At 34.3% G+C, this 60,503-nt stretch overlaps 9 protein-coding genes and 2 long non-coding RNA genes across 15 annotated transcripts; 2 read left to right on the top strand and 9 right to left on the bottom strand.

The window, feature by feature from the left end:
- Positions 1–1,947: 1,947 nt before the first annotated feature.
- Positions 1,948–6,894, bottom strand: LOC110728020. The gene is made up of 4 exons (XM_021907622.1): positions 6,684–6,894; positions 6,245–6,379; positions 2,954–3,141; positions 1,948–2,453 (listed from the first exon to the last, which is right to left on the bottom strand). The coding sequence occupies exons 1-4, from the start codon at positions 6,740–6,742 to the stop codon at positions 2,266–2,268; spliced, it is 570 nt and encodes a 189-aa protein (XP_021763314.1). The 5' UTR covers positions 6,743–6,894; the 3' UTR covers positions 1,948–2,265.
- Positions 6,895–8,128: 1,234 nt separating this feature from the next.
- On the bottom strand, positions 8,129–11,866 carry LOC110728019. Its single transcript, XM_021907621.1, has 2 exons — positions 11,155–11,866; positions 8,129–10,021 (listed from the first exon to the last, which is right to left on the bottom strand). The coding sequence occupies exons 1-2, from the start codon at positions 11,273–11,275 to the stop codon at positions 8,448–8,450; spliced, it is 1,695 nt and encodes a 564-aa protein (XP_021763313.1). The 5' UTR covers positions 11,276–11,866; the 3' UTR covers positions 8,129–8,447.
- Positions 11,867–15,043: 3,177 nt separating this feature from the next.
- Positions 15,044–17,672, top strand: LOC110728018 (probable inactive receptor kinase At1g27190). Its single transcript, XM_021907620.1, has one exon. It carries the CDS (start codon positions 15,449–15,451, stop codon positions 17,258–17,260), a length of 1,812 nt encoding a protein of 603 aa, XP_021763312.1. The 5' UTR covers positions 15,044–15,448; the 3' UTR covers positions 17,261–17,672.
- A 6,044-nt stretch (positions 17,673–23,716) lies between these two features.
- Positions 23,717–25,345, top strand: LOC110728017. The gene is made up of 3 exons (XM_021907619.1): positions 23,717–24,640; positions 24,718–24,887; positions 24,958–25,345. The coding sequence occupies exons 1-3, from the start codon at positions 23,855–23,857 to the stop codon at positions 25,064–25,066; spliced, it is 1,065 nt and encodes a 354-aa protein (XP_021763311.1). The 5' UTR covers positions 23,717–23,854; the 3' UTR covers positions 25,067–25,345.
- Positions 25,346–25,413: 68 nt separating this feature from the next.
- Positions 25,414–33,162, bottom strand: LOC110728016 (ras GTPase-activating protein-binding protein 2-like). Of its 3 annotated transcripts, none has more exons than XM_021907615.1 (9): positions 32,861–33,162; positions 32,596–32,730; positions 30,850–31,156; positions 30,197–30,477; positions 29,709–29,895; positions 28,264–28,388; positions 28,115–28,180; positions 27,009–27,090; positions 25,414–25,922 (listed from the first exon to the last, which is right to left on the bottom strand). In XM_021907615.1, the coding sequence occupies exons 1-9, from the start codon at positions 32,888–32,890 to the stop codon at positions 25,789–25,791; spliced, it is 1,347 nt and encodes a 448-aa protein (XP_021763307.1). In that variant the 5' UTR covers positions 32,891–33,162; the 3' UTR covers positions 25,414–25,788. The 3 variants fall into 3 exon arrangements, with proteins under 3 accessions (XP_021763307.1, XP_021763310.1, XP_021763309.1); XM_021907618.1 differs by having other exon boundaries at positions 25,414–25,916; XM_021907617.1 differs by having other exon boundaries at positions 30,197–30,474.
- Positions 33,163–44,502: 11,340 nt separating this feature from the next.
- Positions 44,503–48,331, bottom strand: LOC110727685 (replication protein A 70 kDa DNA-binding subunit B-like). The gene is made up of 9 exons (XM_021907266.1): positions 48,140–48,331; positions 47,298–47,565; positions 47,116–47,191; positions 46,887–47,017; positions 46,730–46,808; positions 46,540–46,651; positions 46,259–46,437; positions 46,058–46,178; positions 44,503–45,538 (listed from the first exon to the last, which is right to left on the bottom strand). Exons 1-9 carry the CDS (start codon positions 48,329–48,331, stop codon positions 45,413–45,415), a joined length of 1,284 nt encoding a protein of 427 aa, XP_021762958.1. The 3' UTR covers positions 44,503–45,412.
- A 182-nt stretch (positions 48,332–48,513) lies between these two features.
- On the bottom strand, positions 48,514–50,628 carry LOC110728014. Of its 3 annotated transcripts, none has more exons than XR_002512631.1 (6): positions 50,564–50,628; positions 50,321–50,443; positions 50,057–50,178; positions 49,587–49,698; positions 49,183–49,442; positions 48,514–48,538 (listed from the first exon to the last, which is right to left on the bottom strand). It is a non-coding gene; the product is annotated as an uncharacterized LOC110728014 (long non-coding RNA). The 3 variants fall into 3 exon arrangements; XR_002512632.1 differs by having other exon boundaries at positions 49,587–49,684; XR_002512633.1 differs by having other exon boundaries at positions 49,587–49,660.
- Positions 50,629–52,215: 1,587 nt separating this feature from the next.
- Positions 52,216–52,779, bottom strand: LOC110727684 (ATP-dependent DNA helicase PIF1-like). Its single transcript, XM_021907265.1, has one exon. It carries the CDS (start codon positions 52,777–52,779, stop codon positions 52,216–52,218), a length of 564 nt encoding a protein of 187 aa, XP_021762957.1.
- Positions 52,268–54,872, bottom strand: LOC110727683. Its single transcript, XM_021907264.1, has 3 exons — positions 54,281–54,872; positions 52,559–54,221; positions 52,268–52,437 (listed from the first exon to the last, which is right to left on the bottom strand). Exons 1-2 carry the CDS (start codon positions 54,870–54,872, stop codon positions 52,870–52,872), a joined length of 1,944 nt encoding a protein of 647 aa, XP_021762956.1. The 3' UTR covers positions 52,268–52,437; positions 52,559–52,869.
- A 752-nt stretch (positions 54,873–55,624) lies between these two features.
- Positions 55,625–56,674, bottom strand: LOC110728015. The gene is made up of 3 exons (XR_002512634.1): positions 56,610–56,674; positions 56,442–56,513; positions 55,625–55,779 (listed from the first exon to the last, which is right to left on the bottom strand). It is a non-coding gene; the product is annotated as an uncharacterized LOC110728015 (long non-coding RNA).
- A 1,118-nt stretch (positions 56,675–57,792) lies between these two features.
- On the bottom strand, positions 57,793–60,485 carry LOC110728012. The gene is made up of 3 exons (XM_021907614.1): positions 60,264–60,485; positions 59,130–59,204; positions 57,793–58,987 (listed from the first exon to the last, which is right to left on the bottom strand). Exon 3 carries the CDS (start codon positions 58,982–58,984, stop codon positions 58,025–58,027), a length of 960 nt encoding a protein of 319 aa, XP_021763306.1. The 5' UTR covers positions 58,985–58,987; positions 59,130–59,204; positions 60,264–60,485; the 3' UTR covers positions 57,793–58,024.
- Between the last annotated feature and the right edge of the window lie 18 nt (positions 60,486–60,503).

Here is a 60,503-nt window from a genome sequence, read left to right as displayed (position 1 = left end):
GACTTTTAATAAGTACAAAAAAATGTTAAGGCATGTAACAATTTTTAATGTATAACTGTATATACAAGTAATACAACTACTCTACAAAATATTTAAACCATTTAATTAAGCAAGTGTATGAGTGTATCCCCAAATGCCCTCTCAACTATTTATAAATTGGATTGTCTACAAAGAATGTGATGTACACGTTCTATACCATATTTTACCCTCATTTTATAGCTATTTCCGTATGGTTTTTGAGCTCTACGGAGCTACTTCTTGCTAATATTCTCCTCTCTAGTGTGGCTTGGTCTATTTGATTGATTTTGTAGGCATATGAAGATTTTTGGATGATTTGGACTTGTTTTGGATAGCCACGAAAGCTTATTAAGATGGAGGAGAATTTCACCTGTGTCCGCCCTGGAGGGCAACATTGCCCTGGCAGCCAGGGCGAAGAAGAAAAAAAGTGAAAAGTTCAACTCCCATCCGCCCGGACCGGGCGGAATTGCCCTGGCAGACTGGGCGAGCAGAGTATTGTGCAAGGAGACGAATTGTGTGTCGCGCCCGACCGGGCGGCTTTGCCCGGTCAGACCGGGCGGAATGTCGAAGACCGTGTTTTCCTATTTTTTTCGGGTTTTCTTAATTAAGGGATATAAATACCCTTTGTAAACCCCGACTTAACATACTTAGTTATTATTTTCTAGCTTTAAAACCTTCATTAGAACCCTAATATTCTCTCTAGATCTAGATTAATTTGCACTTTCAAGTTTTGATCTTTGTTCATCAACAATTGGTACTTTTCTTCATTCAAGCAATTGGTATTCATCTTTATTTCTTCTTTTACTTTTTATTACTTATTAATCATGTTTTCTTCATTGAATATTGTTCTTGCTTTCGTTAATATGTGTGAGTAGTTTCTTTATTCCAAGATCTAGCGGATCCCGAATATAATTAATGCATGATTTAATTCTTTAAACTCTCTAATAATTGTAATTGATATACTTAATTGATTATGCTTATGCCAATACTAGATTAGGGATAATTGGTATTGTTATTAATCCTTTGTTTTAATCGCAACGGGAGTTGGGTTTTGACGGATTTGAATAAATCAATTAAGGGTTTGAAGTTCTTCACGGGAGTAGTTGAATGGATGATTAGGAAGTTAGAGTAATGTGCTTAAGGTCTTTAATTTACATGAATCCACGGAAGTAGGCTTGATTGTGATTAGAGAAGCCATTGATAACTCGGGAGAGACCATTGGTATTGTTCATGGATTACTTTTCCTCTTTAATCAATTAAATTATGTGTTAAGGGTAGAACGACTATTGCATTAATTGTATTCGTGGTGATGCTTGATCTTGGATGTTTTTAGCATTGATTTGTCATATTGTTTTGATTTAATCGTTTTAATTAGTTCTTTAGTTATTGATTCTCACTTATTTGAATTGGTTACTTGCTTAGTAATTGTTTGAGTCTATTTAATTAGTTGAACCATAGTCTCTTGGGATCCGACCCTTGCTTGCCCGTCTACATAGTAGTGGTTTAGTTAGGTTTATTTTTGTTAGGTACGCGACACGCCTATCAGAATGCACGCAAGATAGTATCATATACTCATATTAAACTCAAATTTTCGCCAATTAGTCACAATTTACATTTATGGTCAAATTCTATCAACTGTGACCAATAATTTCCATCACTATAATAATAAAGTACTCCTAACATATACTGATATACTTGTTTAAATATGATGCAAACTAGTACTAAATAATAATATTTATTAATTATAGTTTATATATATATATAGTTATCTAGGCATATGATAATAGTCATAATACTACCCATGGAATTGTGATTATCCATTACAAACGCACAAATCCTCAATTGCACCACTGTAACTGATCTCGATTCAATGTCAAATAACAGAAATACAAATGAAAATAATAGAACTTAAGAAATCTTGAAGTTAAATTTAAAAGATCTAATAGTGTCCATTTTGAATGCAGGCATTTGTAAGCCTCATTTCGTACATTGTTTCTACAAAGAAAATTTCAAAATCGATTTTAGAGAAAAAAAAAAAAACATTTATAAGCCTCAATTCATACATGAACATACCAAGGAAATTATACATGTACTCCACCTATCTATGCTCAAAATTGCACGCTCTCCAGGAAAATTGCGATAATGTCTCATGTATGTATAAAGAATATATGAATTTATTATTCACTTCCGCTGCAAACTATGGAGGAAGTTCTTCCTAAGCGTATTCATGAAAACTGCACTAAGTCGTCATTCTTTACCTGGACTTTTTGTCTCTGGACACCTAGTGCAAGCTTGACATGCAGGGGAGGGGACCTCATCTGAGATGTTAATCTTAAGGGTTCTCTGCGCTTCTTCATTTCCTGGAATGTAGAGCACTGCATCCAAAATTAAGATGTCGAAGTTGCGTGGCCGGAAGAATGATGACCAGGAGTCATCTGGCAAAACCAGCAGGAGAAATCGTCAGCAAAGAGGAAGGGAGAGACAATATAGGCAGCGCAGCAATTGATAACTGACTACCCACCCAAGTTGATTTAGACAATTACTCCCACTGTTGGGAACTAGTTATCATATTATTCACTGCAAGAGTGCATGACGATGTCACAAGAATTTAGTGTTTGATCCCTCATTACTTTTGGGAATGTGATAACTTTTTTTTTCCCAGACATTCTAGAATGGCTGTGTGACGTAATATTTTCAGACAATAGAAATTAGGAATATTTTGATTTGGTCAAATCTTATCGCAACATATTGCTTGAAGATTACATAATCATTGCATCAATTTTCTACGATTATCATGTAAAAAGCTACTCTTTCCCCTTTCTTACCCCTTTCAGCCTCTTAGATTATTAAACAAATCTCCTCAAACAAAAGTTCAAAAAGGGGGGAGGGGGGTACAAGAAGATCAGGTAAAAGATGAGAGAAATTATATGTTCACCTCCATCGCGAACAGCCTTCAAGCGAAGAACTCCATCGCCTTGAGGTCCAGAAATAGGAAATGTGCAGGAAACAGATTTCCTCTTGTGAGTTACAGCAAGTGAAGCACTATACCAAGGGCCTTTTACTACTGGTTCGCCTATAGCATTTATGACTTCCTGGTTCTTGCTGGCTTTGTCCATTGCCTTGCTGAAACCAAAGAGGACAAAAGTTAATATCAAGCAGTTTGAAAGTTGAGTTCAAGATGGATTTAATTATATCAAGAAATTGGATTTACTGCATAACCACTAGATGTGTATGACATTTCAAAGACGAACCACACTATGCACTGAGTTATTATCACTTGATTGTATGAAAAAAAAAGCAGGATAAGTAAAGCCACCAGGCATCAGCCAAATAATATTATCAAGCCTGCCTTTCACAAAAGTCAATCTAGGCAATACAATATATGCCAAAGGCTTGTGCAGAAACCCACTTAGATTTTTATTAAAGAGGTTAAGGATGGTCTTTCTTCAGAATATCTCTCAAACTTCTATATTAATGGTAAATATTCTCCTTCCACCAAGAAATAGCCATAATTACACATACTAGTATACTACACTAAGATGTTCTGAAAAGATTTAAATACTTTCTTCAAATAGGAGAATTCCACGAATCGACTTAAAGCAAAAAAAATTCACTTCAATTTTTAGGACTTGGGTCAATAACAAAGCAAACTAATGTAATGCATCAAGCATAGGGGAAAGGACAAGGTAGCCATGTAAGTAGTGCAAAATGATAGTTATACTTCACGCATATCTGCTAGGAACCCCCCCCCCCTCCCAATCCCCTCCCCCCTCAATTGATTCGGTTTGGTGATTGAGATGCTATAGGAATGACAAAATTATTTTGAGTGATAGAATAATATGATAAATTCACAATAAATCAGTACTTTAATATGGAGACTGAACTTTGAGACTGTTATTTTAGACGAAGATAAAATATGACTACATTTATTAATGCATCATATGATCATAAAAATCCATATGCAGCTCATATTGTCAGCTGTCACCAGTCAGGCAGTCACCACTCCCCTCCCCACCTCACCCAAAATAAGGGAAAAGAAGTAAAATATCTCAAGGAAAAAAATTAAAGAGATTTTTAGAATCTTTTTCTCATATCTACAATTGACGATTCACCAGCTTCCCAGCAAGATTCAGGCTTTGTTCACTTCACTTCAACAAAAATTTCAGGAAAATGTAATCACTAACTCTTGGCAATGGCTAGAAATCTAGAAATCCCAAACAAAACACGAAGTATTACTTAGACCTTTGATCCATGTTGCATGCACCTTGCTGAATCAATCTTTGTTATCTGTTACATGAAATTCACTTAGACAGCTACCCACCTCTTCTTTGTTTTGATGCACCTTTGTTTTCCGAGAAAATTCACAAGCTTTTCTTTTCTGTGGTAAAATATACTATTGTATGATACTATGATTTCTTACCTGATTGTCTCATATGTTGACTCGGTAATCCAAAATACGAAGTCTGTCACTAAATACCCATGCTTATATATTACTACAGTTACAAGTTGTCAAACTATATATGGGCCAGAATAGATATCCTCATAGACAAAGGGCACTAGGGCTATGCTTGGCACTATAAAGAATTAAAGATGGCCACTCATTTGATAATTTTGGGAATCCCATGTACAAGAAACTTTTCCTAATATAGTTGCACTTATGTTTATGACTTTTTCAAAGAGTCTCCTCAAATATATTCTTCTCTATGGGTACAAATTTGTCAAGACGATCTCTTTCGATTCCATACCATCATAAATTGAACAAATAAAGTAGAAGCAGCGTTATGAATTGATTCTAAATTTCAGTTGAGATCAACAAATATCATACAGGTTCCTCCTGTATCCATCTTCCAGTGGGAATTCTTCTTCCTTCTTGCAAGACATCCCATTAAATTACTTTTTTCTTTATCCTCTTATCAAACAGTAGATCACTATCAATATTAAAAATAGTTAAGCCAACCTCTCTACACTGATATTATCAATCAGACAAACACACAGTTTTCCAATTAACATGGAAAGTGAGAGAATATATTCTGGGGGCAAGGAGTTCATGGAAGAAGTAAGAAGGTAAATTGTTGGGAAACTTCAGACAATCATATACATTTCAAATACTTATATCACCTTACTATGGTGGCGAGAATCTAAGGGGAGCAAAAGACACAAAGGAACTGAAACCACACTAAGAATCTAAGAGGTCACTCCACTATCAATATCTTTGCAATATTCTGGTAACCACCACAACAATAACAATAGGCCCTACAGTTTTGTTAGGAATAACTTAATACTGATACCTTTGATTAGTTTTATTCTCAATTATATGAGATTAACTCTCAAATAGCTATTACTATCCCCTCACCTCTCACATATTTTGCCGATGGACTTAAAGACATGCACATGTGCATACCTGAATATACCACATCACTTTCTTTAAATTATACAAGTAGCAGTTATTGCCACTAGCAAATTCTGTAGCATTAAGAAACTCATTACTAAATAATGTCAATTCCATTGCTTCAACAACCCTTCTGGCTCGAACCTTTGAATTTAGGTCCATCAACAAGCCTTGTTGTATTACAAACATAATTGCAACTTTTCCTCACTTCCTTATAGTGGCAACTTTATCTAGTGATTAGTCAACAAATTTTGGGCCTATTTGGCAATTGGCACCACCCTATTTTTTTTTTTTTTTTTTCAACACCAAAAATGTTTGAAGTACCAATAGGCATTGAGAAGTAAGCATTTGACACACAACAGTACCACACTACAAAAAAATATACACATTCAGACAGAGAAAGCACATAATTTCAGCACGAAGGGTTGCAGATAGCAACAGAAATCTAACAGTTCTACAAATTTCTAGCAATCTAGCCCATAAGACAGCCTTTCAATAAACGGCTTTGTCAGATACTGCTGCCCATCAAATAGAAGGTTCGGTCTAATAAAATTATCACACAGATGGAGGCAAAACCAAAATAAAAATTGTTGTATGTAGAATCGACAAAAGATAACTTGACTCGTGTATCAGGTAAATCAATAAGAATAATTTCTATGGAGTTTGTGCATTGTGAATGCTAACAGCTAACAGTCTTGATACACCAATGTCCGGATCAATGAAACATATAAATGAATCACATTGTTCTATAGTGCAATATTATGTACAGGTCATTATCACTTCATTTCTAAATTCAAAAACCCGGCATGAATAACTGAATAATGAGCTGTATCATACCTGCTACATCCCTGGTAGATAGCAAGGTCATCAATGGCACTCAAAGCAACACCACCAGTAAGACAAAGCAGTGCAGTCGACACCACTTTTCGGCCCAATGATCTGCTCTTTTCTTCATTAACAGACTTCGAAGAACTATAACAAAGCCAATCCAAAGAATTAACACATACATCTGACAACAAAAATTGAACATTTTCAAAGAAAAAAAAAAGTCAATTTACAGCACAAATCAAAATGGGCAAGAAGAAAGCACAAAAATTTAAGCTAAAATGCGAAAATTAGCAAAAGGGTATTCATTAATAAAGATAGAAATCAATAAATTTCATCAAATAATCAATCATACAACTTGAAAAACTAGAACCCAGAATTCAATGAAACAAAGAAACAATAGAATATGAAGCTATATAATATATGGAAGAAAATTGAGAAATATTGGTACCTGGAAAATTGATTTGCTGATGAGATCCGAATAAGAGAGGGTAAATTTCTTCTGAACATGGTTGATTTTTCTTTCAAATTTTAATTATTTTAGTTAAACCCTAAAAAAACAAATAAAGGGTTTTCGGTATCGACTAGCGAAGCAACAACGTGGTTCCATCCATGCCACGCCTACTCAAATGGGGTTTGATTGTTTGAACACTCCTTATTTTGCTTCTGTCAAATTGTCAATTAATTGGGTGTAGTGCACCTTAGCCCAGATTGGTTTTGTGTCTCGAGCTCTCAAAGGCCGGAGGTGGCAAATGGAGTGTTCGGTTAAATTCAAGCCATAATTTTCTTTTCACTTGAAGTTTGACAAGGTAAAATGATTGTGTCGTGTCAGGTTCATGTTTGATCTTGTGTCACTTTCGTGTTATCCACAAAATCTACCAAAAAACTATGTAGAATATTAGATAATTGCATAATTTGACCAATTTATAACATATTTTGTGCGGGTTAGTTTCGTGTCATGTTGTGTCGATTTTGTGTTTTCTATCAGTAACTTGTATTCATATCGTGTCAGTTTCGGTCATGTTGTCGTGTCGTGTTAGAGATTGCAAGCTCTGCTTGAAGTCAAGAATTAATCAACTTAAGGTCGTATTCGGGCCTATAATTGTTCGTTAAACAATTTTATGTTCATCAAAACATTGATTTTGTACGCAAGCAGGGATGTTCACCAAATCAAAATTAATTCAACACTCGAAGCCTACATTGATTAAGCTGGAACTGGTCTACCAAACTAATAAAACTGAACTAAAACTCGAACTGGATCGATTTAGATCGGTTTAGAATTCTTCTTGATATATTAAAATATAAATATAAATTCTTAACCAAAAGGCTAGATCGATTTTCTTTAATTGCTCAATGTCGAATTGTGGAAGTAAAAGAGGCATCTTCATTGAGGACAACCAATTAAGGTTAAAATTTAATATCCTTGCACGGTTGCACCTCATATTATTATTTGGATCTAACTATTTGTACTATTGTAGACACACAGTTCAAGCTCGGCGGGTCTTTAATTTGTGTTCATACTGATGAACCAATTTGAATTCATACATGATACCAAGCAATCATAATCATTTTAGCGAATTCAAGGGGTATAATGATAAACTTCTGGTAATTGCGAAAGCATATAATATCAATGGATATGAAATACTTGTAGAAGATTAGAACAACTGGCTAGCTTTTCAGTCCAATGTTATGAGTCGAATCTCACAATGCTCATAAAAACATTATAGAATACTATAAAATTTGCAGATTAAAAAATCTGATGCAGTTTTAAATTTTTAATCATTAGGATACTTTTGAAAAATATGTGAGGTATTCATTCTATAATAATGATTCCAAAATAGTACTTCGTACTTTACATGCATATTAAAAATCCACACTCGAGATGTGAAATGTGAATAGATTTAGTAATCAATATGTGATCCTCTTGACCTCTTCACAAAAACTAATGTTCCCTAAGTTATTGTTCATGTGTCACATTGTTAGTTTGAAAAGAAGTTACAGTATGGAGGGTGATCAAAGTTTACTAGCTGACTATGACATCCTTTGACATATACATAAATGTATGCATATAATTGTATAAAACACTTCCATTTACATGTTCTTTACACTTTCTTTGGCCATTTTTTCCAACAAGCTTGAATTGAAGTCTAGAAAGATAAATCCTGTTAATATGATCCTAGAACAGGTTAAACAGAATGACTTTTGGCAAGTTATTCTACCACCTTTCATCCCCTAACCAGTTGTTCTTCTCTTTTGGACCACTTGGTCCAGACTGCTCACAAAGTTCTCCGGGAAGCTTGCCAACCAAGTTTGCAATTGAACGACGTAACAGCAATGGAAACCGTTTGACCACCTTATCCAGCTCTTTCCTCGAATCATAAACAATATGTGGCCCCCATTCTCTCATATACTGCAGCCAGAAAGGCTCAGTAACATCTTCTCCAAGATATTCAGCAGCAATAATCTCATAATGGGTGCTAGAATCCACAAAGAAGTTGCTTCGAGCACAATCATTTCTTATCCCAATACCAAGACCTGAAGACCCTTGAAGATAGGTTCTCGGATATGGGTAGCAAGCATGGCCATGTTTAGATGCATAGACGACAGGTCGGTTTCCCTCTATGAACTCCAAGTCACAAGCATTCTTCCACACACCACCACTGTGCTGTGAGAAGTATACACTGTGAAGTTCACCGGTGAAGTTGCTTACACGAAGAGTAAAATGTTCCCAATCACCAATATGTTCACCTGTCCTGCTCAGAGCAATATTACGTGGTCCAATCTTTATGGTGGCTGGTCCATTGAAAGGTGAAAAGAGCCACATTGCTAAATCAGTGAACGTGCCACCTAAAGCTGGTTTAACATGAACATAAAGTTTGGCTGTTTCAAGGTTCCCACGCTTGAGAACTTCCCTTCGTTCATCAGCAGGAAGGTCTAACCAAAACTCACCGTCATTTTCTCCACCACGAGGCAGATTAGAGCCTTCAGCATCAATAGGTTCACCATTAGACTGTCCAGCTTTATATAGAAGAGCTCCATTTATGAAGAACCATGAAACAGAAGAGGGAAAGTAGACCTCATCTGGATGGAGGAAAACGGTGGGACCATAGTGATGAATCAGTGCATGGATCTGATCGAGGTTTGGCATTGCATGCCAATCGAGGTCTTTGTTTTTCAAACATGTAACAGGCATTTCTTCTTCTGCAGTCCACAGACTAGTACAACAGAAGGTTCCAACAGGTACACCTCTCCCCTGCATACCTCTGTTACGAGGCCTAGTCTTAAAGAGTTTGCAAGGGATATTCCGGAATTTTGAGTTTATTTCAAGCATTGAATCACAAGTCTCACAATCATCAACAAGGTCCTGTCTGACACATCCTACTTCAGCCAGATCAGGTTTAACAGGCTGGGTTGTCACAACAAAGCCTAAGGCTTTATAGCCTGAAGGGGGTTTCGGCAGCCAGAAGTAACTATGTTGATCATAGATTTCCATGCCGTCATCTGAATTCCAGACCAAAGTATAATCAACAGGCATCATAATGGCTAGTAAGCTAGGATCTTGAGACGCCAATCCCTTAGCAACCAGAACATAGCCATTTAAAGGCTTATCATTTGGTTGGCAGTAATGACCAAGGCTGAAGAATCCTACAGGTATGTCCACAGGCTTATAGAAAGAAATTCCTTTTCTTCTGTCATGTGACAGATGAGAGCCCCAAATAAACTCGAACCTCTTTATTTGCGCAACTTCTATCTCTCCAAGGTTTATTACCCCAGTGGCAAATCCTCGCCCTGATGAATATCAACACAAGTGATAATTGTGATTATGCGATTCTATGGTACATGTTAAGGTCAAAACCATACGAACATGCTCTAGGATGTCCAGAATATACTGAGTTATTTTCATCCCAGGTAGGCTACGACTACCACGAAACTATACGATGCATGCCAAGTCCTGTTATCCTTGCTTTACTGAGTTTAGGCAGAAAAAGATGTTCTATTTTCTTCATGATAAATCAGTATCGATATGCAAAATGGGTCTAAAAGTCCATGCTGATTGATTATCTATTCCACAAACAGCAGCAATCTTTGTAAATCATGCAAAGCAGTCAAATACTCGAATAGTCATAAATGCACGGCGAGAAAATTATTAACTAACATATCTTAGTATAATTTGACTGATGTATTTCTGAATATGAAATCTTTTACTCTAGATGATTGCAACAAAAAGCATATAATGGTAAGAGCAAAAACAGAAAGAAAGCAACAGTTTGTACTATTAACAAAACAATTGAAGACATTTGCAAAGGAACAATTTGTTTAATTGAATTTAGAAAGAAAAAAAAAATGAAAACAACATTTATTGATTTGGCAGCTTCTTCAATTGCTGTACATTTCATTTAAGGACACCCATAGTCAACTATTTACCCAAACAACAATTTCTTGTGAAACATGGTCGACCATTTACCCCTTTATACACATATAACATTTTACATATTAGTGTATTACATTATACTACTTATGAATTATAGTGTGACACGGTCTCATATGACTAGGTAAAACACGCTTATATGAACATTGACAATGTACATAGTGATAAAATTAGTATGATCATAAAATTTTCTCCTAAAGCAAGATTTTGTCACTACATTAATCATAATCAATTAACCCAATTAAACAAAGATTTTACCTAACATAGTAAGCAACCTAGAGATAAAATCATGATCAAATTCGACATTTTCAACTACACCCACCCACCCACATGCTCATATGAGTGATACACCCACCCACCCACCACCTAACCCAAGTACTCAAAGCCATGTCCCGAGATCAAATCCCGTCTACATCACTGATTCAAACAACGCCAACAAATACATTCTTCAACAAAATAATAAGAACAAAAATGACAGGTAGAAGAAACACACCTTCAGGCCATTTAGGCAATGGAGCTGGTAACAAGAAAGTGTTTAAAGAAGGCGACATATTTACAGATTTAATTCCATAATTTCTGGGATACCCAACAATCTTGCTCAACCACAACCCCATCAATTCAACTCAACTCTAATTGATCAAACCCATCTTTACAAAACGGGTTTCCGGGGAATCGGGTTTGGGTTTTCCCTGATAAGTTTAAGAAGTTATACAATCAAGAATTCTCCAGATTATTATTGATCATGTTGTTGTTGAAATCTCAGGATTATTGGGTTGGTTTTGAATTGAGAGGGAAGATGGGTTTAAGGAAGAACCGAATGGAAATCCGGGTTTCAAATTGCAGGATGTAAAGGAAAGGAAAGGGAATCAATTGAATTCCTTGTTCATGTTGTGGTTTTTTCTTCTGAGTGATGATTCTTTGTTTGTTGAGCTGCTCTACCAAAAAGTAAAGAAGAAAGCTAAACTATGCCCACCAATCCATGATTAGAATCTTTAAATTAATAATGTTATCCCTGTGTGAAAAGGAAAAAAAAAAATAATACAAGTATTCCGTAATAATGTTATCCAATCTAACTTGTCAATTTGTCATGGACTAACCAAGTATAGTTTGGTCAAGTTTGCATTTTACGATCAAGAGTTTGGGGGATTAAACCCTACTAGAGATACTTTAGAGGTGGAGATTCTCTTACCCTTTCCCTCCACTTTTAGGGGTTGTTTGGTTCGCACGAGGGAATCGGAATGGAATGAACAAAGGGAAATGAGAAGAATGGAATGAAAATACCTAAAATTTGTGATGTTGTTTGTTTTAAAACAAAGGGAAACACTCCCTCTATTCCCACCACCACACAACCACCAGTATCATTCACTCTCCAACGTTCCCACCACCAAACCAGTCGCCGCACCTCCCCCACCGTTCTCCCTTCGCTAGCCTTCCCCCGTCCCTCGTCGACCCAGCGGAGGTCGTCCCTCCCCCGAAAATCTCCTTAGCCCAGAAAACCCTAAAGCCGCTAAAACCGCTGAAAAGCCTCACCACTCCCCGTGAAATCCTTCGAACGGCCCTCCCCCACCCTCGAAACCCTAGCGCCTAGGGTTTCGATGGTGGGGGAGGGTCGTTCGACGGATTAACCGTGAAGAGGGTTGGTTTTTTAGGTTTTTCGATGGTAGTGGAGGCTCGGGGAAGGGGCGGCGAAGGTCGGTGGAGCTGTGGAGGTGCGATTGGGTGGTAAAAGGGTGGTGGCTAGGTGTGGGTGTGGTGGTGGAGGGGTGGCTAAGGAAAGGGAATGGAAAAGTCTAGAGGGGTGGGTAATGAAGTTAGAAGGATTTAGGGTAATGGGGAGGGTAAAGGGAATGAAATAATGTGTTTAACAAACAACAACAAAGGGAATCGAGCCAGTTGATTCTCATTCCCTTTGTTGATTACCCCCAACCAAACGACCCCTTAAAGTGTCTAGTCCGCTAACCTGGGTTGGGAGGACCTATGAGAGGTTCCGATTCGATAAAGGCCCTTCTCCTTACCAACCCCCCCAAAAAAAAAATCAAGCTACAAATGAAGTTGAATAATTTAAACTTGTTCGATAAATAAACCATCTCTTTTATGAGAAAACTGCAATGAAAAATAAAAACAATTTGTCTCATTTACTAGCGGCAAATACAAGTTCATGCCCCAGATTTACGAAATTCGGTTATCTGATGGCATGAATTGTAAATAAGTGGGAAAAGCGTGCCCCTTAGTTCAAGTATTTTGACAATTCAAGATAGGATTCATACTCCGTATTAACTAATCGAGTTATTTAGGTTTGAATCAGCTTCTTCATATCTAGACGCATACTACTCTCTTCAAACACATGAAATTTGTGTAAGCATAGAGTGCACATGAAATTTAGTGTTGCATTATTATTGCAACCATTTTGAAACTTCTAGAAATTAAATACTTCACAATTGATATCCTTAAGCCACGTTATTTATTCTAATAAAGGACATAAACCCAATTACAATCAATCTACTCTTAACAATACAAATGCGCGAGTGGGAAGTTTACACGAGTAACACACTCCAACCAAAAATATATATTAATATATTATACATAATACATTTAATCATTTATAACCAACCAAAACTATATGATTATAAAGATTACAACTCAACATTTTTTGTTCATCATTGATGGGATCATCGTCATTTGAATATTTGATAGTGATTGACTTAGCATTATTCCTAGTGCTTCCTTCAAAGCATCGGTGGTGATTGCCTAAGCACTAAGCATAATTGTTGTGGACATTAAATCATGTGTGATCATAAAAAGGGATTTATGAATTTAAATTTTGCCTAAAATGAACAACTTTTTTTAAAACCCACTAAACCTCAAAGGCTATACAAAGTATATACACTTGGGGTTTATGTAATAAATGAGATTAGTCAAAAACCAATATTTTAGAAAAACAAAATTATTTCTTAATTATTATCGAAGTACTTTATTTCGATAATATCAAGTAAAATCATTTATTTGTATTTTTTCACGTATAGCATTTGTTGCTCTATTTAACTTTTTTTTTAACACAACATGTTAACCACCTTTATTATAGAGAAGCATAACCTTATTTGACACAAAAAAACACGCTATAATTAATGAAGGCATGTTAAGCTTAGTTACACAAGCATGACATGATGACATGTGGACTTGGGTCATGCATGGGCCAACCTTTTAAAATTTTTGGCATAACACATGGATTGTAGGATGTGCCACCCGCGCCTAGATAACCCCAAAATACATGAGCTCGACACGAGACATGACCCAAAATAACCCACTACAATCTTTAGTGTATACAAACAATGAGGTTTGAACTTTTGATATAATTCGTATGAAGAAAATTTAGGAAATTAATTCGCATGATCGAACGAATGGTAGCAAGCCAAGCGAAGTGATCCCAGGGAATGAAGGAGATAGGTCTCACGAGAAAGCATGAAGCGAGGGGCTAAATCTCATATAGAAGAGAAGGATCCGCCCCTTCCCTCACAGCTCCCTCTAGCCAAAGGAAATACTTGCATTCAGCTCCAAGCGAGAAAAGGATTGGCTTGAAAACAGCAAGAGACATTTTCTAAGTCAGAATGGAACGAATATGACAAGAAGATCGATCCCGTATGGAGCCATCGTCACAGTATGTCAAGAAACCTACCTTTCCAGAGGGTTTTGCAGACAAGCGCTTCAGGATCTTAATTACGGATTTTCTGCTGCCCAACAGACTTTGCTGTGCAACACCATAGCTGTCTCGTAGGCACCCTTTTCTTCAAGTCCGGAGACTGGAGCTTTGATAGGAAGTGCACAAAGTCTACCTAGGCTCGTTGGAGTGAGCAACTCTCCAGATCTATTTTCAACTGCCATATCAAAACGGTGCGTTGGGACTAATTATCATACTTATTAATAATTGGGGGAGAATGAGTAAGGCTATTTTCAGATAAACTTTGTCAAGCAAATACGAAGTACTTGCTTACTTAAGTAATTATCAAGTTACATATCCTTAAAAATTCATAATATGGTAAATAAAGCTATGGCAACTTCATATTTGGAAATGTACTTATAAAATTGGTGAGTCACTCTAGGACGAGTCTCAACTTCCATAGGTCCTTTAGGATGAAGATTGGAAAAGTCACTAATTAACTTTAGGATGTAGGATGAAATCCTACGGAGATTATTATGGTCATATTTTCCTTCATTAAATGTCAAGTTAAGCATGATACGAAGTAAAAAAAAAAATAATGATAACAAAAATTGTAAACGGAGGGATGAGGGAGTAATATTAATATAGTATATCTTATTGCAAATCGAGTTATATACTTCGTAATAGGCAAGATCATTTATTTCGAAGTTTGAATCTCATTCACATTAATGTCTTTCACGTTCTATAAATGAGGATTATTCTTCCAATCCACTCCTAAAAATGATAGTTTTACCCTTGAAAGATGATAGATATATGACATATATCACCCCTCCCACTCCATCCACATCTAGTGGGACCCCAATTCCAGAAAATACAAAACAAAAACAGAAAACAAATGACAGTCAAATGCTCTTTCATTCCTTTCAAAGCAAAGACCATTCAACTCTCTAAAACTCCTTTCTTTCTTTCTTTCTTTCTTTCTTTCTTTACTACCATTCAAAATTTCCAGCTAATAGTACTCAACCATGCCCAAAAGTTGACCTCAACCCTAAAACCTAAACCCCCCAATTCTTCTTCTTCCTCATTTCAATCTACTGTATATGTGTTTAATTTTTCTGGGTAATTATCAGTGATGAAGAAGAAGCAAAATTCAGATCTACCCACTTTCCAATTCATCATTTTCTCTCTCCTAACTCTCTCTTTTGCAGCTGAAGATGATGTAAAGTGTCTGCAAGGTGTAAAAAACAATTTGAAGGACCCACAAAGTAAGCTTAATTCATGGAATTTCAAAAATTCTTCAGCTGAAGTTGCTTTTGTCTGTAAATTTGTGGGTGCTTCTTGTTGGAATGACAAAGAAAATCGATTAATTAGTCTTCAACTTAGAGATTTTCAACTTTCTGGGGAAATCCCAGAATCTCTTGAGCTTTGCTCTAGCATTCAAAACCTTGATCTTTCTGGTAATTCTCTTACTGGTAATATCCCTTCTAAGATCTGTTCATGGCTTCCTTTTCTGGTAACTTTGGATTTGTCTAGTAATAAATTATCTGGTCAAATTCCACCTGATCTTGGTAAATGTCAGTATTTGAATAAATTAATTTTGTCTGATAATCAGTTATCTGGAAATATTCCTGTGCAATTGTCTAGTTTGAATCGATTAAATGACTTTTCTGTTGCTGGGAATGGATTATCGGGGCCAATTCCAGAGTCTTTTGCTAATTTTTCCAAGTCAGGGTTTGAAGGGAATGATGGGTTATGTGGGGATCCAATTGGGTCTAGTTGTAATGGATTGAGCAAGAAGAATTTGGCCATTATTATAGCTGCTGGTGTTTTCGGGGCGGCTGCATCGTTGTTAGTAGGGTTTGGGGTGTGGTGGTGGTATTTTTCGAGGGCGAGTCGAAGGAGGAAGGAAGGGTATGGGCTAGGGAGAGATGATGATGGTACTTGGATTGATAGGTTGAGGGCTCATAAGCTAACTCAGGTTTCCTTGTTTCAAAAACCGCTTGTGAAAGTTAAATTGTCGGATTTGTTGGCTGCTACTGATAATTTTAGTGTAGAGACTGTTATGATCTCGACTAGGATGGGAACTACATACAAGGCTATGTTGGCGGATGGTTCTACTTTGGCAATCAAACGTCTTAATACGTGTAAGCTGAGTGAGAAGCTATTTAAGACGGAGATGAATAGGTTGGGAAAGCTTAGGCATCCGAATTTAGTGCCATTGTTGGGTTATTGCCTTGTGGAAGATGAGAAACTTTTGGTATATAAGTACATGTCTAATGGGACTTTGCATTCAGTGCTACATGGAAAGACGATTGAATTGGATTGGCCAATGAGGTTTAGAATTTGTTTAGGTGCTGCCAGAGGGCTTGCTTGGCTTCATCATGGAGTGGAGCCTCCGCATTTGCACCAAAACATTAGCTCGCATGTAATTCTTCTTGACGAAGATTTGGATGCTAGGATCATTGATTTTGGGTTAGCAAGACTTATTTCTTCCTCAGAATCGCATAATCAGAGTAGTTTTGTTAATGGGGATTTAGGAGAGTCTGGGTATATAGCACCGGAGTACTCAAGCACCATGGTGGCGTCACTTAAAGGGGATGTTTATGCATTTGGTGTAGTTCTTTTGGAATTATTGACAGGCGTGAAACCATTGGAAGTGAGTGCTGTAGAGGAAGGGTTCAAGGGCAACTTGGTAGATTGGGTGAATCAGCTGTCAAGCTCTGGGCGAATGGTGGAAGCCATTGATAAAGATATACGTGGAAGAGGTTATGACAATGATATCCTTCAGGTCTTCACAATCGCCTCAAATTGTATAGTTTCTCGTCCCAAGGATAGATGTTCCATGTTGCAGGTTTATGATTCACTAAACAGCTTGACTGAGGACCATCCTTCCGAGCAATTTGATGATTTTCCATTGATTTTCGGAAGACAGGATATGGATTAGCCACCTCTATACCAGCATATTACCCAGGTTCACAATGATATTATTTGAGAGCGTGGTTCTTTTGTGCTGGTGAATTTGTATAATGCACCTGTATAATGAACCCTTTTGAAACGTTATATGTTGCAAACAAAAATAGATACCCAACTTTTGGTGGAAAGCTACCTTTGAGCCTCTTGATGTCTGCGATATGCTCTCTTGTTTTGAGATGCATTATCTGAAGTTTATTGTAGCATGTAATTTCATACTTATTGTACTATGTGTAAATCAAAAGATGGATCAAACTTTCCTTCAATCTTTGAGGAAAGATGCAGAAAATTGTCCAAATGTGCTAGTCAAGCTTATTACTCCGTATATAATGTACTTTAATAAATTAGTCTCTCAATTCAATTGCAAAAATTGGTTTGTTTAAGAACATCTTTCTCAGGAATGAGGTTTCACTTTGATTGTCTTTATGTATGCTTTCTATCGTTTCTATACCTATTGTGAGTTGAGAACTAGCTGTGCTGTGTTGCCTCTTTTCAAGTCATTGCCTCTGTTTAAAGATTATAATCTGATATTTTCCATGTCCTGCATATAATGGATCAGAATTATCAGGTGAATGCAGTTAACACCAAGCCCACCATCTCCAATTCTCTGACCTGAATTATCGTTGTTTCAGCTGTGAAGTTTTGAAGTACGCTGTTGTACGGTTATACCAGTGTTGCTGTACTAATGTACCAGTGGAACATCCAAATGTATTACCGTGAAGTTTTTAGTAACAACACTACAAGAGCAGTAACTGTGTACGGATTTTCCCACTCAGGTATGATCCATGTTGCTCCCTATACTCCAAAGTCCAAACCCTCTTTGGTTATTGAAAACATGTAATGGCTCTATTTCTAAACAATTAAACGTACAATAGCATATGTAACAGTTACCATGGGATAGAGAGTGGATATAGCTGTAAAACCAAGCTCAAACTCGGTAATTCACATCCAAGTTCATACTGTCTAGATCATAGCATGATTGATAGTGAACATATAATAATGCCACAATCACGAGATTGTACAGAGTAGGAGAATTTCTTTTCAAGATCGAACAGCAGAGCACCCATCCGACTTTCTCTCACTGTTTCTTCCATTTCTAAGAGCTCGCGTAACATATGTAGTGTGCCGGGAAATGGAGCAACACCATCTGCCGCCACACATTATAAGATGGATTCCCTAAACTTGATGGTTTGGAATTTGGATGCTTATGTAAACTAGGAGTTCCCTAAATTTGATAGTTCCAATGCTTCTATAAGCTAGAGTTCATTCTTTTGTAGACTAAAATTCCCTAAACTTTGGATTGGATTAAGAAATTCACCATGTTAGTCATTGTAAGATCTCTGATGACCAAAATGTACCAGGCTTGGACATTTTTATATTGGTACTTAAACAAGTTAATACTTCCTTCGTATTTAAATAAGTTAATATTACATTCGGTCCAAATTACTCGTAACTTTGGAATATTTTATATCTTACAAATAATACCCTAAAGTTATAAGTAATTAAGACCGGAGGTAGTACATAACTTATAGAAGCTGGGGTAAATTCTCGTTTATAGTCCTTTACTTTTGACTTTTTTCATTGGTAGCCAAATTTTTGGCAATTTGTATAGGCCCATTTACCATCATTCAATCTAGCTCACCTTTTTCCCATATAAAGATCCAACATTCCAACCTTTTTACCACCAATCCACCATCTCTTATTCCCTTTTGTTTATTACCATAAAAATAATAACGGCTATTTCACCAAATGTCACTGACAAATTTAAAAATTCACCAAATGCCATCGATATTTTCAGAATTCACCAAATGCCACTCAGTTTTTAAATAATTCACTGAGTGCCATTAATGACTAACGGCCGTTAACTCCGTTAGTCATTAGGGTCTAATCATGACACATGTCACGATATGATTAGTCTATTTATTTTAATTCATAAAAATAAAAAGAAAATAAATAAATAAAATAAAAAAAACAAAAAAAAAACCCAAAAATTTCCCAGCCACCTTCCCACCACCACCAAACCCTAGCCCCTCCCCTTTTCTCGCCGGAAAACAGCCGGCCACCCCCTTAACCAACAAAAAACGGTCGATCGACCCTTAAGCACTCCACCTGACCCACCGCCGACCCCCAAAACCACCCACGCAACCTGCCTCGACCCCAAATACCACCAACATGAGCTTTGATTTAAACACCCAGCGTTTTCCAACCACCGCGCAAAACCACTCCTCCTATCCTCCACCCTTGAAACGATCAAATCGGCCATAGAAATCGACCATTGTAGATTTCCATGGTTGATTTCGATCGTTTGAGGGTGATGGGTTTCCACAGTCGGTTCTATTCTGGATTTCGGGTTTCCATGGTCGGTTGTGGTGGCTATGTGATGCGTCGTGTTGGTGCGTGAGGTGGTTGCGAGCGTTGGGGTGGGCATCAGCGCAAGGTCATCGGGTAAACGGAGTTTTGTGGGTCATTGTGTGGGTGATGGAGTCGAGTAGGCAGAGTTTTGGGCATTGCGTGAAATGGTTGCGGTGATTGGGTGGTTTTTCGGGGAATTAAGAAGAGTCGACGGTTTTGATGGGGTCAAGGGGTTCCAGCGGGACGTCAGGGGTTCCGGCGGGTTCCGGCGGAAGGTTAGAGGGTTCCGGCAGGAGGTCAAGGAGTTCCGGCGGTTGGCTTTGGGCCGTCGGTTGGCTTAGGCAGGTGGTTATGGTGGTGGGGTTGGGTTGGGTTAGGATTTAGAGTTTTTTTAATTTTATTTTATTTATATTTTTGAAACCAATAATCGATTTCCAAGTGTCATGATTAAGCCCCCGTTAGTCATTAATGGCACTCGATGAATTATTTTAAAATTGAGTGGCATTTGGTGAATTATGAAAAGTGCGATGGCATTTGGTGAATTTTTAAATTTGTCAGTGGCATTTGGTGAAATTTCTGAAATTTTGGTAATATATAGGTCTAATTGATTAATATACTGATCAATATGAATAATAAAGGCCACTATGTTAAAATTAGGGTAATAACGTCATATTTCAAGTTTACAATATTATTAAATGTTGTAGTAGCTTTAATAAAGGTTACTATGTTAAAAATAAGGGTCACTATATTCAATTTAATGTCAGTTGCGTATGTCTAGACCTTGGATCCACACAAGTCTTTCTGTGGAATAGTGCATAGACTGCTCCAACCAAGTCATCATATCAATCACATTTCCACTTTCAGATTAATAACAATAATAATAACAACAACAACAATAATAAAAAATTAAAATTAAAAAAAAAGTTTACAAATATTTCAAATTTATTACACCCTTTGTTTGTTTTTTTGTTTTTTTTTAAAAAAGTGTTAAACTTACTAATTATGATCGTGTTTCTTATGATTGGTATACTACTCCATCAATACGGGGTCGTGTTTTTTTTATAATTGATATCCTACTCCATCAAAACATTATAAATGAGAAGGGATCATATGAGTTTTAAGTCCTTTACATATGATGTATTTTAGGATTTGACATTTAATTGAAATAAAAAATTTATTAAATTCAATCAACAATCCAGTATCGCCTAAATACAAAACTTATTAAAATCTATTGGAGTATATATATAGTATACACAACTAAACAAGTTTTAATTAATTCCATAATTTAATTACAACTCACTATTATGTATTTACTAGGTTAGATCCCGTGCCATGCACGGTGATCTATAATTATAGATTATTGATTGATAATTAAGTATTTATAATAATAAATTAGTGAAGGAATAACAAAAGCCTCGTGATATGTTAATTTGATATTTGTATTTTTTATTTAGTTTCTAATACACAACTAAAACAAAAGTAGGCAAAAAATCGTAGCAATATATTTTCATTGTTGTAAAACAGGTTATAAATTATTTTAAGAATATGATTTTTGGTTTATAGTTGTCCAGTTGTGAATTCTTTTAAAATACATTTATATATATATATATATATTACCCTATTTTTTTTATGGGGCTTCCATCGGATTTACCGGTGGAAAGCCCCAATCGTTGTTTCTTTTGTGCCTTTTCTCTTGCTTTAGGTTTATAATAATTCTTCCTCTTGTAGGAGGAATATTTCTCCCTCGAAAGATAGGGTTTTTCTTCCTCGATCTTTAGGAGGATTTGGCTCATTCGAAAGACCGGGTTTTTCTTCTCTCTTTTGAGGGAGGATTTGCTTTTTTATTTCATGGATTGTTATAGAGTTGTTTCATGGGTAAAATTTTGTGCGGTATTGAAAAAGAGATTAATATTTCGACAACAATCGAACGAATCAGACGGAAATTTTTTGCACGGCTACAACAGATCGATAGGCCCCCTCACCGAAGAAGGCTGTAAATCACAACGATATGAAAGAGAGTATGAAGAATGTACGATTTGCAACAACGATCGTAGCTTTGCTTACAAAATGTTTTTATTTGATTCAATTGTTATGTATTTGTTAGATCTAAATCTCTTTGTAGATGTCGTATGACTTATTTATGAATCAATTTTATTTCAATATATATATATATATATATATATATATATATATATATATATTACTATGATTAAAAATCAACTTTAGAACATAGTAAATCATAACAAAGAAAACAATATTTGGCACATAAAAATAAATCACCTTTGAATTATCACGATCAACTTTTTATGCATAATATGCATTTTTTCTATTATCCTTTTAAAATTTTACCCAACTTGGATTAGATAAACAATGATTATATTATTCTTTGAAATGACTAACAACATACTTTCCATCATCATATCTCAGACATATGTGAGCATTGCATCCTACTCGAGTGACTAAACATTTCCTAGTAATACGAACTTTTCCTTCTTCATCAACGGTTTGTTGAGCAAGAAGTTTTTTTTTGTTGCCCTAAAACCTTCGTTATTGCAAACTCGATATTGAAAAGCAATTATACCTTTGTTATTCTTCTTCTTTAAAGTAGTAGATTTCCTAGAAGTAAACCCAACGACATTTGCAGGGTAATGAGTTGTGGGTTGAAAGATATGGTTTGGAATCTTTGAAACACCCATTCCACTTTTGGATGATGAGTATTCCGTGAAGGGAGATTGATTTGGTATTAAGAAGGATTTTGGGTTGCTGTTATGACCATTTTCGGAGCAACAACATAGTTGTGTGAAGAATTATAATAATTATGATTTTTATGATTGATTGAATAACTATTTAGATACACAATATTTTAGTTTTATTATTAACATTTGGTTTTTATTATAATTATTAGGATGAAAATTGCATTTTCTTTAAGAATTTTTATTTTTTTTTAGAATTAACAATTTTAAATAAATTATTTGTGTAATTTGATGAATTTATTTGTGTTTATTACTAAATTCTTTTGGTGAAAAGAGTAATAATGTATTTTTAATTATTTTCAAAAATCGTAGAATTAGAAAAGACTGTTAATGTGATTTAATTATTTTCAAAAATCGTAGAATTAGAAAAAGAGACAACAATCGAGCAAATGATTAAAAAAAATTCTCATGGCAATCATGGGAGCAACATGGATTAGAGGTGAAATAGGACTAGGCCCTTACCTAGCGTCTACTAACCTGAAGAAAATATTTAGCTGATTTAGTAGCCAAATTAAATAACAAGATAACACAAAAAATATAAAATAAGGATTTGTGATTAAGTTTTTCAAATCAAAAGAGGAGGGGAAATATCAAAAAAAAAAAAAATGTACTTAAAGAGACTTGTGTGGTTTCTATATGCATGTACTAGTGTACAATGTATACGCTTGAATGCCCAACATTAGTATATATAGGCAATATAGAGGTTGCAGAGTTAAGCCCCTTCACCATTTTCATTGATTGCTATAATGTTCTAGAATTTTCATGAGTCATTGCTTGCAATCGTTTCCAATTTCTAATACTATCTACGGGGTGCTTTCATGATATATATTTATACATAATTCTAGAAAATACTCGTAATGTGCAGTCATTAACCTTGTTTGATTTATTTGAAAGTCTATTAAACACATTACACATATACTCCACCAAGTAGCGGATAACACAACATATGTTCACCTCAAATTAATTTTTTTTCCCTCTTTTTTCCCCTCTTATCTTAATTCTTTAATTAATTAATATGTAAATAATTTTTTGTCTATATCATATAAAATTGCCATATTTCAACTTTTCAAATTTCAACCGTCCTTGCCCTTTTTTAAACTACACCCCACCCACTCAAACAATTACAAGAGTTTGCATGTGAATTCATTGAATGCACAAATTAAACCAAAAAAGTGCAAATTTCACAACGAAAGGGCCAAAATATCAACATTTAGTAAATGAAGAAAATGACATTTTTTGCTTGTTTTTTTCTTGAATTTTGTTTAGATAGTAGGCCCAAATTATAATATCTCTTAACATTTTTAGGCCATTCATTACATTATTTTCTATTATCATCATTTTTAATAATAGTATATACTACCATTATCTCATTTATGCAACTGGCAGGATAGTTTTAGCACTTTTTTTCCCTTTGAATTCAGTTTCTTCTCCATATTTTTTCATACAAGAAAAATACCACAAAGATGATGCTCATTAGAAGCTCATCCACCCCTATTCTTGGCTCACTTCTTTCGTCATCGTACTCGGAATCTCCGAACCATGGCAACCACTCGGAGTATAACTCTCCCAAACACCACCTACCACCTAAGAAGTTTTCCTTCCACCAAACACCTACATGTCCCCTGAATCTCATTCCCCCCTCATCAATCTCCAACTCGTCCCCTTCTATTAACACCGAAATCACATCTGATGGATCTCAAACCAATGGTTTTCGAAGGGTACAATCTGAAGGAAACTTGGAAGAATTAGTCTGCAACAGTTTTGATGAATTCAACCGTTGTATCCCTGCTGCCAAGAAGCTTCCGCGCAAACCCAGCTGCTCGATTCTGCAATCCATTCCTTCATTCTCGATGCACAATTCCAAAAGGCGGTATGAAGATGATGAGGAAGAAGAAAGTGATGAAGAAGTTCAACAGGAAATAAGAGATGATTCAAGCTTAGATAAGACCATAGCATTTATGAACATGGGGTTACAAGAAAGATATATCTATGCTCAAGAGGAGATTGAAAATGTACCCTCTAAAATGCATCTTGCAAGGGGACTCGGAGTGGTTACTGGTGGCGGTGGATATAACAACGGAGGAGGAGGAGGAGGAGGAGGCAGTGGAGGACACAATGAATATAAACCAGTAGGTTTCGGCGAAGATGGCAGCAACAAGGCTACCATGGCAGAACACTACAAGAATATGGTTGAACAAAATCCTGGAAATCCAATGATCTTGAGAAACTATGCCAAGTTCCTTCACAAGGTTAGCCTCGAACATTCATATTCTCTTCATGTAGCATACAATGTCAATACTCACAAATCTTAATCTATCTCTTTCAGTCTAAGGATCTTGGAGGGGCTGAGGAATATTACTCTCGAGCAATACTAATGGATCCCGGAGATGGTGAAATCCTTTCACAATACGCCCAGCTGATTTGGGAGCTCCATGGCGATGAAGAACGAGCATTAGGCTACTTCCAAAGATCTGTTCAGGCTTCCCCTGAAAATAGGTTGGTAATAAATTCTGCATTTGGTTTCTCGTGTCCCTTTATTGATTTTTTCTGTATTGCTTTCCTGCAGTCATGTGATTGCAGCATATGCTAATTTTCTCTGGGAAATAGAAGAAGGAAATCTATGCACGATGCCTGCAACTTGTCATCAGAGCGCCATGGTTGCTGCAACAACCTAGATTTTCCGATCCATTCAGGGTTAAAAAAAAAACACAAAAGTATTAGCAACACCAGCCCAGGGAATAGTTTTCCCGTTTATTTTTTTGTGCTAGAGCCGTGTTTAATATATATTTCATGCCCTTCAACAAGAAGAATTTGTATGTTCAGACGAAATTTAAGATTCATAGTAAAACCACATAATCATATATGCATAATGTAATTATGTAACAGACTTATTATATGTTCTTTGAAAAATAGCTAGTAAAATAGGATATATGTAAATTCCTTTTTAATGCACAATATGGAATGATCTTCCAATACTACTAATGAATAATATGATCAATTATCAAATAAAGCCATTTTGATATTTCCGAACAAACTTGAAATCATCTCATTAGTCAATTAACCAAAATTCAGATAACACAAATTCAATTCAGGGCAGCCAAATAACCAAACCTTTGGCAGAAAATTCAAAAAAATCCCCATGTAGAAGAAAAACACATGGGGACGAAGGCGGCATATATGCACCTTCTGTAGAAATATAAACTAAATATGCTCCTCATTCCTCCACCTTCAGGTAAATAATTCAATACCCTAGATCAAGGGTGGAGACCTAATTGTTTATCACTAACAAATAAGAAGACAGAAGCACCTACAGAGAAAGAGCAATAATTTAGCATCACTCTCCCTTTCTCCCTGATCCAGATAATTGCGTCCCATACGCTTTGCTAGGGCGTACGCACTAGTAGAAGCCGTTCCCTGAGCCTCTACTCCTATTGTAGTCGCTGCTGTCTCCTCGACCAGGGTTTCTGATCCCACCACGTCCTCTTGAAGTGTTATTTTGGTAACCACCTCGGCCTCTGCCTCTAGCTGCAGCTGCCAATTGTTTATGAGATTAAGAGAGAAATTAGAACCGTGATAATTTTTAGCAGGGGCAGTGTTGTAAAATGGGAAAGCACTCGCACATAAGCAAAATGTTGAATCATCACAATATCACATAACTATCATCACAGCAATATTGTGATAACAAAGAAATCCATATATGTACATCGAATTCGTGTACTTCAATTATATTCAATATTTTGATCTGAGCACAAGACTGATGCTGTAATTCATTGGAACATGCCACCCCCTGCTTTTAAAGTCCTTTGCAACCCTTGCTGTTTCGCAGAGTTCAATCACTATATAAATCTTCACGTAAGCATTATCTAGGGAACTTTTCTAGTTTTATCACTACATAAATCCCACATGACTATTCTTTTCTTCACACATAATCCATAATAAATGGTTAAAGTGTAGTGCGTGTAAGTCCAAATGTAGCAAAGTTCATGGCACAAAGGAATTATATTTGTAATTTAACTATTTTAAATCCCGTACAAAGCATGATTTTTGCTAATGTTAATTCAACAATAATAATTTACCAAAAAATACTAATCTTTAAAATATACAACTCAAATATATCAAATTATTATTTTTAAGTGTATTTGGAAATATAGATTTCGAAATGAAAGGACAATATTTTAAGTTACAAACAAATTAATGAAGATGTAGCAAAAAAAAAAAAAAATTAAATGGAGGGAATATTTTCAACCTAGAGATGATAATGATAATGATAATTATGAGACAATGAAGTTCCTTTTCTACAATTAAAGTGAGCACAATAACTTAACTAACAGAGCTCCACTGGCTATAAATTCTACTCTCACAGTCTCACTATAAATAGTAAATGGCATCTCAGTTGACTTAAAAGCTAGCTTCTATTTGGAGCACCCTTTGTCCTGGTCATTCTTGGGCTGCTTTGCCTAGATATAGGTTACTTCGCTTTTAATTAGCGGACAGTCAGCAACTAATTTATTTAAATGCTTTTGTACTATTCCATTACACGAGTAATCATATGGGGGTCCACATAAACCTAACAAGGATTTCACGATAAACAGAACTAGAACAGAGTATAGCACATACCTCCACCACGGGAACTGCTGCTTCCACCTGGTTTCCTTGGATCAATGTAGATTGGCCTACCCAGCAACTCTATGGGAGAATTCTGTAAAGAAAAAAAAATCGATAAAATTAGATTCAGAAATACAATTGTTACAATTCTGACAATTAACAACAACAACAACAAAGCCTTAGTCTCAAAATGATATGGATCGGCTAACATGAATCGTCATAAGAAACCGTCTTATATAAAAAAAAATAATAATAAAAAAAGGGGGTTATAAGACATAGTAATAAGATAATCAGTTGAAAGAGTTTGAAAAAAGGTTTGTGAAGTGAGAAAAGGAAAGTAGCATTCAAGTAAAAATTAAGAGAGTTTTAAAAAAGACAAAGAATAGATCTCAATTAAGTTTTAAGGGAGTAGTAAATATGTGCAAGTAAAAAAAACATTAAGGTTTGAGAAAACTATAGCAAAGGAAATCAATAAATTCATAAAACACAAATTGGGTTTACAAAAAAACAATAGGGAATTCCAGAATGACACTTGGACATGAACCCACATTTTTTATTATCTTTTTACTAAAAGCACACAGCTGGTTCCCCAACAAGTCAACAACACAGCACACTGCAGTTTATTTCACATCAACGCATTCCTAGTCGCACTTCTCAGATAAGATACTATTACACAAAATGATGAATTGACAAAAAAAAAAATTAAAAAAAAAAAAATCACACCTCGAAGGAAAATACTATTAGAAACTTCTAATACCAAGTCACCAACAGAATTTAGGTCTAAGCATTTAAATATTAAACATTTTATTAATATGAATTTTAAAACACATGATGGCAACACATTATGTCAATTGTCAAGAACTCATTTCAGCATATTATGACACTGTTACAAGTCAACAATTGTTTCGGTGGTTGTTAAAGGGCCAGCATAGCAGTAAGCATAAGATACACTCACAACCAACCTTGATTCAATATCTGATGAGTACTAAAAATCACTTATTACTAACATTACTGGGATAAGTAAGTTTCTGCAGCACAAATAAAAAATTTGTATGATCCAACACTTGCTAAAGTAGGCGAAAACGGTAAATGTAATGAAAATGAAGCTACCATAATACCTTTATTGCATTTTGAGCACTAGAAATGTCCTCAAATTCGACAAATGCATAGCAAATTCCAAGATCCTGCGTGTCCAGAAGTAAAAGTAAAGTAAGCATTTTCAAATAAATCCAATAAGCAACTTCACAAAACAATGTATATCACTCACCTGGCGATTTTTAATGACTACTCCATTCGGTTTGATTCTACCAAACTTTTTGAACTCCTTCTCAAGATCAGCAGTAGTAACATTATTTGAGGGCAAGTTTCGCACATAGACAGATGTCATCTCCCCTGAGTTGTACAATTCCCATTTAAAAAAATGATGAGAACAAGAGATATGTAGAACAACAACAATAGCACTAACAAAAATGTTCCACGTGATTTTAGATAGAATTAATGGACAATGCAAGCAATGCTTTGTAAACATCGATAAGGAAATATTTTCATTATAGAGGATATCAAGATATGATGTATGCAACTTTTTATTGGTGCTTGGAAATAGTGGAAATGTAACAGAGCAAGAGCCTCTGTATGCAAAACTTAAAATAGAAAGTAAAAGAGGATTTAGGTGATATTTGTCAACCTATGACAGCCACAGAAACAATGAGATACCAGAGATAAAGCTACGAAGGTGTTAGAAATCTGTTGCAACAAATTCAAAACATGATCCAAGATAGGTGTGTCTCCTCTCAGCAGGAGTACGTGATTTTGCAATTGATATTCAACTTCAACAATGAGCTCCTACACTCAATTGCTGACTAAATTTTCACTAGAAGACCAAAATTCAATCATTTTTGACAAGGGTCGAACCAAAACCCATATTGTTACAAAGAGTTTGGCACTGTCAATTACTCCTTAGAGAACCTGCTTTGATGTTTCAAGAGTCTCATACCCTCACACTCTCCATTTGAGTACTGGAAAATCAGTTCTGCTGCTCAGAAACTTGTAAATAGACCACATGTATTTGAAAAATATACTTATAAAGACTCCAGGTAAACCTTCCTCCGGTAACATAACAGTATAATGGCATAACTTTTCTCAAAAAATATTACAGTACATCGCACAATACATTGCATGAAGTCTTAAATTGACAACCAATAATACATCATAGCTGCCAGATCAAAACCAAGATATATTCTCCAAACAAATAAATTATGGATTATGAGAAGCATAGTCCAAACTCCAAACAAACAAAAAAAATTCACTAATAAGACCAATAAAGCACCTTGTTTGTAACTTTTTGGTTGACAAAATTCCTGGCTGCAAGTAAAGAGTTCAGAAACTATTTACTGGGAAGTGCAAGTTCGTACATAGTCCACCCTAGGTTGATATAGGGAATCTCTAAATCCTGCAGTCAACTAAAGACTAAACTATTGCACTCTGGGAAGTGTAGCATCCAACATTCCACCAAAGAACAGCCCACTAATTGTTTTTCAGCAATAATTATCATGTTGTCAGTCTACCCAAGTATGCATAGCACAAACTGTTGGGTGACAGCCAGCATTAAAATTAAAGATCCCAACTATCAATGCATGCCACAAAAAAAACAGAGTCCACATAAGACAAGACTACAAGAGGCATATACAAAGTAGATAACGGGTTTACACATACCTTCTTGAATAGAACCTTCATCAGCCCCAGGACTAGCTGTCTCGGGAACAAATGATGATGCTGATGCATTTAATTGTGGAGCAATCGGTTGCACTTTCTGTTGCTGCTCCGATGGAGGTGGGATGCGAGGCCTTGCAGCAGGTTTAGAAACAACTGGATGTGAGGAGTGCCCTTTTGATGCTCGCAACTGCAAAATTTGACAATAGAATATCAAAAATAAGATACTTTATTATATGCAGAATGTTATCTCTAAATCATAAGATTGGCCCAAGTAATTTTCTATTAAAAGATCAAACAAAAATTAATAACATTGGAGTTTCACAAAATCAGATCAATTTCTGTTGTATCAAACTTTTATAACACATCAAATTCAATTTAGAAATAAAATATTTTTAAACAAGCATACTTCAAACAGACATTTCAAAGAACCAACTTGTCAAGGTGATCTAAACAGCTTAAAACAAATGGCTAGAAACTAGAAGGCTTACGATTGAAGCATATGATAGTTTGGCAGGCTCCTCGGCGGGCTCCCCAGCGGGCTCGTCAGCTGGAACAGATATCGGATCCTCCACATAGTTCATATGGTTCACAGCACTTTCAGGTGGAGCAGACTCTTCAACAGGGGTTTCCTGGACAATGGTTTCTACATGAGACTCTTCATGTTGCTCTTCATCAGGAAGGCTATATTTGTCCACAAGATAATCTTCTTCAATGGGAATTGAATTCACATACTCCCTGGTCTCTTCCTCCAGCTCGAAATTAGACGCTGCTGCAGAAAACATGTTTTCCCAAAGTTTTAAAAGCAGCAAGAATCCATACTTGACATAAAATCCAGAAATGAAGGGCCATAAATTATATAAACCAAAAAACATCGAAAAATTCAACATGAATGACATTCCTTCTAGTTTTACTGCTTGTGACATGGAATAACTGAGTGATATAACAAGAATTTTGATATGCATATTACGCAGTTTTGCAGCAGTAATTTACATTTTAAACAAATACATAGAAAAAAATCACATGCACTTAATAACAATACAAAAATGGTCACTTAATTTTTATTATCTCATCACATCCAGATAGCAACAATAAGTCAAGCTTCCTTCAGACTGAACACAAACATAACAGCTTCCATCAGTACCTGGCTGGTCTAAGCGAGGGCTGGATGCAGGAATTTCAGAATCAACCTTGATTTCAGGTTCTGGCACTGGATGCTGGTTGACTAGAACCTCATCATTAAATTGAAGAATATCATTTAGGACGTAAAAACCATTCTCCTGAGGAGCTAAGAAGAAGGCCTGTGTAAACATCCTCTTGCCACCGAAGTTTCTGGACCTCACATTGCCTGACACAATTACCAGAATGCCCCCATTCAAAGAGTCTTGGCAATTTAGTTTTGTCACTTCAACTCCACTAACATTTAGAGAAGTTAGAACTGAATGGATATCCTGCCAAATAATTGCAACAGTTTTGTTAAAGACAAATGGCTGATAAAAAAATTGAAGCATAACTTAACTTTACTACCATATATGCTTTCATAGTTTAACTTTTGTAAGGAAATGTACTTCAGGAACTTGGGAACATATGAATGTATCTGTTGATGAATATGAATATGAATACAACAACACATCTATATAAAACACGAAGCACAATAATTCAAGGGGTGGGAAAGAAGGAATGATGTAAATTTTGGAAATTTTGATAAAAGAGTAAACAGATAGTCATGAAAGGACAATCATAAATTCTTTAAACAAACCGATTATACAGCAAACGAGAATTTAAGATTTCTGCAACTTCAGAAATGTTGCACATACATTTTCAATATGTCAACCATTTGAACAATTTATAATTAAAACCACATTGATGCAATTGAATTCACATGTAGTTAAAATATGATCATATTACAGCGTATACAACCCAACAAGATAACTTGGGATTTTTGTCCAATTTGTCAGTCCACAAGATGCCACCTCTGGAACAATGTGGTCCTGATTACCACATTGCAACCCTGTTTTTTTTTTTTTTTTTTTTTTTCTACGATCCACAATTTTCCTAATCAAAAGAATCCCCTGAGTTAAGGACTCCAAGGGCAGCTGGGATATGTCATCTAAGACACCCAAAGATGACCTTATTCAGTACTGAATGACAAATCCAACAACTGATAAGGAGTAGATGACGAAGCTAGGTCATTAAGAAGCCCAAACTAAGCGGTTCGCTTAGGTGGGTATCCATAATAGCAATTTGGCTCAAACATTAAATATAGGATGGCGTTTTTCCTGCAGTACTTCTTGACCTAAAGCGACCCTTACAATTACCAAGATGAATACTTCGTATTATAAAGCAAAATCCCATTACTTCTCAATGATTGACATATATCCACATGATGCCCAATCCTCGTGTTAAAACACTGGACAGGATATCATTGAGAGCTTCGTATTAAACTTGCTCGTATTAGCTTTCGAGCTAAATAATCAAGTGATGGGGTGTATTTGGGATTTCTTCACATAATTCCTTCATCCCTTAGTGTCTCAAACAGGACTAATTCACCTAAATTACAGTATATTTTCAGGAATTATGACCCTTTAAGCCACTCTAAACATTTTAATCATTAAGAATTCAATCTTTCTCAACAAACATATACTCATAATACAAAGTGACAATAATCGAATTGAGAATACTATACTTTTAACCAAGAATGCACACCACTTAAACTTGTACTCATACTACCATATCATATAAATATAAAACCAAGCATGTTCTAAAACTATACAATCAATCAGTAAAATCACGGGGCAAAACCCGTGACCTCGGAATATAAGATCGAATCCCGTCTTCATCATTACTTCTTATAAAAACTAAACAGAGGATGAGAAAGAAAAATGATTACCAAGATAGTAGAAACAGTTTGAGTATCATCACCATCAACTCGAGTCAAAGTACTAGCATCATTGTAAAACTGATGAGAAAACTCCGGCGATTCTTTAAGCACATGATAATATTTCGTAATAAAGAACGAACCAACCTGATAATTCAAAACCCCATCAAAAAAAATCAGGGAAAAAACAGAGCAAAAAGCTAAATAATACCCAAAATTTCAAATTTAAATTAGAATAAAACCCAAAAACAATCAACAAAATTAAAAAAAAATTAACCTCAAAGGCAGAGGCAGAACCAGCCGCCATAGTTAAAGGTTCAAGCTTTAAAACAAAAAAACCCTAATTCAATCAAATTCAATCAATCTGCAGAATAAGATAGATTGTAATATATAAAATTTATTCCCAATAAAAATATTAAAATTTGGGGATATTTAAAAATAAATAAAAAATTTCTGTTATTAAAGAGTCCAAGTTTGCTGAGAATCTTGAAGATTGGGAAGAGAGAGAAAGTAGAAATTGAGTTCAGATCTAGAGAGAGAAAGAGAGAGAGTGTTAAAAGTCTGCTGAAGTGAGGAGAGTGTTTCGTAAGCAATTTATATGGTAAAAGTCGCCTCCTAGTCAGTCACTCTATAAGGGGAAATTACAATTATGGTAACATTTATTTTTGGGAGTTTGGTACTTGTATATTTACACTCCAATTTATGGTAATTTCTAGAATCTTGAAAATAAAAATAAAAGTTTTTTCTTGATGTTTATAGAGCCACGAGAGCGGTGATAAGAATCGATCTTAAGATCTTTTGAAGTTGAGAGAGAAATTCTAACTAATTGAGCTATCTCTCACTCTCAAATAAAAATAAAAGTTAGCTTGATTAGAAATTTTGGGCCAAAATATACGGGTTTAAATACGAGGTGCTTAGGTGATCAACAATAAATTGTTCTTCAATAATTCAAAAAACTGATTTTCTTTATTGAATTTAAATTATTACTACTGAATTGAAATATTTTTAATCAAATTTTAAATCAGTTATATCCTAAATTAATTGTGGGATAATTATCGTTAATTTATCAATTATAATCCATTTGGAGTCTTACTCAAAATAATAATTTGAAATTATTTTAAATAAAATATTAATTTTATCAAGATAAAAAAAAAAGAAGTATTATTTTATTTTATTTATTTTAAAATTCGAGGTTGCAGAGCCACTAATGTGTTGCCAGCCGAAGCTGGCCGTGGTGCATGGGCACCTTGTAGCAACAGGCTTAAAAGTTACAGCACTTACATGTGGCTGCTGCTCCCTCCTTGGATCGAGACAGCCAGCGTCCCAACCCCCCACCCCTCCATCTCAAACCTAAACCTGCCACTCAGCCATGGCTGCCGCCCTCAATATTTCTAATTTTTTAGGTAGATTATTAATTTAATAAACAACAATTGCTAAATCAAATTAATTTGGTCCTTTATGAATTAAACATAGCAATTATGCTAAATTTATCAAATTAATCTCAATTCAATTTTAAAATTTTTAGGGTTCTTCATGAAATTAATTCTAATCTAATTTAACCCTCAGATTTAATCATTTGTGATACAGAAAAAATCACATTTTTATGTATTTAATCAATCCAATTAAAATCATGAGGCATACAATGTTCGAAACTAATCAAAACAAAAACATCAAAATTGTGGGGTTAGGGCATCAAAAAATTGAAATTAGGGTCGGGGTTCGAATTTTTCGAGTAATATAGGGAAAAAATTCGGTCTAAATTACGGCTAATTTGAGCAAATTAAATCGTATTTAGTAATTCCAAACGTTAGATCACCATTTAAAATAATAATTTACCTTGAAAAAAATTATTCTCCCTTTTAATTGAATATATGTATTAACATGGACATCAAAACAATCAAATTATTATAATCAATATGCGTACATGCAAGATGCTAACTGATTTTTCCTTAAAAAAAATAATAATAAAATAAAATAAAAAAAAAAACTAATTGATACCAATGTTGGGATCTACGCACTATATTTGTTCGCACCTAATTAGGATCAGTATACATAACACATAAAGATTCACATAATTGTACCTTTAAACTTTTAAAGTGTGATTTCCATGTGAGATTGACTTGATTCCTCTACTTAGTCCACATGGTAGGACTAAAGTAGGACTAAATGTCTAAACCTCTTTATAGTTAGGCACGAACAACCTTCTACAAAGAGGAGGGAAAAATCAACCACCACACGTACGCACGAAGAGGAAAGATATAGAGAGGTTAGGGTTTATGTTTCTTGATTGTCTCCCTATAGATTTGATGACCATACTACCCTGACTACTTTGTTACTGCACTCTGAGATTACTTTTGATTTGGTAATACAACTAGTCAACCGCCAACCACGAAACCTCACCTTAATACCCTTATAAAAAATATTGTCCCTTCTCTACTATAGGCAACCTAAACTTCGATCCAAACCTAACCACATAACCTCACTTTAACCTTTGATAGACGTGTCGCGTACCTAACAAAAATAAACCTAACTAGACCATTACCATGTAGACGGGCAAGCAAGGGTCGGATCCCAAGAGACTATGGTTCAACTAATTAAATAGACTCAAGCAATTACCAAGCAAGTAACCAATTCAAATAAATGAGAATCAATATCTAAAGGACTAGTTAAAATGATTAAATCTAAATAAAATGACAATTTAATGCTAAAAACATCCAAGATCAAGCTTCACCACGAATACAATTAATGCAATAGTCGTTCTACCCCTAACACATAATTCAATTGATTTAAGAGGAAAAGTAATTCATGAATAATACCAATGGTCTCTCTCGAGTTATCAATGGCTTCTCTAATCACAATCAAGCCTACTTCCGTGGAATCATATAAATTAGAGACCTTAAGCACATTACTCTAACTTCCTAATCATCCATTCAACTACTCCCGTGATGAACTTCAAACCCTTAATTGATTTATTCAAATCCGTCAAACCCCAACTCCCGTTGCGATTAAAACAAAGGATTAATAACAATACCAATTATCCCTAATCTAGTATTGGCATAAGCATAATCAATTAAGCATATCAATTACAATTATTATTAGAGAATTTAAAGAATTAAATCATGCATTAATCATATTCGGGATCCGCTAGATCTTGGAATAAAGAAACTACTCACACATATTAATGAAAGCAAAAACAATAATCAATGAAGAAAACATGATTAATAAGTAATTAAAAGTAAAAGAAGAAATAAAGATGAATACCAATTGCTTCAATGAAGAAAAGTATCAATTGTTGACGAATAAAGATTAAAACTTCAAAGTGGAATGTAATCTAGATCTAGAGAGAATATTAGGGTTCTAATAGTGTTTTAAAACTGCTAAGATAATGATTAAGTCCTTAGTCGGGCTTTACAAAGGGGTATTTATATCCCCAATTAAGAAAAATCCCGAAAAAGAGGGAAAGGAGCTCCGCGAAACTTTGCTCGGTCAGACCGGGCAAAGCCGCCCGGTCGGGCGCGACAAATGCTTTGGCTCTTCACATGAGATCTTGTTCGCCCGGTCTGCCAGGGCAATGTTGCCCTCTAGGGCGGACACGGGAAAAATCTCTTCCATCCTACTAAGCTCTCGTGGCTATCCAAAACGCGTCAAAATCATCCGAAAATCTTCATATGCCTACAAAAATCAATCAAATAGACCAAGCCACACTAGAAGAAGGATATTAGCGAGAAATAGCTCCGTAGAGCTTAGAAATCATACAAAAATAGCTATAAATCGAGGGTAAAGTATGGTATAGAATGTGTACATCAACCTTCACCCAACAATTCCAACACAACTATCCAAAATCAGAAATCACAATGGCCGAATTTAATCGTGGTGGTACCAAAGTTGGAATCACTAGCAAAATCCGACCACCATAGGCTTTTTTTGTCAAGAAATATGTTGTGGTTTAGAATTCTATGGTATTTTCAGTGAAAGTGGGGAAGGTAGCTGATGGTTTCAAGGAGATTGAAGGGGCTAAGTGGTGGTTTCAATGAGGGTAGAGAGGGGTGGATGATGGGTTTGGTTAGATTGAGAAGGAAAGGTGGAGGTTTTAGAGGCAATGATGAGGTCAAGTGGTGTTTTTGGTCAATGTAGGTGGTGGCAACTCTGCAATTAACAAGGCTTTGGAATGGGGAAGGAGGAGAATAAGGGAGGTAGGGGATATTACTTTAATTAAAATCGGAACTTAAAAAAAAAGGCTAGAAGTATAAAATGCATGTGTCAGGTTTATTTGTTATACATTGGTTACAAACAAATTAACAACCATTTTTTTTTAAAATAGCCTAATATGATGGGATTATCCGAGAAAATACAAGTTTTTCAACATGAGAAACTTGTTTCTCAAGGGGAACATTGTTGCCATTTTGTGTAGGTAGGTGGGGACAAATTTGTATTATTTTCAGTCATAACAAAAGCAAACACTTTGCTAAGTTCGTAAATTCAACTTAAATTTGATGAGCTCTCCAATGGAGACTTCGGATGCTCAAGGGTTGCTTCAATTCAATAAAGGAACATAATACTCCTACCATATAAGGATGCCCATGCCCTTTATTTCTCCCTTTGTTCAAGGGGTTTTCCTATTGCCGCCGAAAATGGTAGTGGACATGTCGGTGGAATGAAACGAAACGTGTCAAAAATGGTGGAAATGAGGATGTTGGTGGACAAAAACTCAAGCTCATTCAATGGAGTTTACTATGGTATGAGGTGGAAAAAGACGAAGAGTGAAGGTTGATGGGAAGTTAATTGTGTTTCATGCTTACGATGTTTTGCAAAAATATAATTTTTTTTAATGTAATTTAAGAGTTTTTCCTTTTCTAACTTATCACCAAAGTCCTCCAAAACTCCAATCATTTAATTTGTGCACTTTTTTTTTTTGGCAATAGCCTCCAAATTTCTCTCTCTAAAAAAATTCTATAATTTTCACTTCTAATATTTTCTTTATTTTAACTATACCTACTATGTATATTCCGTGCGTTAGCACAGATGCAATTTAGTATTGATAAATGAAATACGTAGTCATATTTACATTTACTAGTTGTTGGCCCGCGCGCAACGCGCGCGGTCCCCCAACGGTGATTTTGCTTTGGTGATTAGTGTCTAATTAGCTGCTGTTAATCCTTTAATGTAATTCGCCGTAATTTGATTGTTGGTGGGTGTTTTTTCTTAGATTAATTAACTCAGATTATCATCATATAGATGGAGCAGAATCATCATTTTGCTAATATTGTATTAGAGTTTCGTTTGTTGTATTTGTTAATTAGTATGCATTTCTACTGGAAATAATAAAAGTTATAAAAACTTTATACATATTTTGTACTTTTTTATACTCTATTTTTCCTAACTCTAAATATGAATACGGTTTTTACGAAAGAGGTAGCGAGTATGATTACGTCGATATTTACAAAGCTTCAAGTTGGTCTTATGTATAAATAATATAAGCATCCTTTTTTTTTTAATTTTTTACTTATATATATATAATAAATAAAAGCATCTCTTTTTATGTAATTGGATATAATTTAGTATTAATGATGTCTATCATACTTTAGTTCCATATCATTGAATATTAGTTAATCCCTAGAGTTCCACGATTCATCAATTATTTATAAAACCCTATTCTTGTTATTTCTTACAATAGTTCATAAATCTTAATGGTCCACATTACACAATGGATGTGTATTATTCGCTAATTTAAGTAATATAGTTGTATTAGCTTTTACTATTAGGATAGAGGTTTGAGTAAATAGTCTATTCACGTAATCAGTATCGACATTAGCTTTATTGTTGTAATGATTCAATAGATGCTATATAGAGCTATCGAGTTTTAGCAACGTTAATGCATAATAGTATCAAAATGAGTGTTCTCTCCTAAGTTGAAATTTAGATTAGTCGGAGTTTAACGGGATTGATACGATCATATTCCATTGGTTGTTTGCCTTACAAAAATCAATGCAAAACTGGCATGTTTGCAATCTAGTGGTGTACAAGCATTATCATCCGTATATTTGTGAAGCTAATAATAATGAGTTGGTTTTGAGTTACAACTACTCAAGTAAAGTATAATAAGAACATCAATTTAATCTGAAAGTTTGACAGCTTGACTTAAGTAAGGAATGGTGGAGTTTAGTCCATAGAAATTAAAAAAACGACAAGATAAGATGTAATGGAGGAAGCAAAATATCTCACATGAGCAATGTTTGTGTGCACGATACTATTAGTACAAAACAAATAGCATTATTGATGATTATCTAATATGCATACAATTTCGCCTATATCACAAATAAGCAATAAATAAAACAAGCAAAGATAAAATTCAGAAATTAAACCAATTAATAAAAAAGAATAAAAATGCCGAAAATCATAGTAAAGATGAAGCATTCCATACCTAACTGCAGTGTATTAGGCATTTTAAGAAGTGTAATGGAAATTTAAGTATTACCAACAATAATAAATAAGAACAAATGTTCCATGAATTTTGAAAAAAGATAGAAAACTGATCTTGTTATATTATGATTTTCAACAATATTAAAAAATAATTTAAAAGTATATTATATTACATTTAATAAGTAATAGTAATTATATTACATGGTAATATCGTGACTTTACACTATATACTTTAAGATACAATTTTTTCTAATGATATGTAAAACTTTTTTCGCTATTAGCCATCTAACGTGTAAATTTTTCCAAATTGAAGTTGGTCGGTTGGTGTTGATCTTCTATTATGGAGTTTTCCTCCATCTCTTTCATGTAGACACCGACACCATTGGCTTTACCGGCCAATTTGGATTCTGTTTAGGTGTTTAGTTGTCCATTTTTTAGTGATTTTATTTAGTGACAACTCACTTAAACAGATATATATACGTGTACGTAATATGAAAAATATCTAAAATTATAGATTTTCTCATATTCGCACACTTCTCCCAAGTTTATTTGTTGGAGTTGGATTCATTTGATGGAAATTAATTCCATTTCTTTCACATAAACACCTACTCCATTTTCTTTAATGCATAACTTGGGATTTATTTATACACTTTAATATTAATATGTTACTTCTGCAGTGAATTTAACCACCAGTAACATAATTATATTAAAGTGCATTTTAAGGGAATACGTTACCACCAACTTTGGTGCTGATTCCCTGTTTTACCACGAACTTTGCTGCTGATTGTGTTTTTATGTGTAGATGTAACGGTATTTTTATGTAAGCCGAAATTGTTTTTTGGTTTATAATAGGAAGGGGAAGTCGATATATTTTGGTAGTTATTGTTTGAGGCATTTTTTTAAGCTAGGATGATAAGGAATTTGTGTTTTTCTTTTTGTAGATAATTTTAGGTTTCTATTTGGTTTGCAATGCGTTGGAATGAAGTATTTTGTGTTTGCTCATATTCATGTTAAGTCCTATTTATAGTAAGAAAATGCTCCTTTTTTTTTTTTTACAAGTAAATTTTTTTTTAGGTGAGCACTTTGTTTTGTAGTGCTTTCATTATTGCTTTTTATTTGATTGCATGCATGTAAGAATGGCCCACCAATATCAAATTGCTAAGCATCATGATATTGTTGTAAAAGAACACCATCTTAATGCAATAATGTAACAATTACTAAAGAAATTACATACTTACAAGTTACATAGAGAATCTTAAGCATTTGGAGAACCACCATGATATGAAGTTCGTTTGACAGTTATAATCTATGTGATTGGTCTGTTCATTCTATCACTTTAAATAGATTTTTAATTATAAACCGCAGAAATGTAAGCCAAAATGCTTAAATTATCCAACAAAACAGTTGGGAGAAGAATTAGAGGAATGATTACTATGAAGCATGATTTGCCTTCGATTGGGATTCCAAATACTCCAATTGAAAATTCCGGGAATACCTTGTTTAGATTATCTCCTTCCGAGATTATGTAACTTGTAGTAACCATATAAAGTTCAACATAAAGAACGATCGATATGATTACTTTACCAGCATTACCAAAAGTATACTCTTGTTTAGCATAAGTAATTTAGCTTTACTTTAACAAGCAAATGAATTGATAATTTGTTCAAATTAAATTGAGCAAGTTTAAAAGTTCAATGGCTTAAAAGTACTACGGCTATTCTCTTTGAAAAATTGTAGCTTTAAGCATCACCCTTATCTTGATAATACCTTGCATAGTGCTTCTGTTTCACAGAAATACTTCACAATGCATTCACTTTAAGCATCACATGGCTACAGCTGTAAATGAATGGTGCATGATAAATTGCAATTGTTGTCATCTCTGAATAAGTGTCATGCAAGCTTGTTTATTTTGCTGCAGTATGAACATGCATGCTTCTTCACAATTTGGAATTAATGATGCAGCTTTGTTGTCAACAGATTCTGCAATGTTGAGTCTTATCTATAACAAATTATATTGCCATTCCAGTTAGCTATGTTGTATATTTTGGTGGGATGTTCAAATGTTGTGAATCGTTTTTAAGAGTTAACTATACTAAGGGTTTTAAAAGTTCATTTAAATTGGGTGTAAGATAATAATAAATAAGACTTCAAAGGATAATTGATAAATAAGAAGACAACGATTAGCTTCACTAATGTTACATGAATTTTGCTTATTTTTCCAACTTGATGATGATTTAATTCATAAATGTAACGATCATAGATATATTTTGGATTTTATAAAATTAAGGTATGAGCTTCTGAAATGTTGATTACTGAATAGTTCTTACAGGAACTTGGCAGAATTGGATCTAATCTGAATATGGAAGCCATTGATTTCTGCTTATCGAGCATAAATTCGTTTGGAGGACTTCTTGATGGTAAAGGGATGCCTCAATCTCAGCTACTTGGTATTTAGGTCACTTAGTCCCGATCTCATAACACAATTAAGTTAGCAAAAGTGTCTGATTTACATTGCAATTGACGGACTTAAATATGTTGTGGAAAAGGAGAATTTGACGTTATCATACCATCTGAAGTTTTAGCACCGAAAGGTGCAGCCTACTTTTTGTTGTCTATATTGCTCACCAAGATCTCATCCAGTTTGCAAACTTCAAGCTTTTTTGGGAATTTTTTTCATTAGTTTATTTTGACAATTCCTTACTAGGTTTATTTAATTACTATGTATTATAAACTATAATGCTACATTGCTAAATCAGGGGTTTATCCTCTGATCCGAGTTTTTATATATTTATCCCAATTTTGGTTAAAGTGTTATTATTCCTTTGTCTTGTATAATATTGAAAGACTTTTTCTAACTTTAAATCTAACTGATGCCATTTTGATAATCCAAGTTGCTGCTTTAAACTTTAATATTTCATATTGTGACTCTAAAGCTTTATTAACTTTCAGACTGTACTAATTTAAAGAGCATCATTAGCTTCACTAATGTTCATACTATGTCAGATAATGACTGAGACTCATCTAAGCAACTACTCTGGCTAGGATTGAAGGCTGTGTTTTTAATCCTTAGTTGGGTGATTATCTGAATGAACTTCTAAACAATTGTCAAATATAATAACAATGCTAGATGGTGTATTATTGTATGATTTATTTGAGAAGATACATGTGTGTGGATTGATTTTAGATTGTGTATATCTCTTATAAGTTTTGTACAGTGATTTGATTTCATACTGCAAAGCTGAAGTATTTGCAGTCCATGAAGAGTGTCTTCTCATATTTTGATTCACATGGCTACAATTTTTATCTATTGTACTTATATAATGTACAATGTACTCTTTATCTTTTAGTAATTGTAATTACTATGTGATGCATTATCTGTTATTCGATAATGTCTTTTATTATTTTATGAGGATTAAAGCTTAGTTTATAGCTATTGAATACTAATAACTGTTCTGTTTATATACATTTACTGCTAAATTTGTTTGCTTTATTCATATGCTGAAACGTTTTAAATGTTGCTGATGATGCTGCTCTTGTTTTGTAGTGGCTGAATTTTATTACTTGGCATTATACAGAGCAGTAACATTAATATTTTAATTTGAATATTTATCTTGTTTTTATTTATCAGGTTGTACCTTGATAAATTCCAAAGGAGTTATTGTATTTGTGATTTGATTAATAGGTATGTAAGTTTGAAATTGACTGACCAATTTTCATATATATTAGATGAATAGTCAAGTTTTCTATTATCTATTTTCAATGCATTCAATTTATAGTCAATGTGAAGATCTTATTCTTGATGAAGTTATACATGTGTTTAATATATAGTTAATAAGCCGTTATAAATGTGGTCAATATTTATCAATATTATCTTTAATTGGAATTACTGTCAATGAGATGTTTTTCATACACAGTTTACTATATATGCAGCTTCCATTGTAATGTGCAAGTAATTGAAAGAAAGATCGTGATAAGGTGTATGAAAGGCTTGATTATTTTATATTTTTTGTTTGATATATATGCTTGCATTCTAATTTTGAATAAATTCTTTTGATTACAGGAATTATGAGTCTATACACAAATTTACCTTCTCATTTGCTGTTTTTTAAAGATGAATATCGTAAAGAATTGGTATGAAAAAAACGATTTGTTTAATTTTTTTTTCTTTCCTGTTCTTGGATGTTTATTTATTCTAATTTTGTTTTTTGCTTGTGTTTTTATTTTTTGGAATTAGATTTCAATACAATTTTTAATTTATTTTGTAGGAGTTACCGGAGAGTTGGACATCTATGTTATCTGGTGTATCCAGTCCAGTGGAAGTCATTCGTGGTAGCAATAGTCGTGTATGGATTGTTCAGTTGCTGAAAGTGACAGAGGATAGTAGGCAATTTATGCTATTAGACTTTGGTTGGGAAGGGTTTGTCAATGATAATCATATTTGTGAAGGTGAAATTGTTATTGTATATTATGGTGGGAATAGGAGATTTTATGTAAGAATTTTTTCATCGTCAATGGTGGAAAGGTTTGGTTCTCTAGAACCTCTACATAGGTCTATGTCAAGTGGTGGAAATGGTTCTTCTAGTGATGATTTTCTTGTTGCCCTAGGAATTGGGAATCAGCCATGGTTCCCTTGGGTAATTACACCAACATGCTATGAAGAAGATACTTTGGTTAGTGTCTTTTTCTATTTATTTAAGTTATGAATATAAAATTTTAAATAAGTGATCTTATTGTATCTAATGCATTTTATGTGTTCATTCGCAGGAAATTCCAGTAGCCTTTGGTAATCAAGTGTTTCATCATGTCAATATGCGGACTGTAATTCAAATGCGATTTGGAAATAGAAGATGGGATTCTGTTGTCGAAATTTGTTCCCGATTGAATGGAAACATTCATAGTAGGTTAATGGGTGGAATTTCGCAAGTGATTGTAGATGGTGATCCGATTGTGCTTGAGATTGTGTTTCTTTAGACGTTGTTTTAGTGATAGGTTATTGCAATGCTTGAGAAATAGAGTTGTAATAATAAATGAAGATTTGAGATATTCTAAAATGTAATGTTTTTTATGATAATAATCTATGCAGAAGGTTATTTTAACTTCCCTAATAAAAAGATTAGTGTATGACAATTTATGTTTGTTGTTTCAGCTTTAGTCATGTTATTGAAACCTTTATAGCATATCAACTCTTATTTTTTCTGTTTGCTTTAACAATATCAGCATATTAGCTTTGTTTATTTTTTAATTCTACACATTAGTCTAGGTTTTTATATTTTTAATAACAAATTTTATGTGTTTTCTTTTTATTTGTGAATTTTTCCTTTCTTTCTTTTTATTGTTGAACTTTATGGCTTATGCGATTTATCTGTATTGATGTTTTATAAATTAAGTATGAATTCTCATAAGATGATTATTTTCTTTATCATGATCCCTTTTTTTTATAATTTCACTTGGTTCTTTAAAAAAACAGTATAATAATAAATTTCAAATAAGCCACATATATAAACTACTATATTTTTATAGATATAATTTAACATCTCTTGTAATATAGCAATACATTAGACCTTGATCTAATTATGGTGTTTGCCAGGAACACTAACTGTTGTTACTGTTCCTGGGAAACCCTCAAAAGAGCAACTCCTACAGCATCTTACTTCTATATACATGAAATTTTGAAAGTAAGTTGAAGATTAATTACTACACGATGCTGGAGTTTTATGTAAATACATGGGAAACTATCTATTGTGCTTAGCATTCTGAGCAAAAGAGAATTTCTTATAGTTGTCCATATATTTGTAATTTAGCAAAATATTTAATACTTAGATGATGTGCAGGTAGTGCACCTTAGATTGTTGTTCTGCAGTACTCCATTAGGCTATTATGTATATTTTTTGTAGTTCACCACCTTATCATTTGTCGTGGCAGATTTGATGGAAGATTATTTCGGCTTCTCAGACTTCACAGTTACAGGTTTGGCTTCCTTCTTGTCAGTTTTCAGGGGGACAGTTTCATCTTGAGCTTGATCCTTTCTTGGTGATATCTCTGGTTCTTGGGCTGTCTAGTTCTTCTCTGGAGTCATTCCGCCGAAGCAAAGTTTCTTTTTTGCACGGAATTGTGATAGCGGTGGCTCGTATTCAGTTTCCTCATCTTGGAATTGGACAGGAGTTTTCCCTAAAGCTTTCTTTCGCTTAAGCGATTCGATATCTCCTTGAGTTAACTCCAGTGTTTGAGTGAAAGGGCTATCTTGTGTATGTTTTTCTGAAGAACCCTTCATGTTTGGGGTTGGAATGACTGGTTCTGGATTCCCTTGTTCCATAGATTGATGTTTTTCCTTTTCATTTGCATCTTTTGCTTGGTTGGAGGTGCCTTCAAATGGTTACAAAACTTCTGGTGTCTCAGGTTCTTCCTTAAGTTATATACCCTTGAGAGTCCATTCTAGAACATTGTTCTGGCCTAAATGCGAAGTAGGTCCTACTTTAATGTAGAACGGTTTGCTGCTAAGCATGTCTTGAATAGCCTCGAATGCATTGTGGTCATCCTGCATTGTATTTATCATCATGGCAAGTATTAGTATTATATCAAAATTTGTAAATATTATAATATATAACTTTGACTGTGTATTACACTAATATTATCTAATTAGATGACTATATTTCTTTTCTGCCTTTTTTTTTTACCTTTCTTTTTTATTTATAAATCTTTCTATGCGGGACTGATTAGCAACATTACTCAACAATTCATTGTCAATTGAGGCATGACATTTTAACCGTTGACAATTTTGCTAATAATGGTTTTTTTGTGTTCTTGGTTTCTAAGGCATAAGATAAGAGTGTTTGACTTTTTCAAGTCTACTGGACCTTTAAACATCTCATGGGTGATTGTCTATTGGAAAATCTATATTCTAGATGTATCTTAAGCTTATTTAATCTTATTAATTTTTTTACTTATAATTTTAATTTTATGAAATAAGAACTTTCAAGTATTCTTTGGAAATTTACATGGCATATATAAACTGTTTCAAAAATTAAAAGGTAGGTACATGGTAATTGTAATTTACCGCTTCTTTTATGGCATAAATTTCAGCTGCACTTCTCCTAAACAGTCTTTCTGTGTCATCGTTAAAAGTGGTGAATGCCATAGTGCCTGTGCCATCGCTAGCCTCAAACTTAAAGGTTGTCCTGGCATGAACTCACAGGAATTTTTGTTAGGTACAATATCAACAAAAAATGTTGGTGTTTAAAAAGAGCTAGTGTTATACCTCTCAGTGCATATGCATTCTTTCTTATAACAAGAAGTGCAAGAATAACGCTTCTGCAATGGAAGGTTGGTTCTTTTCCAGCAGTTTGAACAGCCTGTGTACGCGTGCACTTTTTCTAATTCTGCATTCTGAATGGTTACCTCTATCCATAGAAGTTCTTCCTGTATGGTGTTGCTTGGCTACACATGTATTATAATTCACAAAATATCAGTTAGAGCATGCACACTTAATTTTTAGTAAGTTGTAAACCTTGGAAGAGGCTGTAATGAATTATAGTTCACCTTTTTCCGTCTCAGTTCAACAATGGAAACAATTTTTTTGTTTTCACCTGGGTACTTAACCTCTAATACTCTAGTTTGTCTATCTAATATCTTCTGGTGGAAGAGGTTAGCCCTGCACATTATTCATTATAGAGATGATCAGCATACTATAATGGTTATTGTTTTTGCTAGGCTAAGTTTTAGTGATTACCAGTCAGACAGCTCACGCGCTCGATCCCCTTCAGGTTTATAGATTATTCGAGTAGACATACCAGAATTCATTGAAAAACCTAAATAAAACAGATAGTGTTAATTTTGTCATAGTAAAAAATCACCTGGGATCTAAAGTACAATAGTTTTTGTCTTACCACGGCGAGTATATGGTTTAAGAGCTCTAAAACCTATAACCTGGAATGCTTCTGCCCAATTAGGTAATTTGTCGAAGAATTTGGGTGTTGTTAGATCATTCCACAATGAGATGGTGAGCGGTTGATCGCAACTGCTACATGAAATACTTATTGTTAGTGATTCCAAATTGTAATATATATCAAATATTATTTTTACTAATCCTGAACATTTAGGTGAACTGATTTTAACCTTTCATCAGTAACGACTATTTCTCGTACGAAGCTCTCTCGCTTTCCATCTCTGGCTTCAATTTTCCTTGGCTCTTCTTCAACATATAACACCACACCTACGATATCTGTGAATTCAGATAAGTTTGTTAGTGTTTTTTAATTGTTTTTTTTATGTGAAACTGTTATGTGAGTGCAATATACCGTATTTCTCATCAGGATCAACTGTACGAGGTATACTTGCAATGGGTTGATAGTTAGGCATAATTGGTCCGAGCTCTGGATGAACTGGCTGGATCACAGTTCTACTACCAAAAGCCATTTGGTACGGAAACTGATCAAGCTCAGTTCTCCATTTTTCGTCAATGAATTTAATAGGTGCAGCAGAAATGTCGTATTCACCTAGGTACTGTAATGCTTCTTCAAATGCTTCAATTTGATCGCCAAATAAAGTACCACGCATCCTATTACCCTATAAAGCAGAAAATGATAGTGAAACAAGGTGAGCTTTATAACTATATTATAAGGTCCCTTAAACTTATTAATTATATATAATTTGCTATTAGATTTGTAGAATAAGGCATCTTTTGTTTGAGATTTAATTAAAGTGCCACAAAATATGTGCTTTATTTAACATTATTTTTGCTAAAATAAAGTGATTTTAACATTGATGTAATTTATATTATAAAAGAATAAAAAGGTTACTCAAAAGATTTAACTATAATAAGCTATATACTTTATATTTCACTTGAATCATGAACATTTAAACATAATTAGGATTGCATTATATTCTAGCTTCATGTGTACTATATTTAACTGAACCTTGAGCTGATTAAGGTTATAACATAAGTAAAAGCATGATTATAGCATAAGCATGATTATTACAAGAGTAGTTAATGTAATTTCTGTACAGCCTACCATAACTCTTTAAGCCTACCTAAATGCTTGATATGATTTAGATTACAGTTAGGAATATTCTCTCAGTTGCATCATAATTGTAATAAAGTTAGTGTGATATTTACATGTATAAAGTAATAAATGCATACCTTTTCATCCTTTAGAAGTAAAGTTTGGAATCTAACTGTTTTTTTGGAGGATAGTGTGTCCCTTCCTTTTTCAGCAACAACTACTCTTACTATATAAGTCTTGCATGCTACATTTAACTGATCCAAGTACACATACTCTGGCTTCTGTCTAGCTGTTTTGTATTTTTGATCCGTGTATACAAATGCTTTCATGTTATTTTGTATAGCAGTAGTTATACATGATAATGTAAAATGTTATAACATTTAATATTAAATATTAGTTAATCAAGTACACAATAAGGAATTTATATAGGAAAAACATTAACAATAATTGAGCTAAAGGATAATGGAAGCAATCTATAAAAGAAGGGACCATACCTGCCATGGCTGAGTAAGTCACTGCTACTTTGGTTGATTCTTCTGTGAAAAAAAACGAAATGCCAAAGATGAAACACTTTTTATATGAGTTAGTACAAATTTAAAAAATAGGAAATAGCTAGAATACAGTAATTGGGGAAGGTTCTGGTAATAAGTTCAGAATAACCAATGTAAGTTTTTTCTTCTTTACTGTTAACACTGTTCATTCCATACTTTAGGTAAAGATTTTCAGCTGCTCACTGTACTTTTATAATACTTTATAAAGCCTGGAAAAGTTTATTGTTTTTATAAGTAATAGAATAATAATATCTTGCTTTTATATATGGATAACCATATCCCAGAAAACAATTTTTCTTTTTTTAAGGGAGTGGCTTTACAACAAGTCATAATCATAGCAGACCTATATATATATATAGAAATATAGAAATGTGAAATATTGTACAGCTTTTAATATTAACTTTTATTTTATGATAGAAAGTTAATTTAAATAGTTCACTTTAGTAGGCTGTAATTTAAGCGTATATGGTTTTTTATCTCTTTGTTGTCACATGAATACTGATACTTTTCATCAACCTATATAATATAACAATTCATATATTCACTAAACATGATCGAACAAATCATAAAAATACTTAAAACCAATGCATAATCAACTTTTATCTACATGAGATAAGAAATTATGATACCTCTCCTTTAATGTTTGGTTTAACAGGGCTTGTCAACAGAACAGCCTCAGGACTAAACATATCATGCTTTGTTGCCTAAATTTCTTCTAATTAATTTGGTTTGCCGTGAAACCTGTCCAAAGAAATCAGTTTCTTTATACCACCGTTTATTGAGCTTGAATGTGACCTTAGTTTCACCCAAGCTGAAGCCCGGTCAATCTTTCATATGCTCATAGATTGCATAGGTATATGACCTGGATGAGCCACGAAGCATTATAGACCTAAAAGTTTAACAATTATTGGATTTAATTACATTATTAACATGACAACTATTTCAAGAGAGAGGGGTACTAATATATAAAGGAGGAAGTGTGCTCTATAAAAAGTAGAAGTTTATATAATATGGTGAAGATTAAAGCAACTACCTTTTATCAATATTCAATGGGAATAACTTGCCCTTGAGTGAAGGATCCCACTGTCTACAAAAGAAAACTTCCACCTGATCATCATGTAACATAATCACCTGAAAAGTTGTTGCTTTAATCTTGCATACAGTTAGCAAATAGCCTTAGTCAAATCTGTAAAACTAAGCCTAACATTTACAAGTTTATCCATTTAATTTGGGTAAACTAAGAAACAAAAAGGCAAGAAGAACAAACATGTCAAATGTCCCTGGTGTATTAGCATCATTCTAAACAAGTTCCCAATACATGCATACATTTCACAGTTAAATATATCATTAAACAAGCAGAAAAAATTAAAAATTCCACATGTGATGATCAACTTTTCTTTCATTATCTTGAATTTTGTTTCTAGATTGTATATAGAGACTGACTGAAGTATTGATTTCATTAAGAAAAATGACTGTACAAATCTGATTATATAGAATGTTTACCTTCTATGGTCCTCAAGATTTCGAGATTCAAGCAAATTGTCAATGCCATTATAAGCTAGTCCAGTAACAATTTCTCGTGGTTTAGATATTGTCACTCGAGCAATGCCATTGTCTAATACTACCTGCAAGCAAATACTCCAGTTTAAAATCCATGCAGAAATATAAACTCTTAGGGAACTAAGGTTGAATATAAAATACTCCATGTCAATATGTCATTGAATTCATTGAATAAATACAAATATACGAATCCATAGATTTACGAACTTGTAGACCACATGATGCTATCAGCGTCACATTTCTTAAGGGCTTCAATGGTTCCAGAGCTCAGAAATCTGAAAAAATATATACTCTCTTCTTTTGTTCCGCTCTTCAAACTATTCCAGCAATCTACAAGCAAACATACCAGTACTATGAATAAGCACACCATTGATCACTCTACCCAAGCATTACAGCACAAGTTCAGTAAGTCTAAAATAAATTCAATAGATTTAAACTTTTAGATTCTACCTAAGCTATCTGTTGAATTTGAATTCATAATTGTCCTTTATCCGCTTGATGCAATGAGCTGCAATGGTTGCCTTAGTATTACACTGAAAGAGTGAGACCAGAGTTCCAACTAATCAAAACCAGATATTTTAGTTGAAAGCCATATGACCATTAATTGTATAAAAATAGAAATAAAGCACCAGCTAACAATTAAAATAGCATTATGAATCAACTTATTCAGGAATAAAAAACCGAAAAATAAATAAAAAGAAAAAAAGAATAATCATGAATAAAAATGATGTATTAAGGGAATAAGAGCAGCGACCTTTGAAAAATCATTAAAACCACTGACCTGCTTATGTCATTTGCAGATTGACGTTGATCCATGAAGCCTAACAATAAGGGTATCTTCTTGCACGACAAAATAGAGCAAAAGAAATCAAGGGTTTGAAATCACATTAGATCTTTAACTAAATAAATAAATCAGAAACAACCATTAATTATTCTAATTGCTCTTACAACCAATAATGTTAAATAGTGAAGCAAACATAGTTTAATTTCAACCATCAATCATTCTAATTGCTCTAAACAATATCAGTTATAATCAAAGGAGAATTATAATTAAAAGTATTGTGTCCACTATAAGTGTATGCTACATGAAAATATGTAAGGCGAAAGCTTGACAGAAAACCAATTTATGCATGGTTTTCCTGATGATCAAGAAACAATTAACAAGATGCTTATACACTTCTTTTCTAAACCTAAGGGCTAATGCTTTAGTTATCACAAAACCATGCCAGCAAAATTGCTCCGGAGGAATCTTCTGAACCGTTGAAGGACCTGAAATTAAAGTATATGGCATAATATTTAGTTCATCTGAAGATCTGTAATTGAACATCAAGCAATAAATCCTGAGTTAGGTTTTTTCTTCCTATAGACATGTAATAAAGTCCAGACAGATTTTCTGTTCACTCCTTCCTTGTGATGTCAAAGCCAGAAAACCCAAATAGCAATTTACTCAAAACTAAACACTTATTACTCTCCAAACAACAACTCATTAATACAAAACACCTATTTTAAAACAAGTTATGATCTAGAGTAATAAAGTAAGTGTCTACATTTACTAAAAGTAATCTTTGCTCATACGCTATAGAATAAAGCACATACAAGAATTCATTGAAAAAAATCACATGTATTAAAGTTCAGAATGCATAATTGGAATCAATTAGCATATTAATTTATTACAGTAGTCATAAAGCCCTGTTAAAACAATCACACACACACACATAATATACAGTAGAAATCTAAAACAAGAAAGATATGACCCACAATCACTAACCAACCATTATTGTCATTAAATATCACCCATAGTTAATGCCATATATGAATTAGTATATTCACATTAAAATGGATTGCAGCAAAATAGAGTATATTAGTATCAAGCAAATAGGTGAAAGAAAAGGCATACTTGGAATTCAACATTGGACCACTACTAAAGTGATTGCACATGACTTAGCTTATTTTAGGAATGATCTAACAGCACCTAGATTACTCCTGCAAAATAAGAGTAAAACACGAAAATTAGGACTGCCATTATATATTTCGAAAAATCAACTTAGTAAGCTTAGACAATGTATAATCACCTAAATTACTCATGCTAGCTTTAGGACAGCTTAAGATACGACATTTTTAACAGAGTTTTCTGAATGCTGTGAAGTAGGAGCCACTGATACAACTTTCACTTTATCTGCAGACCGTGCACGTGAGAGAGCCACATATAACTGACCATGTGAAAAACACGAACGAGGGAGATATATTAACACTTGATCTAAAGTTTGCCCCTGTGACTTGTTTATAGTCATTGCAAAGCTGAGCTTGATAGGAAACTGGTTCCTCTGAAATTGGAAAGGATATTTCTGAGAACTTGATGGTCTGAGTTTAATTTTGGGTATAAATACATGTTCCCCTTGATACTGTCCAATAGAAATCACGCACTCAATTAAATTAGGGAAAAACCTTTTACATATAAGGCGCGTTCCATTGCATAAACCAGAAGATGGCAGAAGGTTTCTAAGCAATATTACTGGGCAGTTTTCTTTGAGCACAAGATTGTGAGGGCTCATTCCACCTGGACATAGTTTATTCAGGACTTCTGTAGGATATACGCTGCCACTATCATCTAGGACACTGTCATAGCTTGTATAAGATATGGCTTGTCCTGGGAATCTCTCAATCATGAACGAATTTATAGTATCTACATCGTCATTTATAGGTGTTAGAACAGCCCTTCTTGAAAAGATTTGAGGGTCCAGAGCACCTGAACCAAGTTATGGAAAAGAAGATTCGAGTAACTCATCTATTGGATCAGCATCAGGCTGGAAAGTCTGCACTATCTGAGGTGGCAACTCAAAAAAATCACTTTCCATGGGCTGCAGTTCACCGTTTCCCAGTGCAAGTAAAAACTGAGAAAATGAAGGATCTTCCCTAGCTCTTAGATTTTCAGTTAACCTGAATCTCCGCAAATGCTGCCATATATAAGAACTCACTATACTTGCTTCCACTGCTTCTCTAATAGTCTTGTTAGGAACAACAGGCAACACTTGTCGAAAGTCTCCACCGAAGATAATTACCTTCCCACCAAATATCACATCACTATCACATATGTCTTGTAATAAAAGGTCTAGAGATTCTAGATTTTGCTTGTTTGCCATAGATGCTTCATCCCATATTATAAGAGCTGTTTCTTTTATTAACGCTGCCAGGCTACTTTGCTTAGAAACACTGCAAGCTAATGAAGCATCATTGTCCAATGGAATTTTGAATCTTGAGTGTGCTGTTCTACCTGATGGAATATTTGCTGCAGCTATTCCAGACGTAGCAGTAGGTAAAACAATCTTATTCATAAGGCGGATCTCAGCATATAATGCATTATATAAGAACGTTTTACCAGTTCCACCAGGACCATCTACGAAAAATGCCCCTGGTTTTCCTTCTACGATATGCTGCATAATACAAGTAAAAATTTCCTTTTGTGCCGTATTAAGCAAGCCACGACTTTCTATACAATTTTGAGGAATCGGAGCATCTAAAGCATCTTGAATGTCTTTTATTCTATCAATCTGGTTATCAGTGTCTTCCATTAAAACAGCCAGACCACAAGCAGATAATGACTTGCCCATGGCCTCTAAATGCTGCTCTACTGATCTGACAGTTAATCTTTTAACTTTGTTTTCAACACCAGGGTATTGGCGTGCAAAATCTTCTGATAATGCAGAATAATATTTAAACCATAATTCTTCAGGGTTACTCGGCTGACAAAATATAAGAACAGTTGCAAATAGTCGGCGTAAAGCCCGAGGGAGCTGAATTTCAGTTGCTTCTGCTAAACAAATGCTTGCAGCATCGTCCTCTTTCAAAATGCCAGCTCTTAGACATGCTTCTTTAAAAGTTGCACACACATAACCTTCAACTGTGCGCAAGTCTGTGAATGATTTTGGACTTTTGACATTCAATAATAGAAGCCGAAGGTAAAAGCGTTCACCCTCCGAAGGAGCGACAAAAGCTAATCGCCCTATCATCAATTTTTTATTTTTCCGTTTGGACCATGATTTTGCTGAAGCATCCCACTTATAGTGTTCAGGAAATTCTACATATGAGTAACCAAGACCATTATCAGTAGCTGCATTCATACGGAAGAACTCAGTTAATTGAGTCCTACCATAAACACGCTTGCAATACCAACATCCAGACGTTCATAAGGGCGTACACAAACTGTGTTCATGTCTGGAATATGAACTGACAAAGGTAAGACTGGTGGATGCATCTCAAATAAATCAAATCCAAAAATTCTCCAAGCTGCCTCACATGGCGACACCCACCTCCCCGACTGAAACTGAGCAATTTCATCGTTACAATTTTTATCTTCAGCCAGAATATTGAAGGCCACTCGATCGTGTCCCTTGTAAACATACTTATATAAATATTTCACTGCTTTAATAGTTGAACAAACTTCTACGTTCAAATGACAATCAAAGAGTGATGTGAGATAGGGGTTATAAGGGACAACCCATCGGTTATCTAACTGAGCATTTCTGACTTTCAATTGTTCTCCAGTATCAGTTCTCTTATAGCATGGATAGCCATCTTTATTTGTTGTTGTTTGTACGGTGAATTGTTTTGGATACCCATTTTTACAAGAAATAACATTATCCTTCTTTCTCATACAAGGACACTCTGGATTTAAGCGGCCACATGGTCCATGCATCATATGCCTTAACACAAATTTTACGCAGCTCAGGTTGAGTAACGGGAGGTATTTCTGCACAGACATATTTATCATAATCAGCAGGACACTTCATCTTATGCTGTTGCTCTAGAATCAATAGGAAATGAGCATGTGGCAATCCTCTTTTATCTCTGGCCAATTTGCATTGCAGGTCATAGTGACAAAGAGATCAGGTTTCCCGTATTTCTGCACAAGAGCCATTGCATTCAGATATCTCCTTTTCATATCACGAGGGCCTCCTATAAATGATGGTGGCAAAATGAACTTATGACCAACATTAGCTGCACTTGTCTGGCCACTATCTACAGTGTCTAGAATCCCTTTATAAAGATCCGCTCTTATTGTATCCTGATTTTGCCGAAAAAAAATCTAACCTTGTGTTTTCAACTTTGATATACATGTCTGTGATATACTGCAAAAATGCACGGCCTGCTCTTAACAGCATGTTTCCTAGTCTAATTTGAAGCTTATAACAATAGTACTCCCTTGCAGAGATATTCTTATCAGCTTTGGTATGTTTTCCAGAAGCTCCTACAAACATTAAAGTCCAGAGAAAATTCAAATTAAGCATACGATAAGGAAACACAAGTATAAAAACAGCTTTAAAAATAATACCATTATTCTTTTAAGAACTTACGAGCAGCTTCTGCATCTAGAAAATTTGCCGGAGTGTGCACTGCGCAGGACTGTATCGGATCAGGTTCAGTTGCCACTTGTCTGCCTCCACCATAAGAAGTTTTCTTTAAACCCTGATGCCAACCACATTCACCTCTTGGGAATAGCAAGGGATACTGCAAAGGATCATAGCACCCATAAAAATGAGCAATCCGATGAGACTTTGAAGACTTTGCTGTTACAAGAACATGTGGCCATGAACTCTGACTTGACGAAACACTATCAGGCCAGATAACAGCAACTTCATCTGAAGTGGGAGCATTATATACTCTTTGATCTGGTACAGTGTTTGAATTTATTATAATGTTAGTACGCTCATCAACATTTACTTCTTTCAAAGAGCGGAAAAATCTTGCATATGGATTATCTTTAGTTACTTGCATTAATTTGTCAATAACATCTTGTCTTAATTCAGGAAAGCAGTTTGTTCTGTGTTTCAATTCATTTTGCCCATCATAGAAATAAAGTTGCAGATACTTTGGACCATTCTCATCTGGTAATAAGTCTGGTACAGAATGATATATTTGGCCATGCAATTTAAAGACATATATACCTTTGTATGTTTCTCTATTAGTTTTACCTCCAATTGAACTAAAAGCAAATAAGTTTATTGTATAACCGTGCATATTTTTCTAAAATGGAGAGCATCTTCATCTCTTGAAGTAAAAAGCCTCATTAATTCAGGGGGATATTCATTCTCAGCTATTTTAATATCACCATTACCACAGCAAAAATGTAGAGTTTCAAACTCAAACTTCTTAGCTCCACACTTATCACAGTAAGTAGGTGGAGATAATTCTAGGGATGCCTAGGTAATGGTTTTCCTATAGTTGTCGCAAGGGTTTCTGTAATAACATTAAAGGGTATTTGAGATAATTTGATTGTGCAAACTATGTATGTGTGCAAAATAGATAAACTGAAATTACTACTAAACCTTACTTTTAGCTGCATCCCTTAGCTGTTTTGAACTTTGGCCATTTGTTGGTGTAGATCTGTGAGTTGAAGGCCTCTCTGTAGCATGACCAAAAGAAATTAAACCAGATCTTATAAAAAAAGACTATATATATATATTCACTTTTGTAACTCAATGTAAGGCAAATGACCCACTTTCAAGTACAATATATTTCGAAGGTCTTGATTTAGGCTTTTTCGATCTTGGTTGTTCTGCTTGATTGTACAAAGAATAAAGAACCTATGAATTTAGTTCACCAAAATAATAATTTTATTATTTTAAATCATCTATTTTACCTAGTAAAATTATGAGTTGATACCAAAGCACTCATTCGCTTTGATTTTCGACCTTGAAATGATGGTCTCTTAAAATTAATAGGTGCATCAGCTATCATATAAACAATTAAAACAATAACTCAGCAACTCGAACATAAAATAAATATCATAAATGAACATAGCAATGCGCATATAAATAGAAAGACTTATCATAAGAATCATGCAAAATTTTCAGATATACCCATATTACTTTGCTGCAGACCAAGTCATGTCAACCATTTGCATGCACATCTCAACAATTTGCACAAGTTATTAACGATCTCAGTTTATGTCATTAACTGTATAAAGAACATATATAGAAATACTCAGCAGGTGTAGTTAACAAGATGTTTTTTTAATAAAAAACAAAGGTGCAATTTAAAAGGCTCTGCAATTTAAATCCTCACAAATTTGATCAATCTAATACACTAACTTGCATATCTCCTTCAACTCAAGAAAATGTTTACCTGTTCCAATATTTGTTCTGCATAAACTTCTGTGATCTAAGCCTATAACAATAATTCCTGAATTTTACACTGATCTCGATTTGAAATTGCAATATCCTCCTGTTTTACTGCCACAAAACAAAATAAATGAATTCTACTAATCTACTACATTATTTTGTACCTTAATAAGAGCATGTGCATATCATTAACAATACTTGCTTTGTATTATTTTATAAAGCCATTGAAGCTTGTCATTATCTCATCTTGTTACTTCCTTTAACTCTAATCCTACTTTAAAGATTTCCTTTTCTCCTTATTCCCTCACATGCTTATATACATACATAAACTAAGTTATACAATCGAAATTTGAATATCAGTATACATAAATAGTTACCATTTACTGCAAACAGAAAAGCTAATGCATAATTAAAACCCGTATTTACATTTTCCATGTAGCTTCAAAAAGATAAAATACTGAACATATTTAACACCAAACATGAAAGAGCATTGTAAAATCAAGAAGACATACAATTAACAATAAAATTAATGAAAGAGCAATATTAAATTAAGAAGTCATGAGAACTACAATAAAAAGTTAATCCATTCATTACTCAAGATACACATTACATTATATTTCAATTACAGCCTTCAAGTCTGTTTTCTAATGAAAAATTTCAGCCATTACTACTCATAGACCTAGGCTCTAAGACAAAAGGAAAGATAATAAGCATATATCAATGCTAAATCTAAACACCTATATCCAGGCATACAACTTTCTACCCAAAATACTAATGTAAGTCTCCATATAGGCTAAACAAACTTTGCCCGCTTCCATACAATCTCTAATTCAGGTATGCCAGAAACCAAAGGTTCAACAACTCTAACAGTAGAAGAAGATGCTGCATCTAATGCTGTAACCGAACGTCTTTTAACTGGAGCAGCTGGAGGCAAACCAATCTCAGGGATCCGAAACCTCTCAGAAGTAGGAGTCAAGCATTCATCAGTAGCAAAGTTTTCCTCTCTGGCAGTCAAATGCTCCTTTAATTGGTAAAACCTTCTCTTTAGAGCACTGCAAGCAACATGCTTCTCCAAAATTGCACCATAATTAGCATCAATGATCTCTAGATTATACTTAGTCACCAAGTAATGAATAGTTCTTTTGGCAGCTTTTTGCCTCGCATCAGCTAACTCAGGACAAGCATCACTATATATGCATTCCATTTCACCTCCATTATGTGGGCAAGACACTGTTAGCCAGGACACAAAGCCCAAATTTTCAACCCAAATAGTCTCTAATGGACTCACCTCTGCTCCAGTCCTTGTAACAACAGCTCCTAAAAATCCTACAAAGTCAATCGTCACATGAACAACATCACCAGATGGTTTTTTGCCCAAAACCTTCTGTGCACCAGGCATCACTATCCCTTTTTCACTACATAACTCAACCACCTTATGCTTAAAAAGCTTACTGCATAGCTGATACATCCTTGCTCTATCGGATGTAAAATCATTCACCCGCACCCCAAACTGGTTCATCAATTTCTGCACAGCTTTTTGAGCTGCTCTCTCTTGGGACTCCTCAACTGTGTTAGCTTCCCCACCGAAAAATACAAATTCAGACTTCCCACATTCAGTCCTAATACGAACACAAGCATTATTCCTATCCCTATCTATGAAACCATAAACCGGTTTAGGAAAATTTAAACAATCAATCAATTGACCTAAAAGAGGTCGAAATGGAATGGCAATTTTGCTTGACTGAATAGCCATAACCTGTAACCGGGAAAAAAAAACATTTAACATATACATCCTCTAAACTTAAACTACAATCAAAGTGCAACAACTAAGGTAACATATGTAAGAAAACCAAGCCACCTTATAATATTCCAAGTTAAATCAATAATAATAAACTTACCACCAGTAGCTGCAATTAATTTTACCAGCACAACCAGCTCCAAGTGCATACACCTACAATTATTCTTTTTTTTCCCTTTTTTTTATCCAAAAAAAAAGAAAGAAGAAAAACAAAAAAACACAAGGGCAAAAAAAATTAAGCTATGTAACCAAATTGAATGCTTCAAAAATAATACAAATGCATAAACAACTAATTTCTAGTAATTGTTCTATTTTACTTTCCTATAAAAAATATAACTAAATTCAAATAATTGTACATCAATGTATGTCCAGGAAATTATGGTGCATAAAAGTTCAAGATTCATTAAGTCAATATCCAATGTTGTCTGTACAAATGAGATCCATAAGGAATTAAACCCATGATATTATATTTTTATCAAAATCTAATTAACCAATTACCCAGCAAAGTTTCACATACAAACCTTTTCTTTCAGACAGAAGATAAAGAAGAAGCAAGTCAGAAAATTGAAACAAACCAAACATGCAGAACACATATATAATAAAGAATAAAGCAAAGGACATATCCCATATATTTTATTAGCCAAAAAAACCAGACCATATAAATTGTTCTAGTACATCATAAAAAAAATATCTTCTCCACAAAAATTATTAAATAATACACTGCAACCAAAAAAGACATCTGAAATATACTAGTTTATTTTTATCATTATTATAGCTTAAAAAAAAAGGGTATTTTTATCTCTTCAGAAAAAATGGAACTTAGTACACACTAAAACCCCTCTATAAATTTTTAAATTCACATAGATACACATTACAGCACCAAACCCTCCAAAAGCAATTTCCCCTATCAATAGTTTCTGAAGCTAAGTTTATATTTAAATAATAAACTAATAAGACAAATTTACAAGAGACATCACTGTATTTCGTTCATAATCTCTTTATAAAATCCTTAAACAAAATTTATATGAGAAATTAATTTTTATTACACAATGCTAATTCTAATTTTATTTAAATTAGCTAACTCATGTTTTTAATCAAAATGAGATACTACAGGTAAATTGAAATGGTACTAATGCTTTAATTAGATTTGCTTAAAAACACTTCTCACGTCTTTTTGAATTGATATTTTTGATTTAACAAATTTCCTACTGACAAATACTCAAGAGGAGAATACCTCATAGCACAAAACAACCAGATCCAAAAAAATACCACCACCAGGTCCTTCAAATTGGGCATATACACCACCATCAGCTCCGCAAAATCGCGCAACAACACCACCATTAACTCCTCGAAATCGCGCAACTACACCACCACCAACTCCTTGAAATTCCGCCATTGACACAGCCGCTGCAACACCCACACACATTAAAAAATCAACAATTAATTTACTAAGAAAAAAAAAGGAAAAACGAAA

This window comes from Chenopodium quinoa, unplaced genomic scaffold, assembly GCF_001683475.1.
Source record: "Chenopodium quinoa cultivar QQ74 unplaced genomic scaffold, ASM168347v1, whole genome shotgun sequence".
Lineage (NCBI taxonomy): Eukaryota > Viridiplantae > Streptophyta > Magnoliopsida > Caryophyllales > Amaranthaceae > Chenopodium > Chenopodium quinoa.
This window is presented reverse-complemented; position numbering and strand designations above follow the sequence as displayed.

What these genes read in the sequence shown, in the direction of transcription:
- LOC110728019 (XM_021907621.1), bottom strand. Translation starts at nt 11,275, where the DNA reads ATGGGGTTGTGGTTGAGCAAGATTGTTGGGTATCCCAGAAATTATGGA. An exon ending in ATTGCCTAAATGGCCTGAAG is followed by an intron (nt 10,022 to 11,154) that starts GTGTGTTTCTTC and finishes GATATTCATCAG; the next exon opens with GGCGAGGATTTGCCACTGGG.
- LOC110728018 (XM_021907620.1), top strand. Translation starts at nt 15,449, where the DNA reads ATGAAGAAGAAGCAAAATTCAGATCTACCCACTTTCCAATTCATCATT.
- LOC110728016 (XM_021907615.1), bottom strand. Translation starts at nt 32,890, where the DNA reads ATGGCGGCTGGTTCTGCCTCTGCCTTTGAG. An exon ending in GTTCTGCCTCTGCCTTTGAG is followed by an intron (nt 32,731 to 32,860) that starts GTTAATTTTTTT and finishes TTGAATTATCAG; the next exon opens with GTTGGTTCGTTCTTTATTAC. An exon ending in TGAAGGTTCTATTCAAGAAG is followed by an intron (nt 28,389 to 29,708) that starts GTATGTGTAAAC and finishes TGTACAACTCAG; the next exon opens with GGGAGATGACATCTGTCTAT.
- LOC110727685 (XM_021907266.1), bottom strand. Translation starts at nt 48,331, where the DNA reads ATGAAAGCATTTGTATACACGGATCAAAAATACAAAACAGCTAGACAG. An exon ending in ATAGTCGTTACTGATGAAAG is followed by an intron (nt 47,018 to 47,115) that starts GTTAAAATCAGT and finishes TTCATGTAGCAG; the next exon opens with TTGCGATCAACCGCTCACCA. An exon ending in GAATGCATATGCACTGAGAG is followed by an intron (nt 46,179 to 46,258) that starts GTATAACACTAG and finishes AGTTCATGCCAG; the next exon opens with GACAACCTTTAAGTTTGAGG.
- LOC110728020 (XM_021907622.1), bottom strand. Translation starts at nt 6,742, where the DNA reads ATGTTCAGAAGAAATTTACCCTCTCTTATTCGGATCTCATCAGCAAAT. An exon ending in TCAGCAAATCAATTTTCCAG is followed by an intron (nt 6,380 to 6,683) that starts GTACCAATATTT and finishes GCTTTGTTATAG; the next exon opens with TTCTTCGAAGTCTGTTAATG. An exon ending in GAAGGCTGTTCGCGATGGAG is followed by an intron (nt 2,454 to 2,953) that starts GTGAACATATAA and finishes TGGTTTTGCCAG; the next exon opens with ATGACTCCTGGTCATCATTC.
- LOC110728012 (XM_021907614.1), bottom strand. Translation starts at nt 58,984, where the DNA reads ATGGCTATTCAGTCAAGCAAAATTGCCATTCCATTTCGACCTCTTTTA.
- LOC110727684 (XM_021907265.1), bottom strand. Translation starts at nt 52,779, where the DNA reads ATGATTGAGAGATTCCCAGGACAAGCCATATCTTATACAAGCTATGAC.
- LOC110727683 (XM_021907264.1), bottom strand. Translation starts at nt 54,872, where the DNA reads ATGTCTGTGCAGAAATACCTCCCGTTACTCAACCTGAGCTGCGTAAAA. An exon ending in TTATGAACGTCTGGATGTTG is followed by an intron (nt 54,222 to 54,280) that starts GTATTGCAAGCG and finishes GTATGAATGCAG; the next exon opens with CTACTGATAATGGTCTTGGT.
- LOC110728017 (XM_021907619.1), top strand. Translation starts at nt 23,855, where the DNA reads ATGATGCTCATTAGAAGCTCATCCACCCCTATTCTTGGCTCACTTCTT. An exon ending in ATGCCAAGTTCCTTCACAAG is followed by an intron (nt 24,641 to 24,717) that starts GTTAGCCTCGAA and finishes TATCTCTTTCAG; the next exon opens with TCTAAGGATCTTGGAGGGGC. An exon ending in CAGGCTTCCCCTGAAAATAG is followed by an intron (nt 24,888 to 24,957) that starts GTTGGTAATAAA and finishes GCTTTCCTGCAG; the next exon opens with TCATGTGATTGCAGCATATG.